Source organism: Pezoporus wallicus, unplaced genomic scaffold, assembly GCF_028554395.1.
Source record: "Pezoporus wallicus isolate ANWC-B61680 ecotype Strahan unplaced genomic scaffold, APGP_CSIRO_Pwel_v1 contig_3267, whole genome shotgun sequence".
Lineage (NCBI taxonomy): Eukaryota > Metazoa > Chordata > Aves > Psittaciformes > Psittacidae > Pezoporus > Pezoporus wallicus.
In genome coordinates this window covers 849,485-921,573 of record NW_026642849.1, presented here as the reverse complement: position 1 = coordinate 921,573, position 72,089 = coordinate 849,485, and the positions used below count along the sequence as shown (strand labels likewise).

Genomic DNA, 72,089 nt, shown 5'->3' with positions numbered 1-72,089 from the left:
TGTAGTAATTCTCCTGCAGGTTGCAGAACCAGGTTCTTGCTAATGGCAGGAGTTAGCCAGCTGTCAAGAAGCAAGCTTTGCTAACATGTTACTTACTGAAGGTAACATTAGTTACAGGTATTTACTAGTGCTGCCAACCCTCATGCTGTTTAGCTCTGAAGAATCTCTGCTTGGACTGAATTAAACATTAGCTGTATAAAGAGTCTAGCACAGTGGATGAGTCTACCAACTCACACCCAACTCTTACAGCTTCAATGATACTGGCCAGTGCAAGGAGACAATTGCCAAAGTCATTTCAAATCATCCAGCCACTACTACATGAACTAGAGCAAGCCTCAAATGAAGCACTACTAACCAAATCGATTTTGATAGGACAGAGAATAACAGTAACAGTTAAGGAGGAGTGCAGGCAGTGGGCAAGCCATAAATTCACTAGCAGCACCATGCAGAGATCAGTAACTGAAACAGTGGTATCCAGAGTGTGGCTAATGGGGACAGCCAACTTGATGCAGAAAGCACCTTTGTGTGGAAGGCACAACTGTGCTCCCCTATCAAGTGAAAGCTGGTCCCATCAACTGGCAAGGTATAAATTTTTCTAAGGTACTTTATCATCCTTCCTTAAAAAACACTGAGACAGCCTGAAAGAGAAAAAACCATAACATAACCCAGACTTGAATGTAGCTGCTGGTGGTGTAGTCAGTTGCTGTCTCCTCATGCTCGAGATTGACATTTGTGCACCTGAGGGATGTGTGAGCTGATATTGTGTACTTTTACAGGTGGTTCCAGTTCCTCCTGGCTTTAATAACAAAAAAATTTCAAGCTGCACTGTTCATAGAATCCATCAATGTAGCTCACATAAGTAACTCTTAAATTTCATGCATTTACTGGGCAGATGACTAATTACATGCTTCTCACTCTGGAGTCTTTGGGCCATACAACTAGGTGCCTGCTACACTCAGTGCTCAATATTTTTTGTTCATTTGAAATATAAACTTTCACAGGGAGATGCCTAATGTAATCTGAAATTTTCTAATCTAGATGAACAGCAGTCAGACTGTAAGCTGCTCTTCATATACTAAATAACAAAATCCGTCCACACTTCCTCGCAATGTTCCCCCAATTCCCACCTAGCATCTTTCCTCACGCCACGATTCTGCACTGAAGTCAGCCAAGCAGAATACAAGTAAGGAAAGCCAGTATTTTGTCTTTGCCTGGGAAAAGATGAACCCATGAGCTATGGATATGAATTAAAAAAAAAAAAGAATGAACAGATGCCTGCTTAAGCTGGAAGAGACACAGAAGATATGATTTCATAGTTCACAGTTGTGCTCAGTGCAGTGGATCCCTGATCTCTCCATTTCTACAATGCAAATCAGTCCCCTCAACACATATCAGTGCAGTGCTAACACTAACAACAAGCTGTACTTCTAGAATGGTAGGCTGTCATCATTCCAGGGAAATTTTTATATCAGGATTGGAAATGTGAAATCTGCAAGAACCACCACCACAAAAACCCCCACCAAACCTACAAAAAAAACAACCCAGGGAACTACAGTTCTCCTTCAAAAGGGAGTAAAACCCCTTCCTATGACAGAATTTTTCATTTTCATATTACTATACAAGAAGTAATTCAGTCATCTTTACAGAATGCTTTTGGAAGAAAAATGGTATAAATAAGTTCCCAATCCTGTTTCTCAGATGAGAAATCACACAGTGCATTCAAAAGGAGGTTTTCAGGCTTCAGTTCAGTGCTTCTTCCTCAGCACAGTGCTGTATTTACAGAGAATTGATCAGCTGAAAACAAATGGGATGCAATACTCTTGATATTTATACAGTACAAAAGGTGAAAAACCCTGCTTCTTAGCCTGGGAAAGTTGTTTTGTGCAGACACTCCACTGCAGAAGATGCTTTTGCCACATTGCTGCACCGTGAGACAACCAGACGTGTGCTTGTGACAAGCAGTTTATATGGATATCAGGCTTACAGGTGCTTCACAGTATTTTTACAGCTTACATCCCAGCCTGTAGCATGGAAAGCTCCTTCCATTGAATTTCAGTGTCTGCACCTGCTCAGCCTCCCATGCTGTTGTATTAGGAGTCAGCTAGATGGTGCTCATGGGGTGGCAGCCGATGTGCAAAGTTAGCACTGGGATTTCTCTCCGGGCTTCTTCCTCCACCTCCAGCATCCCACACAATACAAGCAAGTTGTCAGAAATGAAAAAGCAGGGCCAGGAGGAAGGGGACGAAGGAGGTAGGTGAAAGGAAGCTGCATCTCAGATGCTGTATGAGCACAGATCCTTACACAATCCTGCTGTCTTTTGAAGGCTGGGATGCAAGGATGAAGATGGGGCTGGTTTCATGGTACATGAGCCAGCTCATCCACTCCTACCTGGCAGCCTGAAAAGAGCACAGTACTGACAACTTAGGGAAGAACCATGATGTTGGAGAGACCTGACACTTTGGAAGTTGTTTTAAGTTGTTTTTGCTCTGACAAATAACAACCCTCTCTGTAAGCTTCAGCATGATCTGATGGAACATGCCTTTATGAATGTTTGAAGTTAGAATTAATTAGTAGCTTTTAGTAGTCTGTGGAGTTGCCTGGTTTTGCTGGATTAATTGCACACTGCAGGTATTACCATGGAAAGACATATAGAGCCAACTCCCAGTAAACATGGGAAAACTCAAAGTGCTCAGGGACGGAAGACAAAGATTTTGGCTTGGACATATTGCTCAGGGATTCACTGAGTGGCAAAATAGTTAAAAATTCTTAAATCTGAAGATCCCACTTGGTCCCTTGGGCTGAAAGGTTTTATGAAAATTTCATTTCAAAATTACAAACCCCTATATGCACAGGAATGGCTTCCTAAATAAAACCAGAGATCATTTTTTATTCATCCTATGTCTAAAATGCCCAGAGGCATAGCTCCATAAAAAATTTAAACTTTAACAAAAGCTCCTTTTCATTTAAGGAAAACAAACCCTTCTGAAATCAACAGTTTATATTATTTATTGTGATGTTTACTCAGCAAGGGAGGCTGAGGAGTTAATTCTCAGTGGAAGTGCTGAATTACATTAGGAACAGAAGCCCAATTAATTAAGGATCATTTCCTATTGATTTCACCATACTACAGACCAGACTCAAGAGTACCTGCTCTACTCCTATCCAAGATATAAATAATAATAATATAACTAGACCGGTTACTGCTGTCTTGATGACCTGTAATTCTCACTGAGGAAACACTTCTAAGACTTTGATGTGAACACAATAAAAGCCAGAATGCCTCTTGAAAGGCAGAAAACAGGAAAAGCCCAGAAGAGGCACTATGCACACTCCAGATCAAAGACAATAGCCAAACGAAGAGACCAGTTTAGAAGGAAGACAAAAGTGGAAATGAGTGCATTTGTATTGGAAAAAAACAATTTCATGCCTAAAGCTTGGATTTTTTTACTCTACAGAGCACGGAACAGAAGAACATTCAGGATACACACTATGAGCAGACTTCAAGCCCAGAGCCATCTCACAACTTCATAATGAGCAGAAATTGAGCCCTGGGAATCTCCTTACTTGACCACTTCAATGAGCATGCAGCATGGCCAGGAAGCACCAGGTCATGGGGTTTCTCTCTAGGTGGGCTTATCCACCCTGAGGACCAGCCAGAGTCCCACACTGCAGCGTTCAGCTTTTCACAGCCCCGCTGTCAATAGCTTTTCCATATCAAGCAGCAAAGTAATCATTTCTGTTATCCAGGCTTTTGTAAAGCTGTAATGAGACGTGGGGAAAAGTTTTGGCTGTTTGCAGGGAAGTTGTACTGAAAGATACTTGCAGAAAGACAGATGTATTGGGCTCAGTCTGGGAAATGTAGCAATTATCACATGCATTGCCAGAATACTCTATTAAGAGATTCAGAAAGTTCAGCATTCCGTTGGCACAATCGTGTTTATTTATAAACAGTGTACACAAAATCGTGTTGTCTGAGAGACAAATACAGCAGCAAGTTGTCTGACAACAGTTTTCAGATCTGCTTCTATAGAGTCCAATGCCTGGAGGAATTCTGCTTCTGCTTCCTCTTAAAGCTAAGCTCTCCCAGCCTTGTTGCAGTCTGCTGCCTCTCTTGACTTCCGGACTGCTTTCTGCCCTGAAGCCCACACAGCAATATCAAGCCTGTGACCTAGCTTTTGTGTTTGTACTAAGTCACTAAATAGTCCATTGGGCCATAAAAATTCAATTTTTGCAAAAGGTTGCCAGGCTAACTACTAATTACTGCCTTGTACAGCAGCTTCTCCTTCAGCTCTCACTGTCCACACTGCCTTACATTTTGTTTTCACTTAGGCTAAAGTAATGACAGAAATCACACCCATAAAGTTCAGCCACGTTCACAACTCACAGTGTCCATCAATATCACACAGAACAGCAATAACATGGAAAATAAAATACCCTTCTTTACTCAGGCTCAAAGACTGGGCAAGTGACTTGAGCTGAGTCCCTATATAAGGCTGCCAGTTACGAAAAACAATGCATTAAGGCATCAACTTTTAAAAAGATCTCTAAGTACCTTTATTGTCTAAAGGAGAAGGTCAGATCCTATCCTGTTACGGCAAGGAGAAAAGGAAGCTGGGATCAGTGCTTGGTATGCCTGCAGCCAACATGCAACCAGAGCTGGAGGAGGACAGGATGGCTACAATCAGCCCGCTGACTCACCAGGTGAGCGTCCTTCAAGGCCTGAGGTCAGGCTACTCAAGAAGCAGCAGATGCATTAGCAAAGCTCCTAGCTCTTCATGGTCAGAAAGCAGTCCTCCAGGGCAGGGCTGCAGGGAGCAGGGCAGGCCTGCAGGGAGCAGGGCAGGCAGCAACAGTCTTTGAAAGCCTGTAGAAAGGTGGAAAAGAAGTAGAGAAAAAGGAAGCTCTCAGAGCCCTTGACTTCTGCCCATTAACCTCAGCCTCTTTGTGCTTAGACTCAGCAGGCAGACTCATGATGGGTAATCGCAGAAAATGGCCTTTTCATGTCTTCTGCTGGTTACACTTCAGGTTTGCTTCGATAGACTTGACTGGGTGAGGCCATTCGTTGCCCTCAGGAACAAAAGGACTCAAGGAAGTGATCAAACCCAGTGGAAAAAAAAGAAAAATAAAAAGCATTGTAAGTGCTCATAATTTGTTTAAAATGAGATATTGTGTGAAAATAATTATTCCAGATCTCAGAATATTTAGTCATGACACTAAATGTGAACATGACATAGGAGGAGCTGGGTTTTTCAGTGTGGAGAAGGAAAGGCTGGGGGGAACCAATTCTGTCTTCAGCTACCTTTAGGGGGTTGTAGAGAAGAAAGCCAGGCTGTTCAGTATCTCATGCTGAAAGGATGAGAGGGAATGATGGCAGGGGCAACCATAAGTGGATGCAAAGGAAAATGATCTTCACCATGAAGCTGGTCCACCACTGGAGCAAGTGTCCTGAGAGGCTGGGGGACCTCTGTTCTTGAAGATTTCCCCAAAAGCTTAACTTTTACTCCAGTGTGAGGCTCGTAAGTCTCAAATTGAAGTTGAGACAATTTATGCAGGAAGATACGTGCCCTGTTTCTACTGCCACCAACATATTTGTCCTCTATCTTTCCCTGTTGTTTTTCCGCTGCACCTCAGGGGTCCATGGACGCATCAGCATAACTGCAAACACAGCACTCCTCAACCCAGCTTCCTGAGTTAAATATTTACATGTTTTAGCCTATTTTGTGTTTCAGTGTAGGCTGAAAGGATAACACAAAGCTGGGTAAAGCACTTTTCTAACACCCTGATTAAGAGAGTATCATATGCCTGACTCCAATGACACGAACACAGGTCTGGAAACAACTAGATTCAGGGAGACAGACACGGCTACAATTTATATTTCGTTATTATTCTTTCCAACTAGTAGTAAATAGGAACCCCAAAAGGTATCATTTTGGATAGACACAGCAGGAGCTTACTTCACTGAAAGCAAGACAGTAGCCTTACCTGCTGACATTCAGTTATCTAACTCCCTCCATATCCCCCATGCACTAGTGGCACAAAGAGAACACAGCATCAGTATGAAAATGCCCTGATACGCAGGTGCCCACACTTTGAGCAAGGAACAGGATCCAGAGATACCAATGCACAAACAGGACAGGAGGCCAATGCAATATGCTCTACCACATTGAAGCCTGACCAGTGAGCACTGGCTGCCTGCAGCAGTGGCCCACCTGCAACACGACCCTAGGTTAGGTAAAGGACAGCACCATCCCTGCAATCCAGCTTATTCTTCAGTGTTTGCATGGGGATAAAGTCCCGGCCAGGAAAGCAAGTAAAAGGAAGAAGGAGGAAAATAAAAGTCTTACAATACCTAAAGGGAACCTACAAGAAATCTGGAGAGGAACTTTTCACAAGAGCTTGTAGGGAGAGAACAAGGGGAAATGATTTTAAACTGACAGAGGGGACACTGAGATGAGACATTAGGAAGAAATTCTTCCCTGTGAGGGTGGTGAGGCACTGGGTTGCCCAGAGAAGCTGTGGCTGCCCTGTCCCTGGCAGTGTTCAAGGCCAGGTTGGATGGGGCTTGGAGCAACCTGCTCTAGTTGAAGGTGTTCCTCTCTGTGGCAGGGGATTAGAACTAAGGTCCCTTCCAACCCAAAACATTGTGTGGTTAGTCTACGAGTAATTCTACTTCCTTCTGCCCTCCCCAGATAAAAAATATCAATGGCAAAAAGAAGCATTTTCTCATTGTAACAGGCTCACTGATCCTGAGTCAGCCATGGTCAGTTTTCTTCCCGTTACTAGATCTTTGGTAACATGGAGCCCTGCAACACAGGTGGGGAGCTAGGATCTGTACCTGGAAGAGATATTTATGAACTCAAAGCCTGCCACAGACCAGTCCCCCATTCAGTCTGTTACAGATCAGCAGTTTCCCAATGTTTACCCATCCACTCAGCAGCAACTCCCACAGTATCTGTTTCCAGGAGGAAGATGAAACACTGAGGTAGCTGAAGCACCATGGTGTGCTGGCACCTACTCAGACAGCCAGCAAAGAGCCCTGCCTTGCCTCACCATAGAAAATCCTACAAGCTACCGAGTATAATTTAGGGTATGGTCCATGTTTTGCATTTGTTATTTAAATTGCCCACAAATCCTCATCCTAGAAGAGGACAAATGGTGCCATCCCATTTTATACAAACCACGCCAAGCATGATTTGGAAAGTGTCACAACTTTGAGACTTGGTGTAAATACTGCCACAATTTTGGAAGTTCTGCATCCAAATTCAGTAGTACAGTATGAACTTGCCTCAAATAATAACAACATAGAGCAGCTCCCCCAGGGTGTAGATAATATACGCAATCACCACAGTCTCTGCCTATTCAAGTTAACACTTCTTAACAACAGATGTAATCTTCAAGTGAAACCAAGCTTTTACAAATTGCTGTTAATATGAATCACGATTAACTTGTCTAAGTATCTCTTCTAAAGAGCTTATGTTTTCCCCAGAGGTATTTAAATTAGGAATTCTTAACCACTAATTGAATGAACTTGGATAACTGAGGAGGTCATCTTCGCTTCTGAAACAGAGGCTGAAGTTCTTTACTCTTCGGACTAAGTGAGGGGAACATATCTGACTTACATTGTATAAAAACCTCATGATATGGTGAAGGTTTGAGGGGCACTGTTTCAACAAGTCTTCGGGGTGACGTATCAGCTGATGCTTTGAGACCTCTTCCAACAGCTCAAAGTGGTATGTCGCTGCCACAAAACAAGTCTGGCCATTGCATTCACTTTCATTACTCAGGGATGTGACAAACTAGCAAGGAATTCAGTTCAAGAGCTTGTCAGTTTCAATTTTTTTTTAAGTGCTTTTGGTATATGCTACATTCAAACATCATTAAGACACTAAGACAATCTGACAAAGGGATATATAAATTGCCTGTTGCACAATTTTGGAACAGAGAAAAGCAGGCTCATTGCTTTTAGGCCACCAGATCATCGTTGCATGTCAGTGCAGGTATTGAATTTGGGCTACTATTTTAGAAGTCCTCCAAAGCAACAGACCTTTACGTCTCCTAAGGATTTTGCAGACATTTCAAAGATGTACTTTAGTATTTCAAAGATGTACTTTAGTATTTTTACACAATGATAATAGTCTAAAAAGTCATTTTGTGCTGTTAATTGCAATCTAATTTGGTGCAGTAAATTTAGAAATATACATATTTAACCACACATAATGCTGCCAGAAAACCACTTAGTCAGCAGATGAATGCACATCGAAAAGCTGTGAGTAATGGCTCTAATGAAGGGTGGGGCAAACACAGCAAGGTGGGGAAAATCACACAAAACATCCCATAAATGCAGAAAAGGGAAAGATAACAAGCATAATATTAACTTAAAGCTCATAATGCTCTATTTTAAATATTAATTGATAGCTTTGTTGCAAAAGCAAGTTTCTCTTCTTTGAACTCTGAACTGAGACTGCATACTGCGGTATACTGAGGCTTCCAGCTGCAGGTGGACTTTCAATGCAGCATGGTCCAATTTCCATGCAATTCAAACTAAAACCCACCCTGTTCTTCCCATCTGAGTGGGGGGACACCCACTACCAGTCCACCAGTTTTCTTCAATATGGAAAATTCATTCCTCCCCCAGATATATTGATAGCTTTCAGTTATTATCATATTTTTCTGGATATGTTTCTGGTTTTCCACCTGAAGGGCAAGATACTATAATCAAGAATGGTTGACACTGTATTTCTTTATGTATTTGAGACAAGAGGTGGAAGACTGCACACAAGCATTACGCATGGTTGTTTCACAAACCCTTTTCAAAAAGTGACCTTCTGGCACCTGTGATGAAGAGGCTTGCCAGCAGAAGAATTACTGGGGTTCAAAGATACAGCAGAGAGAGAATAGCAAGCAGAGCTTGCTATTTCAACCCCAGCACCACAGCACAGCAGCAGCCAGAGCACAGGTTCTTGCAAAGATAAGCTCTTGCAGGTGAAAAAGGGGTACATTTTGCTAAGCACTTGAATACCCTGTGCCATGGCACAGTGGCTTTCCAAGCTTTGTTACAAGACAGGTAAAAAGGATTCACCTTGGAAGAGGTGAAGTAAAACATAAAAGGAGATCTGTCCTCAAAAGGACTATCTTTGCTTTTAAAGTTACTTTGTTCTCCTTTGGGCTTATGTAAAACAAAACCGGAGAAATGCAAATACTTCCAGTATGCTTGCTTGAAGGGCTGGTGATTGTGCAATAGAAGTTCTTTCCTGACTGTTCAAGACTGCCCCTGGATTAGGAACCCACTCTGCTGACACCTCAAGCCTCCTGGCTCAGTCAGCAGTAGAAGCTGGGCAACCCAGGGAGAAAACTACTTTGGGAAACTGCAGAAAGTCTGAAGGAGGAGCTGTGAGCTTACTGGCCCCCAGGTTTTGGGCATGGTGATGGACTTCCCCCTAGACTTAGACCCAACCAGGCCATAAGGGACTGACCAAACAGCAGCAGGGAACCAGTCAGGCTTTTGGTCTGGCAGACAAGAGGCAAAATGAAAATACATTTCATAGACTCATACAATACCAGGTTGGAAAGAACCTCAAGGATCATCTGGTCCAACCGGTCTTGGCAAAAGCACGGTCTAGAAAAGACGGCCAGGCATTCTGTCCAGCCCAGTCCTACAAGCGTCCAACATCAGGGAATCCACTGCTTCCCTGAGGAGATTGTTCCAATGGCTGATTGTTCTTACTGTGAAAAATTTTCCTCATCTACAACCAGAGCAGCTGTGGCTGCCCCATCCCTGGCAGTGTTCAAGGCCAGGTTGGACGGGGCTTGGAGCAACCTGGTCTAGTGGAAGGTGTCCCCGCCCGTGGCAGGGGGTTGGAACTAGATGAGCTTTAAGGTCCCTTCTAACTCAAACCATTCTATGAGTAACTCCTGCCCATCACCCCTTGTCTTTTCCATGTGACTCCTTGTAAAGAGGGAGTCTCCATCTTCTTCGTAGCCACACTTTGAATAATGGAATACAGTGATACTGGAACATTTGGCTTTTATAAACTTTTCTACCAAAATACAGTCTCTTGTTAGTAAGACTGACCTCTGTGTTGCAGGACTCAAAGTGAAATACACAAACTCATGAATAGATACATGCACAACATACATACACAACATACATACCCATCCCCAGAGGAAGTCATGAAGGGCAGAACACACGTGCAACAGCTTTGCAGAAGTGTAGGAAAAGGAAGGAGTCGTCACTTGCTGCTCTATCTCCCCAATGGCTAGTCAAAAGCTACACTACATTTTCTTCCCTGATGCACACAACAGAGACTCCCACAATGTAACTTCTCCTTACCTTCATGGAAAAGCTCTTATTCATAAACATATCCACTTAACCAGGAGATGAGACACTGTGGCAACTTTTTTTTAATCCAAATACATCTGTAACCAAAAAAAAAAAACATAACAAATTAAAAATTCTATTACCAATTTCCTCCTCACTGACAGCTAAAAATCATGATGCTTCCAGAAGCTAAGTGGTGAGAGGGTGTGGAATCCACAACATTTTTTGTATGAAGAAAACCCACCTTCAAGGCACCCATATTTAAAACAACAGAGCACAATCCTCACACATGTGGTAACTTTACAGACACAGAACCATACATGGTAGTAATTTTCCGGGAACAAAAAGTTTCCCGCATCACCCACGGTCACACACCTTCTTCAATGCTGTTTCCAGTCATTCTATTTACTATTTACTACTGACATAAGTGCTAATTCTGCATAGTACCCAAGTTGCCCAACACTTTCCATTCTGAAAATGTTTTCAGCTGCTAATGGTTTTGCTAAACTTCCATGCTCTACCCCACTATCTGCCTCCCTCGACTTAATTAGCTCTGTAGAGTATAGAATATAAATGTAATGCACCATGTACCCACAAAGCTTTGCCCAGATTAGAAGTAACTCTAAGTGAGGAAATGAAAAAATACCAGTTTTCCGTATCACACTTTGATGAGGGGATCTGAGGGCAGGAGGCACTTTTTATGTTAAAAATGTACTTGTTGCCTTCGCTGTGAAAATCTGTACCACATCAACCATCCTAAAAGCTTTTGTACATCTTTCCCTTACCCTCAAGTATCAACATGCTTATTTTTAGGAAAAGCTACTTCTTGTTTAGCACCTCAGCTCCCAGAGATGGGCTACTGCAACTTCGCACAGATTTGACGGGAGATTTCACCTTGTGCTCTTCTGCATAGATTTCTGCTGGACTAGGGCAGTAGAGAGAAAGATAACGTAGAGGTACCACAGCGTCAACAGTAACAAAACAGACGTGCAGGGACTCATGATAGGGACACAAAGAACAGTTTGGAAAATGGAGCTTTATAACTGACAACTGAGAGAGAAACCACGAGAGTGGAGAAGGGGTGCAACAAGGTGCAGTGGTTATCACCAAGAGACAGAGTGGGAAAGAGACAGAAAACAGGAATGAGTGGGACAGCTGGAAGTGAGTGGTGGATAAATGGAAATGAGGAAAGAAAGCCCCAGGAAGGAGTGCTTAGCTCAGGTACACTTGCAGGAAGTTCCACATGGGTGTCCCACAGCACAGAGATCCTCTATTTAGTGCTGTGCAAGCTATGAACTGACAAAGTCAAAACTAGAAAAAAAAATAGGACTGAATTGTGCATTGCAATTATACTACAGCTATTAGTTACTCAGGTAAGGCAGCACAGCCAGGAGCCTGGAGTCTGTGTGCAATACACACAGCTTCTTGTTGGTAGCTTCCTGGCCTTGGTGCCTCAGCGAGTGGAGCAGAAGCAAGCTTCTGCCATCCACCTTTCCCCACATCTTGTCTCTCTGGCCAAACACTTATGTTAGATGGATTCACGTTGAAAGCAGTTGCATTTGGAAGTTTCTCTGTTGCTCAAATGCTGGAGGTGGATTATAAAGAGGGAAGGACTGGTTAGAGTGTTTTGAGGTGTGGGAAGAAGGAAGTTGCTAAGAGAAGAGACTAATTCAAGCTCCTAAACGTCTCATTACTTGCTCATGCATATTCCTAGTCCAAGGCTGAGAAAGAAATCACTGCATATCCAGCCCTGACAGCAACTTAAAACCTGGATTCTACATTATCTCTCTCCTTCTCTGTGACAAGGCAGGAGATCATACAGGATTTTTTAGGTCAGGCCTCTGTTACTTCAGCTGTGACTTAACCTATGTATGCACATGTTGGGAAAGATACTCCTGCACATGCTCAAATCTTCTGTTACGGATGCATAGAAATAAGCAGGTTCTTCTTACGTCCTTTTTCCTCTCAGGACAAATGAGCACAGTTAAAAACTGTCAGAGCCTTGGGTGCAATCAGTTAGTACTCAGCATATCTGAAAGAGTACGGTAAATAGGGAAAAAGAAAAGACATAACATGCTCCAAAGAAATAACATTCTTCATTTCCCTCCTGCCTCCCCCTCAGCCATCCACTTCATTGAGCAAGTGAGTGAGAAATCATAATCCAGAGGGTAATGACTGGCTAAGAGAGGCTCCTAGGTCCAGTGCGGGTGTGCTATGGTTCAGACCATAGCTTTTGCTCAGTGCTGACAGCTGAAACCTCATCTTTGTAATCAGTGTTCCAGTGGTGGTGTTCTCTGCTCTAATTATTCTGCATATGTCTCTCCTCACAGCCTGGAACAGGCTAAGGGCTGAAACCACTGGAATGAGGAAGATTTATGGAGCTAGTCAACTCTGGTTGCATTCTGCAGAACCTTGAATAAGAACCAAAAGACTCTTCCAAATCTTAGGAGGGAAGATTCCCCCTGCTTTGAGGATCACTCACTTCCTGGTGCACTCAAATTGAAGGATTAAGTAACTTTTCCCAAATATAGAAAGTATCACAGCCAATCACACACATACACACACACTGCTGCCTTCTTAAGTGAAGGATCTGAGGAGGAAAATAAGATTACAAATTTAGGAGTATAATGAGATCGAGTTAAATTCACACCATTTCCCCGCCTAGGCACAATCTATGTCATTAGAAAGGCTTAATTTTTCTTTTTTTTGTTGCAATTTCTAATCTCATTATACATTTTGTCCCAAGAATGATTTATCAGAATTTCAATACTTAATGCTACACATTTTGTGAAATATTAGATTATGTTCTAATATAGTACCTTCACTTGACTTGTCCAATATTCTCTATCTTCATTAGCCGGTATCCATTCACTCTTGCCATGCTACTCGGCACAGCTATAAATAGTCACACAATCCTGAAAAGGTCAACGTAGTGTACTAGATCACTGTGATTTAGAGAATACTACTCACAGAGTATTACAAGTTTGACACCTTATTTTCTTTACTATCATTGTCACATAAGTAAAAGGCATTGAAAAAAAGATCTTCTATTGCTTTATGCCAGAAATCACTGGGAGACTAGGGGATTGCAAACCCCTCAACATTATTATCTTTATAGCCTAATGTAACTTCATGTTATTCTTTATGTACTGTACCTCTTATGCTAATTTTCTGTGTTTCTCAAAGAGACAGCGGTCTGTTCACTACTCCTTTTGATGTTTTCTTAAATATAAATATTTAAGAAGCTCTTAAGGAATACTCCAGCATTTTTTGAATCATGGCCCTCTCTTAGCTGGCTTCCAAAGAAATTTAGACATAAGAAAAAAAAAGTGAAAATCACTAAGCTAAGGATTATTATTACTGACTCCTTCCCCCCACCAAGAGAATAAGAGAATTATGGCCTTGCACTCAGTCTACAGAAAGGATCTGTCTGAGCTCAGTGGCTGTGCCACCATAGCTGGTCATGCAAAAGTACTTTTAGAGTGGCTGTGAGCACAGGCTGTTCTGCAGCGCATACACCATCCTGCTGCCTCTACAGACATCCATGTCCACATGGCAAAATCCATGTGCCCTGACAACTGCAATGTCCCCACCTCTTTCCCCACAGCTCAGAATTCCTAAGAAATCAAGTATATACTGCAGAAACACCTGTAAATCAGCAGTTGCCTTCCCAGGCCGAGGTTCAGTCATGTGCTTGATGTGCTCCCTGCATCACAGATCCTGGTACCCAATGCTGTCAGATGCTGCAAAAGTCCCGGGTTAACATGAAAGCCAGACTCTGTGCCAAGTCATCTCCAGGCATGCAGTTTTACCCAAAGAACACCATGTACAGTTGTGCTGTTCAGAGCTGCCCCAGAGAAAGCAGTCATGGCCCACATCAGACAGCCCTCACAACTCTACAGGTTCGCAAAGTAAAAGTGTCTGCAGAAAAAAACAGGAAGGAGCAATGTAAAAGGGGCAAAGAGAGAGGGTATAAGCTAACCTTTCTGAGATAGCTGCAGAAGAACTGGGCTTAGCACATAGCCCATAGCGCACTCTGCAGTATGCTTGAGACCATCCTGAACCCCTGGGCAAGTTCAGGCATCCACAATTCCACAGACTAGGGAAGATGTACTGTAGTTCTATAGGTTTGGGGAATCAATAATAATGACATTTCAGGGGACTTCACTCATGGAATTGTAATTAACCTAATGGATAACTGAGAAGTAAGCTCAGCTAATATTAAAACAACAATAATCAGTGACCTAATTTCTATCTTATGAATCTCACTGTCTTCCATGACAGAACACCCATTTCCCATTGAGAAAGGAGAATCAGAGAGGCTGGACTACAGCAAAGCTGCAACATCTGCAGGCAGTCCAGCTGAATAGCCACATTCCACCTGCTGATGCTAGTCAGGTGCTTATATGGCAAAAAGAGCCTGTAGTTTCTATATTTCACACAAGATTTGAAGTTTGTTATTGGGTTTGGAGATGGGGGGGGGATGGTATAGGGGTTTGTGGCTGGGTTGTTTTTTAGTTTGGTACCATTTGTAGGCTTTAGGGTTTGTTAGGGTTTTTTTAGAAAAGAACCCAATAAGACCTTGTTTAAGGCCTTGTCTACATAAAAATAACGTCCCGGTAGAAGTGATGACTCTAACAGTCACACCTCCAATACAGAAGCCATTATTTCAAGAGCAAGGTTGTGCACACTGCTAACCAGTTTACCAAGGAAGTAATGATACACTACCTGTGTTGCACATTTTTCACTGTAGCTAGAAAACTAAGGCTATTCTCTTACAACTGACTAAATAGGACCATAGAGCCATAGAATGGCTTGGGCTGGAAGAGACCTTAGGTCATCTAGTTCCAACCCCCTTGGTGAGCAATAACTTGCCAAGAGGGAGACTAAAAAAAACACAAACCAAAAAAAAACCCCCACCATGCCTTTTCTTTGTCAGCAAAGGTTACCCAGGAAGGAGCAAGCGAGGGAGAAGTGAAGTAGCACATCTCCCCACTGATCTGTGCCTCCTGCAGACTCCCACCCAGAGCTGGTGCCTTGGCACTCTGCTGGCGAGCTCCGGGCCCTCTGGCAGAGCAGGTGGCTGTGGGTGGCGTGCTCCCTCCATCCTCCTACTCCCGACAGATTTGCTGGTGCTGGGGGGGGGGGGGGGGGGCGTAGAAAGCAAGCTCCACCTGAACAAGCTGAACCCCTTCACTTTTGGGATGATGGCTGAAGGGATGGAAAGAATGCCTTTGTGGAATTTTGATTCAGATTTTGTAACATATGGAAATTGGTCTGCGAGCAAAGCAAGAAATATTTAGAAACAGTTGGAGAGGCTGTCATTGAAATTTATCCTGGCTATGTCTAAACATGGAAAAGGACAACAGAAACCAACATTAACTTAGGAAAAATGTAAAGAGAACTGACTATGCAACAAGCAGAAGGCTTATTTCTTTTTAAGTATAAACAATCTGGTGAGGAAGAAGAAAAGCAAAACTATAAAAATAAGCCAAGGCAAGTAAAAACTAAGGGGGGGGGGGAATAATAATACTCTGCATCAATCTGCAGAGATTCTTTTCTCACACAGCAATCCCCAAATGTAACTTTCTTAAGGGAGAAACCAGACAAAATATTTCTGTTCCAAGTTATCGCAGTGGAGGACAGTATAAAAGGAAGGTGTACTATGGGGAGAGGATAACCTTTAACTATGGACAAGCTTTCTAGATACCTTCTTTGGAAAAATAATCTTTCCAGACTCCTTTCACAGCCAATGGAAAGAAACACTAACCTCCACAGGTGAATTCAGTATTCCTAAATGCAGGTGGCATGAATGCCTTACAGTAAAGATAAAAACTGTAACAACTCACAAAACATGGGTCATTTTCCTCAAGCTTTGACTGTTTTGGAAACCTGGGCTGAATTACACATGGAACAAACATCACTGCCTTTAGGGAAAGTTAAGGAAATGAGTGTGAGGACACAGCACCCTTGTTCAATCCTTCTCCCCTTTTTCTGTTCATGAAATGCAGCACTGTGCATTCCCACTTGTTCCCTCTGTGTTTTTTTCCCTTTCCTCAGCTTTGTAATGTTTCTTTTCACTCCAGTGATACTGGCAGTCGCAGGCAAAGGGAACTCCCAAGCTTGCATAAGTGCAGATCACCTCCTGTTAAGTCCACACATTTTCCTCCTCACTGTTGTTTTCTGCTAGTGGAGAGGTCCCAGCCACAGGGAGCAACCCTTTATGCAGAACAATAGCTCATTTACATTTGCAACTGAAGTGTCCTTTGTGCAGCAAATCTCTAGACTAGGTAGAAATTGTTTCCAGGGAACTTGTAAAAAGGCCATATTACAAAGACAGTGGAAAAATTAGAGTGGAGGCAGCTAAATAAAATATTTGAAATATCAAGATTAGCAATTACTATAACCAAAGGTAAAGATGGAAATAGAGAGTGTAACTCCTTCAATTTGAACACAGCATTTACCCAATTTTACCCAACAGATGCCAAATAGGCAAGATTATGTAGATTTTCAAAATGAGTTTATCTATGAACAACTGGTTGAGTGGATCAACAGAAAAAGTAATACAACATGTTGAATGTACAGTATACTTACTGTAGAAACACAGTAACAGAGAGTGATATTATCGCTGTACAAAGTTGCTGAACCAAACAGTAATTCAACACAAAGCCCGAGTTACTTTTCCACAACTGTACATTGGAGAGGCAGAGCAACCTAAATTGCCCTATGTTTGCCTTAAAAAGAAGTTCCATTTTAAATGTGTGCATGTAAAGTCAGAAAAAAAAAAATCATAGGATCCTTCTATTTTCCTTTCTTCCTACACTGTACCTGGGAACACCAATTTCTCCACCCTTTGTTTCACTTTTCCTGTGACAGAGCTGCACTCTGGCTTAGGAGGCCAACTCATTGCAATTACTCACTCCAAGTCTGTTACCAATAACTTTTCATTATGCAACTACTTAGAAACAACTAAACAGAGAAACTGGTATGTTTCTGCCCATATTCCCAGAAGTATATAAACAGTCCTTAACTTACTATGATAACTTATTTTCGGATCTAAACTTTCAAATCCACCAGTTACTCAGAATCCTTTCTGACAGAAGACAGCACATGTTGCATTTTGCCAGCTGCTGCAATACAGAATTTCTGTAAATTATTGCAAGCTATATGCAAACCACAGTTTATTTTTGATTTAAAAAAAATAAAGACCTCAATAAAATTTCAGCATCGCTTACAAATTTCTGCAAAAATAAACTGAATACTTTGAATTAATAACATTGACTTGCTGATAATATTTGGCAAGTTTTAGGGATTACAGAAGAAATAGGAAAAGCAGAAACATTCACTGAATAATGCATGCTTTGTAGTGTATTAGGTCAGTATCTCACACCTCCCTGACTCATAATACAGCAAGCATGCCCAGTGTGGAAGAAATGTGATGTTGCCTGGGCTTCACTGCACATGCGCTGAAGCACCATCCTGAGTTAAGCTATTCTATGACATACAAGCAACATGTACCTGACATAGCAGGAAGACACCAAATTTGGAATGATGCAGTACATTTGTGTATCAGGACATGAGCAAGACTGTACCAGGCTAGAGCTGACAAAAGAGAAGAAAGAAAAGATATGGAACCAAGTTAAAATATAAGTGAAACTCTTCATGGCTGAAGCAAATGCACCCAATGATCACTACTATCACTTTTCAGTCTGTTGATACAGGGAATATTTAAATAACCTCCCGATGGTTCCCTCCCATCCCTCCTTCTTCTCCTCTTGCTAGTTTTCTTGCATCATACCTTTTGTTTCTAAAGGTCAGTTGTGAAGCACCTTCCTACATGCATGAATACTGTGCACTAAAAAATGAAACAATAATGTTTCCTATGAACATCTCAATTAGCTGACATCAAAGGAAAGGGAGAGAGCTCTCCTACTTTGAAATGAAGGTTCCTGGCAAGGTGACATATTTTTCTGCTTCTTTAGGTTAAATATACTTGTTATTTACATGAAATCCATCTGCTACAACATCCTACACGCCCAATAGGACCATACACTTAAAACACATTAAAAACACATTAATGTGTCTTTCCATACTGTGAAGTGTTAATAGTGCAAAAAGCTATTAGGACTGGGCTGTCAGGCATACACAATAGATGAATTGCTGGGTCAGCATGAACATACACTGCACCATAATTCATAAAAGGATCCATTAACATATAGCAATACAAGTAGACATAAAAAAGAAAATAAGCATTTAACCCTAGTTTTTAGCCCTTCTCATTCTTTTTTGCCCTTCGAGCAACTGAATTCTTTGGAGCTAGCAACTGCAAGCTAGGCTAAAACCAAACCAAACCCTAAAGCCAGCTGTGAATTAGTGGCCCATTTTTCAAGTCCTGGAAGGGAGACAGAACCATCTATGGGAGCAGAAATGCACAAGCAAAACCTGGTTTTGCCTGTAAAAATAGTTACCAAAGTTAGCTGTGTTCTCATTAGCATCATCACCTATTTGAGCACATCTGTAGAAGGTTATAGTGCATGACTGGTATGCACTTTGACGCAAGTATATAATTTCCTTTTTTAATATATTCAGAGGCAAAAAGAATAAATATATTTTTAAAAAATCTGGACTTACCTGCCCTGCTGAAACAAACGGCTTTAAACTGACGGGGGGAGATTTACATGAGACATTGGGAGGAAATTCTTCACTATGAGAGTGATGAGACACTAGCCCAGGCTGCCCAGAGAAGCTGTGGCTGCCCCATCCCTGGCAGTGCTCAAGGCCAGGTTGGATGGGGCTTGGAGCAACCTGGTCTAGTAGAAGGTGTCCCTGCCCATGGCAGGGGGGTGAAGCTAGATGAGCTTTCCAACCTTGAAGCTAGAAGCTAGATGAGCTTGGTCCTTTCCAACCCAAACGAGCCGATTTTATAATCTACTAGCACAGGCTTATTTTATGGGTTGGCCCAGCAGTCATAATTCAGGGTATAACCAACAACATCTTTATGAAATACCATACTAGGTACCTTCCTTCTAGGCATTGCGAAAATGAGCCCAAGACTTTCCATTCATGATTTGAGAGGCTTTTCTAGGCACTGCCTTACTGTTCAATCTGTAGGATTTATGCACTACTCCTAACAGTATTGTGTCTTACGTATGTCCCCTCTGAAGACCGTTTCTGGAAGTTCCCTACTTCTCAAATCATCACCAAGCTTCACATAAGGTTCCCAAAGAGATCAGTAATGAAGCTAGGAACAAGAGTGTGCATTTAGTATTTCTCACTATATGACAATGTTTCACCAGTTTTCTCAAAATTTACACCAAAAGAGTCTGAATCCTAAAGTCAGAAAGATGCTAATGTACATATGAAACAAAAATACTGATTTGCTATCTTTAGAGGGGGGAAAACAAGCCTTGCACATTACATATGGTGTCACTGTATGCAATCACAGGGAATTAACAGTGGGAGAAGATGAAGAGGCAATTATTTTTTAAATTATCTTTCCATCTAGGCTAGAGGAAAAAGCACGTTTAAAGGAGCCACTGCAGTCATAAGAACAGGAAGGCTGTATCTCTATGAACTCCATAACCTGTGCTTTCCTGGACAAGCTGTGGTCAAAGCGAGAAACTGAAAAAGTAAAGATGAATCATTCTTGTTGCACACAGCTGTAATAATGCAAAGGTGTTAAATCTGTGCACGAAACTTTGCCATCCATTGTTGGGAATACGTTATTATGTATAGATCTCCTCTAATCTTTAAATATAGGACTTTAAATCTTTAAAATAAATCCTTAAATAAATAACATTTACATGTATATCTATATATAGAAATGTGAGTCTTCAGCAAAATAACAAAACAAGCCATTCACTTTTCTGAGCGCAGGACAGCTAATAAAATCAAGGAGCTGGACAGTGGTGAGAAGGTATGAAAAAAATCCAAGATGCTCCTATTTCCAGTGTTACTACTACTATTAATTCTGTGTTTTAAAGCTTGCTTTATTTGTACCCTTTCTGTGCTTTTAACTGGCTCCTTCAAATGAACTACAACACTGCTGAAAAGTCCCTCTGACACCCCAGCCCCAACCATGGCAGCTCTGAGTCCTCCTTTAATGCTGACTCCAGAATTATTCCTTGCAGTACTGCCATTCCCCATAGATGTCTTTGTTTAACTTGACTATTCCGTTTCATCTGCCAGCATTTTCCTCCAGCTAAATTCCTACTAAATGCACTTTACTTCTCTAAGCCTCATCAGGTATTGCTCTAAATGCATCCCTTCAAAAGCAAAAAAAAAATCTCCACCTGCCTTTAATATGGTTATCAATAAAAGGAGGATTAGAAATCAGCACTCTTAGACTCAGTTGAGCAAACTTCTTTCTGCCTCAGTTTATTCAACCGTAAAATGGCTATAATGTTTAATGCAATATCACAAATAACAGTTAAGAAGCTTAATGTTATTAATTCAATACTACTGTTTCTGACTAGCTACAAGGAATATATAATTATTTCCATGCAAAGTCGATATATATTTCTAAGATTTACAGTTTATGGTTTGTAGTCATTAGAATAACAAGGTTAATACCCCAGTCCTATGGAGCAGAAAGTAGGATCTGCATTATAGTCGGGATCATATTTTTATTTGTTAGTCATTTCTTTTAAGTAAGTCTGTAGCATTTATTTTCTCCTATAGGGCAGTATTGTTAATAAATACTTACTGCCAGTAAGCTTACATGAATTTATTTAGAAACCCATTGTTTTTAAAAAAAAAATACCCTGGAACAAAATTAATCCTTTTTTTTTTTTTTTTAAACACACAGGGAAGAATCTTTTTCTTCTATCTGCTTTAGCAAGGGTTTTCCCTTAGGTCTATCTATTATGGAAATACTTTCAGTGCAAAGTAAGAATAAATATACAAAGCGAAGAACCAGGAGCAGCTGTAAGTACATAGAATGTCACTGTAACACAAAGCCTAGAAATATTATTTCTAAAATAACATACCTGAAGTTGCTCTTTCAAGAAAATTATAAGTAACTGCCAACTTTGATTCTGCAGGCTGTATTTACTGTAACATTAACAAATGAGGATATTTGTGTCTCTCTAAAGGGGAGAGGGTTGCATTTAGCTGTACTTTAAAGCTTCTGTAAGAATGACTCTGATCTGTACATGGGATGCCTGTCAGCCATTTCCAGGACTAACTGGATTAAAGTATGGTACAACCAAATTTTTCAGCATATGCCACAGAGTTTTGAGCATTCCTAAATGCTTCAGTCTTGAATTTGTTTTCTACTGGCTACAACTTTGTTGTATCCAACTGCCAGCAGAGGGAGAAAACGCGATATGAAGTACAGAGTATAACACAACGCACCATCTCTCATCTGCACTACTGAAATAAATATGATGTGGCTTCAACCATTTCTTTTCTAGGACAGGGTACACTCATTGTCAGTTCCCCAGTCTGCAAGTAATCTGATTCATTGCTGGGGTTCCTTCCCCCCCCCTACCTCTTTTTCCCCTCTTTCCTCTTTTGACTTTCATGCCATGCAGGCTGAATCTTTATGAGATATATAAATAGTGGAAGAATTATGCAGAGGGCTTTATTATGAAACTAGAAATCATTTCACTGACATTAATGGGAAAGTCTGTCTTTTGGAGAGCTCCACATTTCTAGATGCCATTTCCTGTTCTCAAGGTCCCCTAATGCAATGAACCAGGGCAAGATGGGAATTGCTTTACCTCTCTTGTGCTTCAGAGACACGTGTATGTGAGATAGGCTGCTGAAGGGCTACGTTTTTAAATATTAGCAGTTAGTCTTCTATACAGACTGGCTTCTCTTTCATTTAACAATTTGCTAAGCTTATTGGCTCACGTGCAGTTATGTTAATCAGAGATGACTATATTTCCCTCTAAAGCTGCCCTCCCCACATCAGTGCAAGTACACACATGCACACAAAGCCATAATAATATACTATTTAAATAAAGTGCTTTCTCATCCCTTCCTTAGGCATAAACCCTGTCAGTTGTAACAGAGAGAAAGGGCAGACAGGTAGCTCTTGCTGCTGCCTCATTGCCTCCTAGCTTCTGACACTGGGAGGCTTGGCTTCCTAAGTCAGGTGTTCAGTCCTCTCCATGTGAATCCTCACATGCCAGGTAAAGACACAATTGTGACTGACAAGTTAAATGCTTTCTGCTCAGGCTCCTCATCCCCATCTACTGCCTGGAGCACGGTATCATGCACCAGCTGTTTTAAATAAACAAAAGCAGGGGATGCACCAGTACAGCCAAAGGGTAGAGCTCCCAGGCATAAATTACTTCCTTATTGCTCTCAAATTCCTAAAGCAGACTGCCCTTTAGGTCACTCTGCTCTTTCCAGCTATAGCGTGTTACACACACAGATGATCATCCACCTAATAGCAAGTGATGGCAGTGCTAAATCATCTGACACTTCTAGCTGCCTACAGGTGCCCATGAATCATCTGGTGTTTGGAGAAATGCTGTTCCAAGGCTGAATTAAAGCAAGCTATGGAGGGGTGAATGACAACCAAAAAACATTAGACACTCAACTGTATCAGTCACCCTCCTCAATGAGGTACTCACCAGAAATGGGATAAACCCTGACTGAGGTTTTGGCTCTGCCAGCAACCAGAAGTTTGTTCCAAGTCTCCTGTACAAGAGACTTCAGTTGCTGCTGCTGCAGGATTGGCTTCTCTAAAACAACACTGGGACAAACCCCTCTCTTCCCACTTACGTCTCCCTAGGTCAGAAGAGACATCCCAAACTTTACGAGAACAGTCTCAGAAAGCAGAGAAGGTCTTGAACCGGGCTGCAAAGAGAAACAGTATAGTGCAGGGGAGGAAAGCTCTACAGTAGTATGCAGAGAAGCAGAGGAGTCCAAGATTTGGTGCTTGCATCACGTGAGGGGTATTACAATAAATAGTTTGCTGTTGTTAAAGCCCATTGGAACCATGCCAGCACCACCTTCACAGGAGGACTGGCAGAAGGAAATGTTATCCATAACATCAGAGGAGGGCTGTTACTGAAGGCATAGCAACAGCAGCAACAACCTGAACAACTGGTCAAGTGAAAAATGGGCCACAATAGATCCAGGGTGGAAGAAGAGGCTTACTGACAAGGCAACAGAGGAGAGATGCTAGCTGGCCCCCATCCTGTTAAATGACAAGTAGATATGAAAGATGTCTGACGTGTCTGTCCTGTGTAGCCTGGCAGAGCTGAGCATCACATGGCATGGGGCTGTTCTGCACCTCCGTTCATAAAATGCTATGGCTATGCTGACTGATGAACAGACTAAAGCACAGTCTGCGCAAGGTCTGGTTTGGCTCAGGTTTGCTTGCTGTAGAATGCTTGCAGAGCCAGGTGCCTTCCCTGCACAGAGCTAAGGATACAAGCTACATAAGCCACCACACTACTGCATAAAGCCTTGCAAGCAGGACTTAACAGTCAAAATACCTTCATCCATGCAGCATATGATAACCCACTTGGGACTGACCTCAGTAGTATGCTTAAGGAAACATTTAGACTAGTGCAAGTCTAAGCTTTGGAGCAAGGATGCAGGAGCTTCACTGTTTTAAAACTACATTAATCTGACAATTGCAACTCAATGCACAGCAGTGGGCAATAAACTTCAAGGCCCAGTCTGGTGCTGTTAGAAGAATGGTGCAGCTGGCTAAGCAATTTTTACCTGCATGTAAATTCTGCTGATTTAACCACAGCTTTCTCCAGGGATTTCTCTAGTATCTAGACTCCTTTCATGTCAGAAGGACTTGCCTACATGTCATATATAATCAGATTACTCCAAAAACTCTTTTCAGGGACAGTCAGGAAGAGAAGCAATGTGTACACAGCTTCTGCACTTCAAACACTTGCCATGCAGGCAAGTCTGTTGAATATTAATTGTCCCCTAAAAATGTTATTCATTCAGGAAGCTCAATACCACTCCATATGCTAGCATCTAACCAATAGGTTTGTACTGTACCATAGCTGGTAGTAGCTCTTAACGTCTTTGGTATCCATAAGGGCTTTAATACCCATAAAGGCAGCCTATAAAGAAGCAGCTTAGATTTATCACAGTGTGCCTCCATAATTATGCTTGTACAACAACTTGGTCATGGCAACAGCGAAGCTAACACCCTTACGTATCATCTAGCAATGGTACCTAAGGAAGTTTTATACTGCCACAATGGTAACAGAGAAGATTGAGGCACAACTCTTACCGACAGGTACTGGGCATGCTTTGGTGTCTGTGTGGTTCTGAAAGCAAAGCTAGCAGGCAGCTCCTGGGCTCAGTGCAGGCAAGAGCTAGCAGGTAAACTTGTCCGTATGGAGATTCATCTGCAAAATCAGGCCCATGGACTTCAGCGAAGTCACTGCAGCACAGCAAAGGAAAAAGCAGGCGCATGCTGTGTTACAAATGCCTTGTGCAGGATTGTTGGTATATTTAATTCAGCATGGCAAGGACTATTTACCCAGATTATTTATTGTTCCTTTTTTCATAAGGCCATGGCTTGTTTCTTTTCTCAAAAAGTCATGTTTCTTACTCTCACTTGTAACTTGCTAGGGGCAAGTAAAGCATAGCAAATACACAGAAAGCAGAGGCCTAGCAGTATACTTCATTTTAGACTTACTAATGCTTGCAGCATTTGCTGCTTGTATCAACTTCTACAAATGGTGTGGGCACAAGGAAATGGCTTCCCAAGTAGCAAGCCACAGGTAGATTTAGAAAGTACTGATTCAGTAAGAGAAGCATGCAGTCAGTGAATAACAGCGTTAGATATAGGAATGAGCATATTTCATAGCATCAACATGCTGCAGAGAAGGTTATAGCCAGCGGTAACGTGCTTATTGTTACCCATTCCCATCACTGGCAAGAAAACACAGTGTAATTAAAAGATTGATCTCCTGGAAACAATGCTTAATAAAAAGAAAAGACCCTGAAAGTAATACCAGGCTTTCAAATATCATTCTCCATTTTAATTTTGCCCAAGTCATTTGTAAGGAGCTACAAATAGCTAAAAATCAAGCTCAAATCTCTGGACTTGATTCTGTTTCCTCTCAGACCAATATATGTCTTGAGTAAGTTAACTGAAGGTAATGTAGAAGCAAAGGAATAAAACTAATGCAAGTGAAACATGAATTAGACCTAATCTGCAATTTTCTGGTTCAATCAAGCCAAAGTAAGAAGAGTATTGGCAGAAACAGAGATAGAAGATATTTTATACTCTGTGTATAAAAGCATTTTTTAAATTATTTTTAGGAGACATGACATAGTACCTGAACTTGTCATTTTAGAGGGAACACGGCTGTGATCTGATAGTTTGGGGATTTTATTTTTTTCAATACTATGTAGACACCATATGTTGCAGACCAAATTCTCGACTAATCTAAGCAGATGTAACACCTTTAATTTTAGTGCAACTCCACTAGTTCATAGTACTGTGCAGCACTGACATTTTCATGGCTTGTATTAGTACAAGCCAATGCAATTTAACACCACAAGCACAGCATTATTTGGTAAGGACCAACCTAGCTCTATCTACTAATGCTAAATCCAGAAAAGGCCATTACGTTACACAGTCTGATCTGCTGGACAGCCTAGCCCATTCACCAAGACAAAACCTCTAATTAAAATAGATTAGAATTTGATCCTGAGCATGCACATTCTTAGCCAGGTAGCTAAGAACAATGAAACAGAGAATGGACTGAGCAGCATCCACCCATAGACTTCCAGGCTTTGAATTCTGGCCTCTTTCCAGCTCTGACTGCATCTCTCTAGTTGTACATTTAAGGGTGGGGAATAAAAGATAATAATAAACTCACACACACCCTTTAAGGCCTGCAGACAATTGACTGAAGCACAAAATTCAGGAACTAACTGCAAGTACTAACTAGGGAATTCAAACCCAAAATTTTATGAATACACTAAGACTGAAGAAGAAAATTTTGTTTTCTTCTCCATTAATCCACACAGACAACACAGCTTAAAGTTCTCTGTGACATGAATTTGAAAGACTCCTGGTGTCCACTCATCAGGTAAACTCTCTCAGAATTTAATGATCCTGTTTCTATGGAGTGCCTTCTTTGCTCCTTCTCCTTCCTTGTGCCTGGAAAGCTCCTCTTATTCTGAAATTGAATTAGTTCAACTTTACCTTCCACCTACTGTACTGTGACATACCTTGTAACAGTTGTTGTCGCATCACTTCCCATGTTTCAGGACTGATTTCCAGTTTCAGAATTTCTCTGCATCACATTACACAAGCCTCTTGAAAGGCTAACAAACAGTTAAGTCTCCACACATGCTACATGAGCACATATGGAACATTTCCTTTTATCATTGTTGAATCTTTCCAGTGATTTCACTCCAGAAGTTTCACATCCTCTTTCAATCTCTCTTGGACATTATTCACACAATTACCAGTCCTCTTCTCTGAGAAAGTCTACAAATCACGAGATTATATCACTGCCTAGGCAGTCAGTAGAAATACCAAAAAGTACCAACCTCCAGTTTTCAAGGCATGCTACTACAGACCATGTCTCCTGTACTGCTAGATCTCCATTTGCTGTATTATCTGTAGACCAGCCAGATTTTAATTCAACTAACATGTCTGATACATCTCACATAAGGCAAGTTTGCTTGTTTTTTAAGCATAATACAGTTTTAGCACTAAATCAGCATAAATTCAAGGATGGTATCTCGAACAGACTTCTAAAACCTACAAAACCCTTGCCAAACCACCCCCACAGAAAAAAAGAGAACATCCTCCCACAACCATTAATGTTTCCCTTAAATAATGCCTATCTAACATTCAATTCCTGCACATTTTTAAATCTGTGGTGCAGGCTGAGGTTTGTGAAGGAATAAAGGGATCAAACTGCCAATTGACTGCACAGATAGCCATGACCACCCTCACCACTGCCAGCAAAGATCAGCTTACCTTCACTACCTTCTAGAACCAAACAACGCCTGGCTACTGCTGCCCTAGCTGCATCTCTATTTGATTTCAGCATTTATACCTAACAGTCACACAACTGCCCTTCAATATTTCACTGATTTCACTGGCTTCCCATAAGGGATAAGCATGCAAGTCACATGCTGGTGAGCAGGGAGTTGCTCACTGAGACTTCACACCAAATGGGAAGAGACATTTGCACATCATCCAAGGCAGGTTCTTCAAAATGGTAACAACCATTTGCTCCACTCTTTACCAGAAATGTATCATTTATAACCAGAAAAATAGAATTACATGGTCTAAAAGTTTCTCCCTTTTGCTTCAAGACTGACAGTTCTCTCTGGTGGTAGCTCTGAATGTAGAAAGCACTCAGGAAAGCAGATGCATTAAAAATAAATGCAAGAGCCTTCATACATGTTATAAGATACTGAACTTTCAGAATAAATAATTTATACCAAAGGTTGGATATGCCATAATAACATCCACCCAGCAGCTAAGAAATGTATAGGAAATGCAAGAGCAGACCACAGAGGCTAACAGAAAGAAGCCTGTCAGCTATGGCTGCAAGCCTAGTAGGAAAAATAACATCATGTGAACTAAAATTATTGGAAGAAGCAAAGGGATGATCAATTCACCTGGGTTTTGTTTCTTTCTCCCTAATAGCTAACAAGAACACAAGGAACAGAGTACTTTGCAGAATTACAAACCTGGTGTATTTGTTCATGTTATGCAGCTATAGTTCTACGCAAATAACAAAAGTCATAGCTGCCAAGCCTTCACTTTAAAAAAAAAAAAAACAAAAATGGACAACTTGGGATTTCCCATGCAATAACAACACACAAACTCTTTTAGCTGAGTATCTCACTTCTCACACTGCTTTTAGCATTATACTAACTAGCACCTTCCAGTAGTATGGTATTAACAAATACAAGATTAGCCTTGGCCAGTATACTTTCTTGAGGTAGCTGCAATCACACTGCCATCACTCACTTCTCCTGCGATGGGCTTACATGATAAAGAAAAATCCATTGTATAAGGCAGCAGACAGAACACAAAATACACACTACTCAGGTGGTGTGCACAGCACCGTATTTTACTTCCATTCCCTTGCTATTAACAGATGAGGTTGAAGTGTTGGAACAAAACCCCATATGCTGACCTGGGGATGCACACCATGGCGCAGAAGCAGGAGATGGGAGCTACTGAGGTAAAACAGTGGGGGAAACATAATCTCAAACCCTGTAGTAAACACTTACTTCCATGTTCCTCAACCTCTCTTTTGTATCACTGGCAATCAGGTCTGTCCATACTAAACATTTTGTATCAGGAGTTCAAAAAGACAGTGCAAAGTAACCAGTGTATTGTATAATTTATAAAGTCGCCTAGATATGCTCCACCACCAGGGAGCTGCTAGGTCAGAATACAAATACACATACCCTAACAAGGAAAACCTTTCAGTCTGAAGTCTCCTCTGTAAGAAGGCAGTCAGAATATTACACTCTCAGCATATTGCATTTCTGTGAAGTATTTTCAGCTGATGCCATGCTGACATTGGGGTTTCGTGTTAATATAGTTCTCTCTTCCTTCATGGAGGCTTGCTAAGTAAGGGAAATCTGCTAACTATATACCATAGTATATAACAATATTCAAGTCTGTAAAGCTCTTCCAGAAGACAAGACAACAGAAATAAATATTTTTTATGTATTATAAGCAAAGTTATCATAGGAATATAGAATGACTTGGGTTGGAAGGGACCTTAAAGCTCATCCAGTTCCAAACCCCTGCCATAGGTAGGGATGCCTTCCACTAGACCAGGTTGCTCCAAGCCCCATCCATCCTGGCCTTGAACCCTGTCAGGGATGGGGCAGCCACAGCTTCTCTGGGCAACCTGTGGCAGGGCCTCACCACCCTCACAGGGAAGCATTTCTTCCTAATGCCTAATAAAAATCTCTCCTCTTTCAGTTTAAAACCATGCTCCCTTGTCTTGTCATCACATGCCCTTGTAAAAAGTCCCTCACCAGATTTCTTGTAGTCTCCTTTGTGTATTGTAAGACTGTTACAAGGTCTCCCCAGTGCCTTTTCTTCTCCACGCTGAGATGCCTACTGGATTCTGAAATTTTGCAATCCCTTTGCAACCTCTTTGCTTCACAGAGCACCATAATGAGGCCACAGAGGGCACACCCTACACCACGCAAACAGTGGTCTGTGCTGCATCTGTGAATTTCATGTTTTCCATGATGACTAACAGCACTGCTCCACAGCTGTATGCTACATGGGTATGATGAGCACAGCCATGTACACCCCTACGTTTGTGTCTCAGTCTTAAGTCATTTTACAGAAGGGAATTGTCCATGCACCATCTTCAGGTCTATCTACAGACTATACATCACGCTTGGTGAAGGCCCCTGAACTCAGTAACACTCAGTTTATTATCCAAGACTATCACCTAAATATAACAGAGCACAAGCAAATCATTTTTACTGCTGTCACGAGGCTGAGCACAGGAGGGTAGGATGAAGTTGAGGGGCATGCTAACTTTCAATAAAGAACCTGGAACACTATTTCAGAGGGGTTTTCAAAGCAGGCAACAAAGAGGCTGCTCTTGCACTGTAGGCTGCTTTGTAGGCTTCAAAGGCACTAGTGTCTACTTTGGATTTTTCACAGACCACCTTGGAAATGCACATACAACCCACACAGTGAGGTGGTACTCCTCATTTCAGTATTTTGCCAAGACACAAAATTAAAGTTTCACACCGTAAATTGGTAGAGAATTCCATGGTATGACAGAAGCTATGCATATAAGAGCCACTAACAGTTTCAGCCGAAATCAGAAGCACATTTAACACCACACAAAGTATGGAAACAGATTTATAAAAATAATTCTATAATTCCACAGCCAAACAAACTATTCAAACCTACACTATGTTTCTTACCAACTATATTTGCGTAAAAAAGCTGGGGGGGGGGGGGGGGGGGGGGGGGAATCTTAAATTTGTCATTGGAAAGAAAATCCCATCATGGTATGCTTACATGCTATTCTCTTGTTAACCCTGCTCTGAATTCTGAGCAATTCCACTGACATCAAAACTGTAACAATGTAAAAAGCATGAAAAAATGTGAGGACAACTGCATCCGACATCAGAATAAAGGGATGAATAATGGACAAACTGAGGCAGAACATCAGCTGGTATAAAGCAAGATTTCTGTGTGGCAAAGTTAATTTACACTGGCAGTGGATGCTGGTCCATTGTCAGTAAATCCTGTTTTCCTAACAAACCTGTTAGGAAGAAATGCAAAAGCAGGTGTAATTATTAATGTGATGAAACTCTCTGAATTAATTTACTCCTTAAAAGTAATACATTACACCCTATAAATGGATGTTAGTTTTTTAAAAAGCCATTAAAATCACAGTAACTATCAAGCAAATTAAAGGCTCTGGCAATGATACATTATTTCATTACAATTAAAAACTAATTGTATGCCTAAATAAATAATGTTGGAGTTTTACTCATGACAATGGGGAAAATAGGGTTGAACAGCTTACGTTAGAGAGAAGCTCTTGTCCTTTCACTAATGGAGAGGATTATAGTGCATGATAATTTCTTATAAACACCAGCATTTATGCTGCAGTATCAAACACAAACATCAAAATGATCAGTTGCTGCAAAGAAATGGGAGCAGCGGCGTTACTAAAACCACAGAGGCCAGCCATCTTGATCACCACAGGGAAATCCAGTTCTGCACAGTTGGTGTTTGGGGGCATATATGTGACACAATTAGTATAACAAAATAAGTTTCTCCTTGCTGAAGCATTTGCTGCAAATTGAGTCATTAATCTCATTTATAAAACAGGCACATGGCTAGCAAACTGTGATTGGCCGAGGCAATTTCTTCTCATTAGGGTGTGAATAGCTCAATCTTGTTCACTTTAAATGTGGGTCATTTTAACTAAACATAAACACTTCAGTCCCAAGACCTTGCAAGAACTGTTACTATATTTATATGTTCAATTTAAAGTTCCAGATGTTGTGGGCTAACACCTGCCCAGACTACACTACGGCCATGGCTGCAGGCATATTGCAGTCATCATCTTACAGATGAAGACTCAAAGACCAGAAGGATTCAGGACTAAGACTTCTGTGAGGGTGGTGAGGCACTGGAACAGGTTGCCCAAAGAAGTAGTAAATGTTTCATCCCTGGCAGTGCCCAAAGCCAGGCTGGACAGAGCCTTGGGTGACAGTCTAGAGTGAGGTGTCCTTGAAGGGGGGTTGGAACTAGATGATCTTAAGGTCCTTTCCAACCCAAACCATTCTATGATTCTAAAAGAGGATGCAGTACACTGAGGTTCCTAAATTCAAACAGCGATTCAGAAAATCCCTGTTGAGTAGCTGCCAAAATCTGAAGCAGCCTATGCTCACAAGATGTCTACCTACTCAACTGTTTACAGTGTTCGTACCTACCCAAAACTGCCTTGACTGAGCTACTTGCCATATGCCTCCTGCCTTGTCCTGGTCGTGTTTCAGAGAATAGATTTCTTTTTCCAGCAGAAGCTCTCTGTGGCTTTGGATAGAGACTCCTGTCACATATGCAACCTGGTAGGAGTTGTGCAGGGCCAGGGCCAGGGCCAGTCCACCCCTAGTAAAAGACTGCTGCTAGTCCTAATGGAATAGCCTGTGCTTTCTCACAGCAAACAAAACTCAGTCACTACCCGTGTGGACAACTTTCTGCCTCCAGCTTGGATAGGTAATCTAACCCAACTCTAAATTCACTGCTTTCCCCTCCTTCATTAGGAACTTTCTTATTTTGGTAGATCAAATATTGGGTGAATAGAGAGTGACCAAAGCTGTAACTTCAGGTCACAAAGGAGAGAGCAAAACCCCGATCGACTTTTAGCAAAACTCCCTCTTCCCTGGTATGGGCTTCTCAGGTGCTGATTTGGTACAATGCAGGCTTCTCACCTTGAGAATTCAACAAGCTCCAACATTTGACAGCTTCTTTAAGGCTCAATCCCCTTTTCTTCCAAATGGAATCTGCACCATTTAAATGAAACAATCAAGTACTAAGCAGTGGAGAGATCAAAGTCTGGCCTTCTTCAAGTTACCAAAGGCAACTCTTTTTTTGTTGTTTTTGTTTGGGTCGTCTTGTTTGTTTCTTAAGCCAACCACAAAATCCTATTAGCTGATACATGATCACCAGGCTCCAAAACCTCACATGACAACCAAAGTGCCAGGTTTGCAGCATGGCTTAAAAACCTCTAGCAAAGAAAGGCATGAGAATGTCCTTCAAAACACCAGAAGGAGCCATACAACTCAGCAGAAGTAAATCACCTACTTACCTGGCTAGAAAGGTAGAGGTTAGCCCAGACTGCTGTAAGCCTCTTGCCTACTTCCTAGGGACTCAGGGGTGAGGTCCCCCTCTATTCAAAGGCTACTTAAGAAGTGTGTTTAAGGCAAGAGGCATCATTAAGGCTAGGGGAGATGTTTCTAGTGGGTTAGTCATTGAGGAATTGCTGTTTAGATAGTGTAAGAGGATGGATTATAACTCCCCACCACCTGAAAGCTTTGCTGAAAGAGTATCTTCTGCACAACTGTGCTGAACTGTATTTATATGCATACAGATGCATAAAAAGCGATACCTAGAACTTATGGTGTCTTGTCCTAGATTGATTTGTTGATATTTATAAATGAAATTAAAGGTTTGGGGCTTTTTTTATCACATCAAATACTTGTGCACTGCTCAAATAGGGCTCTTCTCTGAAACATGGGCTCACAGCAGCTTTAAGTGAGGAAACCTGCTTCTCATATGAAACCACTGTGGGTAAGTTGCAAGACTGTTGGGGCAGAGATGGTCAGATGCAAAGTGCCTGCTGCATTGCACTATAATGGGGTTGTCTGTTTGCAAAGTGCCTGCTGCGTTGCACTATAATGGGGTCATCTGTTTCTGGGGAGCCCCTAGACCTTTCTTCATTTAGCTAGACATTGCAAACAATTAATCAAATAATTCGTGTTCTTTCCCAGAGTTTAAAAACATTAACATTTCAAACACTATGATTACAAATTTCATCAGTCACTGCACTTCCTTGATCCCACTGAAACTGAAAATGCTGCTACTTTTCTTGCTACTTCCACCCTAGGACAAAGGCAAAAAGGTGATGAATCTCAGGTAAAAGAATCAGAGGAAAGCAGAGTAAATAGAATATACAACAGCAGGCCACAACCTACTCTAGTGGAGGATGCCCCTGCCTGTGGCAGTTGGAACTAGATGAGTTCCATTCCAACCCAACCCATTCTGTGATTCTGTATCTCACTTTTGCAGACCAGTAAGCTTCAGAAGACTTGGCTAAAGTCTGAATCCAGGCCTTCTGAAAACAGTCCTATGATATTATAAGCAATTGTAGCATTTGAGAGTGGGATTATATTTCTTTACAATGGTCTTATTTCATGCAACTGAAAGCAGGGCTTTCTCATCTGTTCTTTCACCTTGCATTATTTAACCCTCTTATGGCAATCCTCTTGCAATCTTGAAAAAGAATAGGAGTAACAGCATTAATTCACTGTTGAATGTACTGACAGGAGTTAAGGTACAGCACTCACTGAAGGCCATGAATATTTATCATTGTAATCCACTGTGGCAAGTGTTTTCCACTTGCACTTTCCTTGTGTTTCTAGGCAAAATACAAATTTTTTTGTTGCTCAGAGTAAATACAAGAACTCTGAACTATTAACAATTCAAGCACTTGCTGTTGTTTGTGAAGTATTAGCTGACCTACTTCACTGCAGTTTTAATTAGGTATTATTCCCATGCTGTTCTCATCCCTGTGGGGATTATACAGTTGGCACTGATAGAAGTGTTTCTAGGGTAGGGTGATTCAGGAAAAGAGAGGCAGTTTAGAAACACACCATTCAAGGCAGAACAGCACGATACATTGTACCTGATCCATGCCAGCCTCCCTGCTCCTGTATCAGGAATTAACAGAGCAGGGCTGCAGGTGTCCAGAAAGGAGACAGAGCTTATGTACCCATCTGGGATCAATCCTGAATTCCCCCTGAGTACACCCTAACCCCAGACAAACCCTGCTGTACCAAAAGTACTGAAAGCCTCGGACTGTATCCAAGGATTTGTTACCTGCAGCTTAGGTGTACCACACTGACAACCTACAAGTCATTTTAACAGCTGTCAAAACTGTTTAATTTCCCAAAATAGATCTTTCTGCTTCATGCCTCAAGAACTGAAACCATTCCAAATAAACTATTTTTAAAGAAATCTGTTGAGGAATGGCAAGGCACAGATCTTAGATGACTTTCTTCTTTTACCCACCGAAAGAACCATGATAGCACAGTCACTGTGTTGCTTCACTATGGTGTATCAGTTGCATGCTGCTAACTGAAAAAAATGTATTTCCTAGGAATTCTTATAGATTTTTTTTTCTGTTTTGGCAAGATGACTCTGCATGCAAAAATTCACTGCTCTGTGTCCAAAAATAAGCAGCAATACATTGAGCAAGAATTTGATTCCATGACACATGAAACAGATACGGTTTTACGCACATCAAAGTGATTTCAGAAGCAATTAAGGATGAAATACAAATCAGGGGAGCCTGTACTCCCATTGATGCGTCCCAGGGGAGAACAAACCCCTTAACTGCCACTCTCCTCTTATTATGTGTGATGCCACTGTACAGGATGCAAAAAAATTGATAGCTATGGCTGCCTCAGCTGGCATTTGGAAACAAAAAGTTAAAAGCTTTCACAAGAGTGAGGTTTTGAACCTCAAACACATCAGGCATATTGTTGTCAGCTTGTTTTCATTTTCCTCTTGAAGAGGCAGTTTTGGGGATAGTTTTCCCTAAATTGTGTCTTTGGCCATGGTCCTCAATGATGCTCCCTAACCTACAGAACCATAGAATCAACAAGACTGGAAAAGCCCTTCAAGATCATCAAGTGCAACTGTTCCCCCAGCACTGCCAAGGCCACCACTAAACCATGTCACTGACGGCCTTGTCTACACGGTTTGTGAACGCTTCCAGGGACGGCGATTCCACCACTGCCCTGGCCAGCCTGCTCCAATGCCTGACTGCCCTCTGGGGGAAGAAATTGTTCCTAATATCCAGCATCTTGAGGCTGTTTCCTCATGTCCTATCCCTTGTTACTTGGGAGGAAAGACCAGCCCCCTCCCGACTCCATCCTCCTGTCAGGTAGCGATAAGGTCCCTCCTGGGCCTTCTCTTTGCCAGACTAAACCCCCCCAGGTCCCTCAGCCATTCCTCATCACACTTGTGCTCCAGGCCCTGCACCAGCTCCGGTGCCTTTCTGTGGCCCTGCTCCAGCACCTCAATGTCTCTTTTGTAGTGAAGGGCCCAGAACTGAACACAGGATTCAAGGTGTGGCCTCACCAGTGCCCAGCACAGGGGGATGATCACTGCCCAGGCCCTGCTGGTCACCTAGATCCATCACCTGGATGATCCTTTATCTACTTCACCATCATCTTCCTCGTTTTCTTGATCCTCAAGTACCAGGACCCCAAATCTGTTGTAGAGGGGTACTTGGGAAAGTGACATAAACTGGGAGTAATACCTGTTTCCAACCCACCCTGCCTCTTAGGTCCCCCCCATCTGACTGGTGGCAACTGGGTAGGGAACCTTAATTTCGCTGAGTGTGGCTCCACCAGTCAATCTCCTCCTCACGTTCCCTCACACTCCTCACCCGCTCCACCTCCTCCCTCAGCACCGCCACCGCGCAGAGCGAGCCATCAGCCTGGCCACCCCTACACAGCCACCCCCGCCATCCCGGGCAGGCTCTGGCACTCACCACAGCCAGACGCCCGCTCACGAGGGAGCTCCGTCCTGGCCGGCGCAGAGGGCTTTGTTTCCTGAGCTCCCTGCCAGAGGACGCCAGCCCCGAGCCCTTTCCCGTGGGCACGGGCCCAGCTCTCCTCTTGTTCCCGCCGCGCTTCCTGTGGGAACGGTCGCCCGAGCTGAGGCGCCACACGCCGCTCCCGCCCCGAGCTCAGGGTCGGTACGGCCCCGGGAAAGGCCCGGCCGGGACCTGGTGCTGGTCCTGGGGCACTCACCGCGCCAGAAACCCTTTTCTCCTCTGTTTGCGAGTTTTAAGACTGACTAAAATCACCCTAAATCTGCCTTTCCTGTGACAAATGAACGTTAAAGTGGCCACAGTCAAATCCAATTAAACCGATGGCACAGTCTGACCTCTCAGCTTTAAAATTAAGGTATTGTTTTAATTAAAAAAAATTGAGAAACCTTGCGTTTCTGGGTAAGAGATGAGTGGTTGAACCTCCACTGAAACATCCCATCCAAGCGGAAAGCTTCGTGTTTAGTGTTCTCCACTTGTTGCAAAAGGGGATACATCAAGAGCTGGTAGAGCCTCCTTTCTACTTCATCCACAAGACACTAAGCGACAGAGGATTATGGTCTGGTGAAACAACATATATTCTTAACTGAATCATAAATGAATTAGGTGTTATAAATGAGCAGATAAAAAATGCTGACTAAGTAGCTGGACAATTACACACAGTTCTGAGCGATACAAAGGAATTTATCCAACAACCCCCTTAGCGTGGCTTTGCAAACACATCACATGTATAAAAGGGAAAACTCTTCCTTGTGTCATCAACCAAGACTGCATACATGGCACCTTGAACACATACAGCCCCTTAGCAACACCACCTCATGCCCCTCTCACCGCCGAGTGCATCTTTCCCTCTCACTTCCCTATGGCATGCTTACTTAAAGCAAAGTTAGAGTACCTCTATTTCTGATTACTCGTGCAAAACAGGATCTGAACTCCTGACAAGAGAATTGTAGCATGAAGGTATGGTCTATCAGAAGATCAGTCCTTTTTAACAGAATCATAATGCGTCTTCAAACCAGCTGCACTTAAAAGGAATGCAAGAAGTGAAGTGAAACTGTAATGGCACAGAAAGCCAGGCAGCTTCCATGAGGTTCACTCATCACTCACCATTCAGCTGTGGGGCACCTCAGCCTGACCTTCCAGCAATCTGGGGAGGGGAAACCAGCAAAGAGGAGTTCCAGCTTGTCTTCTGTGCCACCTGGGTAGAGCAGGTACAGGGTCAAGTGTAAGGCAGCCACTCTGCTGGCAGATCAGATATTGATGTTACCGTTTGAGGGCAGTGTCATCTATAAGGAAACACAAAGAAATGTCATTTTAACCACAGGCATGGGAAACAGGGACAGAGGATTCCTAAGCTGCTGTATAAGCCAGGCAGCTACAGTAATGAGTTACCGTGCTCTGGGACACATCCTTAATACTCTTGCTCACTCATTAGGCTTTGATTTGTCACAGCAGGGTTATGACTGCTCTGCTTGTGCTGTAACACTTCACAGAAGGTTAGGTGACTTAATGAAGCAGTCTTTCTCCCATCATCTATAAACATCCAGTTAAACCACAACAGGCTTCATTAGGGTGACATAAAACAAGCAGGTTTTGAAGCCCTTGCAGGAGGATGTGGTCACACAACTTTGCAATGACTTTTATAGGATTTGCGACAGGAATCTCACCAAGGTACCCAAAAGACAGCACTGTAACATCCTGCTTCCCCTACGGCACTGCTCTGCTTCCCTACTGCCCCCCCAAACCCACCCCCCCCCCCCCCAAAAGAGGTTTTGGGGCAGCGTTATTTTCCTATGACCCAGGACACCTACAGGGCAATACCCGAAAGATGGGCTTCTTTGAAATCTGTGGAAAATCATTGCTCTTCTCGCAGCTTTTGCTGATGGTTTCTGGGCTAAGCCCAAATACACAGATCATAGAATCACAGAATCAGAGATTGGTTAGGGAAAGGACCTTAACATCATCCAGTTCTAATTCCCTGCCATAGGCAGGGACACCTCCCCCTAGATTAGGCTGCTCAAGGCCTGTCCAACCTGGCCTTGAACACTGCCAGGGATGGGGCAGCCACAACTTCCTTGGGCAAAGGAAGTGGAACAGAAGTGCTTCTAAAAGTTTTGGTAGGGCAGGAAGCTCTGCCTAGGCTATGGATTCACTTTAATGGCCTCAGATGTTGCCAACTCTGTCATTACTTCTTCCCATTCCTCTTAGCTTTTGCAGGACCATGGGACTGGCCACTGGAACTGCACAGGCAAGGCTAGGGGCAAAGGAAATATAGGAACTGGGGAACAATTTTAAATGGGCAAAATAAGGTGGTTATTTTGTATTTGTACAGGCTGTAGCTTGTACAAAGAGCTCCAAATTCTGTTCTCTGTATCTATATGCAGAAAGCTTTACAGTGAACCTCAGTTCTGCCTGAAGGCTGTGCATTTTTTTCATCATAAGCATACATATTCCAGTGAAAAATACTCATATTCACTAAAGCTGTTTGTGCAGTGTTCTTTTCCATTTTTTTAAGTACTAATTGGAGACACCAAGAAGTGGAATACTGACTTGAGAAAAGTGATTTCAGTATTGCCTTGTCAAATCACAAGAGACAGTTTAAGCCTAATTAATACAGGGTTTGAATGGGTGAGGTAGATCTCACAGAATTACAATTGGCACAGTTGTATTTTTTGTTGCAAAAGGTTCGTATGAATCTACTGCATACACAAATAGTCTAAGCTTCAAGTTGGGTAGCAGTCAAGCCACTGCTTTCTGAAGAAAGGATAAAATTTAACCTCTGTGACTCCTGATCACCCTGACTTCTTAAAGCTAATGACAACAGTGCATATCTTATTATCTACCCTGTAACATACCATGCCATAGCAGTCAGTCTTACATTGATGAAATGGAAATGATTAAGTATAACAAATCTGAGTCACTACGTAGGAGCAGAAAAAAGACTGTATATTTTCTGTTCTTCTTTCTTTTTCATACCTAAGACTTAAAAAAACCACCATATACAAATTTAATCACAGCCTGCTACTCCTGAGCTATAAAATATGAGCCATGCCTTGAACGAAATAGAGGAGAAAGAAAGTAGAGATTCTTAAAGAAATGCCACCCATTAAAGACACCAGAAAATCTATTGTAAATGTTTTTCCAGGTCCTCATCTACATTCAGGGCAATAACAGAACCCTTTGTGCTTACTCTTGTTTTTATGACTCATGAAAGCCATGTCATATTCTGTGCATGTAGTGGGTTATTCTTTTTGACTGAATGTGCAACACACCCTAATGCTAGGGCTGACTGCTCCTCCTACAAACATATTTATCTTTCCATTTCATTTTATTTGTATTTCTGGTAGTGGTGTTGCACATGCTGGAATTCTGACTCAGCTGAACATGGAACAGAAGCTAGTCGTGAAACATTTTGGACAGGCTTTGGAAAACACCATCCATGAAAACGTACCTTCAGGGAGTCAGCAGCAAGCTACTGAGGGTATAATATCCTTGTAAAGCTGGGCTAAGCACTGGGCAAAGTCCAAGCAGGGACACTATTACATGGTCAGAAAAAATATGCCTTTAATGAGCAAAAGACAAATATGTTTTGCTTTTGTGGAAATATGTTTAGTGAATCGTGCAAGTGGGCAGTTAATTTCATTTCTACAATTGTACTTCATTGCCTTGAATTGTAAATTTCTAGGTAACATTCAGAGAAAGAAGTCATTTATAAATTGCCTCATTTCTTTTTGTATTCTATATTAATACTTACATTAATTTTCAAGCTACAAATAACCAAAGGTGGCAGTGAAGAAACAGAACTTGGGTTGCTGCTCTAAGGGAGGGTAGCATATGCAGCTGCATATCTTCATATAGCCGAACTGTCATGTGAGAAGAGTTACTCATATGCTTTAATGTTTCACGAGAAAGGTCTTGGGGCATATTACATATTTTGCTCTATGGAACACAAAATTATTTTGTCTTTCATCCTATCCAAAGCACACTGAAATCACTGTATGCCTTGTTTTGACTTCACTGAGATTCGAGTCAAACTCACAACTGTAATTATGAAGAGTAAACAGTGATCATAATGATTTGTGATCATTTTGGTGACTTATAAACTGAAATGTTGGTCTACTTTGCTCACAGCCCATTTCCTTTTGCTCTATGTGGACTGGAATTGATTTATGCACACATCAAGTAGAAAATGAATTTGATCCTCCTTTTTTTCCAGTAAATTCATCCAGAGCAGACAGCTATTTCCTTACTAGAGGGCACCAGCATCTGCCATTAGCATTTGTGCCAGGTCAGGATACTAAACTGATCGCAGTGCCTTTTTTATGGCTGCCACTCACAGTTGCCTAGAACTTGAGGGCACATCTTCAGGAGAAAACCCATGATGCTACAGCATATGCTGCCTGGCTGTGCATAGAGCACTGGGTGAGAAGAGGGGTGGTCAAATTCACAGTCTTTCCAGCTGGTCAAGCTTAGGCATAGCAGTATCTTGAAGTGATGCTAACCACCACAGGTTTGAGTGTGCTGAGTGCCCTGCCAAGTTCGTTGTGGTTCTGGTTAACAATTTTGATTATATTTTCAAATACAGGCAGTTCTTAAAGTTCCCTTTTATCTTTTTTCTACTACCGTCTTTTTAGTGCTGCTCCTAACATGTGCCTCTAACTAACAGGGACAATTACAAATACACCAAAAGTTAATTAGCCCAACACAAGAACAGGTGTTTTTGCAAGTTTCCCAGGTCTTTGACTGACGCCTTGGCATGGACTCATCACAAATGCCTCACTGGTCTGTGAACACACATGTATATTGGAACCTGGGCAGGGGAGGAAGAAAATGGAGATGTCCCTCCAGTTGCTATGAGGAACAGTGACAAATAACCAAAACCCAAGTTTCACCCCTGTGTCGTTCTACAGATGAGATTTAGTTACGAATTAGGATTTTACAAGCACTCGCATCAGCACAAGACACAAACCACACAGCTACCAGTTTGGCTGTGGGAAACAAGGTGAACACCCCAGAGATGCATGTTTCCTTGCAACATTTCTTAAATAATTGTAAATGACTGCCATGTCTATAGAAATACAATTCTGTTCAGAACCACTTGAAACCAAAACTGAGGAGTGGAGGTACAGGAATGGAATCCTGCAGTGAAGAAGTGTTCTAAGTGTCTCTGTGTGCTGATATGGATCCACCTCTATTCTGCTTGTGCCTATTTTCTAATATGATATATCCACAGCCATTTAAATTCAGTGAATAGGTTTAAAAGCTGTAGCGTGTTTCTGGCTTTTCTGATACTGTTTTAATATGTTTGCATATATGTCCTTTCACTGTATCTATCTGTTGTGGTTTAAACAAAGTCAGCCATAAATCACGCAGTCGCTCCCTCACTCCCCCCCTTTTTGCCCTCCCCCTGCTCCCGGAGGGATGGGAAGGAGAATCAAAAGAATGCAACTCCCACGGGTTGAGATAAGAACAGTTTAGTAACTAAGGTATAACACAAATCACTACTGCTACCACCAATAATAATAATGATAAAGGAAATAACAAGGGAAGAGAATACAACACCTCACCACCTGCCGACTGATAACTTGCCCCCCCAGCCCAACCAAGCACCAACCGATATCGAGTCCAACCCTGCAGTCAACTAGCCCTTGCAGGTAACTCTCAGTTACATCCTGGGCATGACGTGCTATGGTATGGAATACCTCTTTGGCTAGCTTGCGTCAGATGTCCTGTCTCTGCTTCCTCACGGCTTTCCCTCCTCCCTGGCAGAGCATGAGGCTCACAAAGTCCTTGGCCAGACCAAACATCTGAGCAGTAACTAAAAACATTGGTGCTATCAGCACCCAGTTCCCAGGCCAAGAGTCAAAAACACAGCGTTGCATCAGCTACCAAGGAGGAGAAAAAATGACTGCTACTGCTGAACCCAGGACACTATCCAAAAAGACCAGACTTCTTGTTTATTTCTTTGTAAATTATATAGAGTTTGTTTCCAGAAAACTCCGTGATGGTATCTGGCTATTCCAGTGGATGAAACGCCAGATTCTGTTCTCGTTGTAGGCAAAAGAATGACTTCTGGTGCCAGAGAACTTCATCACAACATCATAGTTTTAAAAAACCTCAACAAAGAAACAAACTAGTAGAGAAAAAGATTATAGACTCATGGAACTTTTGGGGTTGGAAGGGACCTTGAAGCTCATCTAGTTCCAACCCCCTGCCACAGGCAGGGACATCTTCCACTATTCCAGGCTGCTCAAAGCCTTGTCCATCCTGGCCTTGAACACTCCCAGTGAATCCATGGTAAATTATTTTATTCTAGGATGCCCCTTCCAGCCTTATGAGAAGGTTTTATGGTTCCTGTCTCCTTAGGAGGAACGGGTTTACTTTCTTAGATGCAAGTAATAACACTCAAGATTACATTAGGAGTCCTACTGTAATCCCTTATGCTGGGATTTGCACTATTACACTGGTATAAACCCGAATCCTTATTTTGATCAGTGATGATGACAAGACTCCCTCCAAGCCCAGAAGTCTCGGGATTGGTTCTCCAATAAGGCTAATTATAAAAATAAAAGTAAACATACTCACTGGGAAGTACTTTTCTTTAAAGCTCATACATATCTCCCTGTTGTCCAGCTTGAAGATTTGAAGGACGTGAGTAAGCATTTCAAAGCAGTTTCTCCATCATTTTCCTACATGTTCAAAACCCTTCTAATCCCGCATCTTCATTTCCCGCAGTGCCAGCCTGCAGATGGTGTCATTCTCCAAGGCCACTACGTCATTCTGTTAGCTGAGCCAGAAGCATTTCCATGTTCAGTTTATTCAAAATTCTGTTGCAACTTTATCTCCCGAAGATGTATGTTCCTGGCTTTGGAAGACTGAATACCTAGGGGAGAACAAAAGAAAGCTGCACAATGTGATGGCAACGGATGGGGAATCGCTGAACTCCACGGATGTGACTTGTTCTACAGTGCTCACTCTGTTTGTTGGTGCTATGAAGGGCAGTAATCAACACTATTACCAATCCTTTCCCAGCCTCAATATCCCACATCTTAATTTTCCAGACAAATTATACAGACCAGAGAAGAGTTCCCTGTGCTGGTCTGTGAATCACAGTTGGAGAATCCCTACACAGAAAAGCCAAGCATGTTGTAGGAACAAGTGACAAAATAATCATTTCCCAGAATCAGTTTTAACACCTCCCCCCCATCCCCCCAACTACACTTTGTAACTTAACATAATCTACAAACCTTTTGATCACACTTTGAAAGTAAACTCTGGTCCTCCACTGTCCAAGGATTTATGTGAGTTTCAGGAAGACAATTAAGCATGTTGAAGTTCTTAGTTTGAATGTATTTACTGTTGTGGTTGAGACATATGAGTGGCCATTAGCTCACGCCAGTTGAGGAGATGGTAAGAAGGGTTGTGTTGATGAAGGTCATTTTAGTGGGAATTAATTAACCCTTTTATTCACAATTTGTACACCTTAAAGACCGGTCCTAAGCAAGTCTGAATTTGCAATAAGCATTCCCAGTGCCTTTGTTCCTAAAACATCATGGCAGTACCCCACTTACTGTTGTATGAAATCTGTGAAGGGTGCCAACCTCATTATTAGCCAAAATACCAAGCAAAGCTGAATTTCTCTCAAGCTCTTTTCAGAGATGAAAATTTAGGGATTGCTGATCCGCAGGTTAAATCCCATGGGTATAAATGTTGCAGTTCTAGGCAAGAAAATCGCAGAAGTCTCTTAGGACAAGGGATTTTTTTCTAGTCTCCAGTAAAAATTACCTGCATACTCAAAGCTGAACATCTGCCTGAGTGTTCTGTTGGATTGAAACCAAAATGCTTAGCACTTCACCAGGGAGGGCTTTGACAGTCTCAAGGCCAATGTTTTTTACAGCAGAGAGCCAAGGGATCAAAGGATTAAATAATACAGAAAGAAGGCTGAAAATACAAACTTACTGCTTTGTGTCCTCAAGGAGGTGACAATGTGCACCCTTATTACAAATTAGGAAAAACCCCACAAATCCTTGTAACTGTAGTAGCTGTGAAAGTCAGGCACTCTGGGCACAGGATTTATTATGCCTCTACATCATCACAGGCTGCATTCATTTACAAAAGCCCTTAACATCGAGAACAAAAGAAACCAAATTTCATTGAATGCTCCAAGCGTGCTGCCTGCCTCATGCTTTGAGTGCTACTTCACAAACTGAGCTGCCAGGAAATAATAATATAATTAGGCAGCAATGACCTTCAGGTCAGACACTTCCTGGCAGTTAACCCAGTCTTTAACCTGATGGTTCCACTGCTCCTGGGAAGTACCCGATCCTGAGGCTTTCATAGCCACGATAACTGCAGGAGTGCTTAAAACAAATAAATTACCATTTTTATGTGTTGAAAAGTTAAAAACTGAACTGCACATTGCCATGGAGACGGTGAGCTATTTAGAGCACAGAGATTTCCTAAGTAGTGAGAGTCCAGTTTAATATCCAACAGGCAAGAAGGTTTCAGTCTTTATCTTCTGTTAGGTTTATAATCATTATCCTTTGCATGTAGGATGCACAGAGAAAATGTTAATTGATTCCCTGAAGTTATCTGTGCATTCTGAAGAATGACTATTGTATTGGAACTGTGTATTCTGTTCTGGCCTGCTCCAGCTCCTACACCACACCCTTTCTCTGATATGTTAGCACATTACTAGGCCATCAGAAGGGGCAATATTAAGCATTGTTTAAGCATCAGTCAAAATAAATACTGCGATAAACTGCCTTGAGTTTGCAGGCTCTGTATAATACACAGAGTGCCCCAAATGACAGGTGACCAAACTTGGTTAATATTCTCTTTTTTTTTAATGTAATTTTAGGGAATAGAAATGTTCCCCAAGTTTGCTGATAAACACAAGTAGAGTTCTGCTATCTGGATGTCAGATAAATGCCTGGTGTTTGTAAACACAGTGTGTCCCAAAGCATTAATGCATTTTTAGCAAGAAAGTTCATTGATCCAGAAAGTCATTCTGACACTTTGCATTCCTTTTTGTTTTGTTTTAAATCTTTTTGTCATCTTGTCAAGGACTAGAAAACAACACATGAATGAGCTTTTATTGTAAATATTGATTCTAAAGCAACTGATTAGACAGAGACTCTGGGTATAACAAAGGGAGGAGAAGAAGATCGTGTGGATTTAGCTCCCAGTTATCACATACAAACAGTTTGGCCAGTGCTCCAGTCTTGTATTATTGGATATAACCCTCTGAGTGGCAGAACTGTTTTGTGGGGGGTTTTAAACTAACTTTTTAAAATAAACAATGACTTGTGAAGTGGTTTACAAATGATTCAGTGCAATGTGAAACAGAGAATGACTCAGGCATTGTCAGGATGCCTCAGAGTGACACAGGCTTTCCTGCGGGACACTAGCAAAACAAGGCTAAATAGAAAGCTATCAAGCAGTCCTGCTGAATATCTGAAAATGGGTCTGAAAGGTGAAAGCGATCTGGGATCTGAACATTCTGATTTATATACAGGTTGCAGAGGAAAGCATACATAAGGTCTTGTGCAGAAACATACTGTAAACAGTAATACAAGCTATAGCGATGGAAAAATAATCAGTATTTATAAAAAATGTACTAGATTAGACATGGGATGCTTGGATTTTACTTCTTGCTCTGACAGAATTCTTACAAGGCCTTCCAGAATCTTTTTCTGGAATGCCTAACCTTTCTCAGCCCCACAAGTGCCTGGTTTATTTAGAACTAGAGTCATCAATCAGTTATTGGCCTCTCATTATTTCTTCTTTTTTCTCCCCTCTAAGCGTAGACCACTAAGGTGCTGTATAACATACTAAAAGTCTTTTCCAACCTAGCTGAATCTCTGATTCTCTACAACAACTTTCAGGTCTCAGGTGAATTTTATTATATTAGTGGATGAGAAGTCACTACCTATTAGCTATTTATTGTTACTCCCTTGAAAATTTCTAATGCTGTAAGTAGTGCAATGCCCTGTATATTAATTTGCTCAGCTGTGCAATAAACTGTTCAAAATAGTTAACCAAAACTAATACGAAATCGTTATAAACAATGAGTCAGAAATTGCTCTCAAAATGCCTCTAATATCATCTGTATTTGAGAGTGTTGCGCTGAATTTAAGAGAACCTCAAGCCACGGCTGTCCTCCAATTGAGGGGAAAGATCTCTCTTCCGGAGGCACCAGCATTTGGTGTACACTGGTAGTGCACAGGTATCCCAGGTTGGAAATGCAACAAGACAAAGGTGGAGTCACTGCCTTCCCATAGGGGTAACTCATGTCATACTGAAGGATGTGACTCTGGACACTCGAAGTTATGCCTGTGCAGCAGGTGAATTATTTGCTGTGTACTTCACACCAAGACCCTGTAGCCACAGTTACTAAGGCACCAGCCTGAACTAATAAACTCTTCTCCTACAGACCAATATGTTGGCTTGGAGCACAAGCAGAATGAGCTTATGTCTGCCTAGAAAAGCTCTCTTAAATATATATAATACTAGTATGCAAATACAGGCTTAACCATAATTAGAAATCCCAATTCTCTTCATTTGCTAATAAAGGTGACCAGTCCAGCCTATGAAAATCGTCACATACCTGCAAAACAAGTGAGAAGCTCACCAGAGTGCAGTCTCAGAAGAAGATAGCTTGCCTGGGACTCTGCCAAGCTTTGCTTTATCAGCATTCAGGGCTCTTGTCATGTTTGTGGAGAGGAGACAAAACACCACTGAAACAGAAGAGAGAGAAAACGAGAACAGCGATAAGGACTTCCTTAATTACTCATATTCTGAACTTTCACTCTGGTAGTGCATTTTCAAACTCACCTTAGGGCAACTAATTGCCAACATTTGCAAATACCTCAGAAGAAGCAGGAGAGGTTCTGCATATCTTTCAGAAGGATGCTGTCATTTACCTGCCCTTTACATTATGATCATTTGCTTCCATTACATCAATAAGCAATTGCTCTCTCTCTTTCTCACACACAAGTGATCTCTGCCCTTGAAGAGCAGGAGATCATACATGACTATAAAGGAAAAAATACAGTTATCTTCTGGTATTTTAGTAGAGAAAAAGGAAATGACAAACACAGTAACTCTCCAGCAGAAATACTTGGTATTTTTTATTCTTGAACTCGAGAGAACTGCAAGTGTATGCTCTGGGAATGGCATCAGATTATCTAGGGTGGAATCCAGCAATAAGTAGGGATGGGGCAAACTAACATATCTTGTTTCATCAACCAAATATGAACAACATCCTCCCCCAGGCATCATGGTGGCATCATAGCGGCAGCAACACATTCACTGAGAAATAGGACAGAGTTGGCACCAGCAGAGACAACAGGACTGCTGTGTGCCAGCTGTAAACCATTCTCTGGTCCTACCTGCCCTCATATGTTTGACCCGTGCAGTGATGTTGATACTGCTTTGGGTTGAAGCTTTCTCTCCATCTGTCTGAGCAGAAGATGAGAGATCTGAAACAGTGTCTAAGGAAAGCCATTCTATTTATAACAAATGGCATGCTTTTCAATCTTGCATTTTTCTGGACTCCTATGTACCTTTCTAGACAGATTATAGATTCCATTAAAAATCCCACTTCAATTTACTTGAAGTTTGCTCTTGCAATTTGCCCGAAGATAAAGAGTTTCACTATCTCACTATCAAACGTTTACAGTACAAAGAGTATCAGTGACTAAAACCTGGACCTTATTTTGGGATCATAACTGTACATGAACCAGTAAGATTGTTGCTAAAGCCTATTGTTCACTGCAGAACAAAAACAAGACAAACATTAATGATCTATTTTTCCCTGACTGAGGCTTTGAAAAATCAGCAACTGTAAAGCCAAATGTTGTTTTCATTCACTGAAGGCATGGTTCAGCAAAGTACCAATTCTGAGCCTAATTTTAAATGTCTAAGTAGACTGATCTTAATAGGAGTACTCAGGTATATAAACTAGACAAAGAAAAGAGTATCTTGCAGAACCAGGGTATAAATAGCTCTCAAGAATGTAAATTTTACTATCTTTTTTAATGCAACACTCCCAGGTTCTACCAGTGTGAAAGATCTGTCCCACCAGAGCCAACATCTGGCTCCTGGGTAAGTGTCCAGGGTAAGATATAGGAGAGAAACTGCACAAAATCTTCATTAGGAGGCTGAGAATGTTGATTTTCTTTCCCCTTTTAGTTTGCCTTTTGCAAGCATCTTCCTTTTCTTCTCCCCCAAAGGAAGGTATAGTCAGTGATTACAGGTTTGTGCAGGACCTTCCTCACCATCATTCCACCATTTCCTTCTTTATTTTGTGTTGTGACCATTACTGCAAGACCTTTGCCACTGTTACTAGACAGCAGGATGTCACCTTGCAAGTAGTTGCCTAGGGACACTTGAAGTGGCACTAGCTGCATCTCTCAGTGTACTGGGGGACACAGTAACCCCAGAAACAGCATGAAATTTAGCCTCCACATACACTAAGAATTTCTGGAGTCATAAATCTCCATATCTTAGCCACAAAAATAAGAACAAATCGGATTCTTGGTGTGCACAAGGTCTGTCAATGGAGAAAATTGATTTTCAATGTGTTCCAGCAAAAGAAAGTCTGGGTTGAAAAATGCTTTTCAAGCTTTAGCTCTTAACAGATTAAAAGAGGGAGAGAAGATCTTACGAAGTTGTACCTAGGTTTGTATTCATTTATGCCTCATCCCTTCTGTCACCTCATATGGTGCTATGAAGCACAAACTGATTTCTAAAAGAGAGAGGATCTGGCTGCTAGTAACATATGAACCATTTTGGACTTATCACAGAACACCCCCCACACCCCCCCGAAATGCCAGAATTCAAATGGACCACAGCTTCTGTCCTTTTTTCTTTTTCTTGTTTTCTTTCTTTAAAAGCCACACTAAATTGCACGAAAAAAAACATGTTTGCATTCTCACGTTTTCTGCATTTGAAAACTAGGTGTGATAAAAAAACCTCACTTTCCAAAGGTTTTGGTTGGTAACTTCTCAATTCTCAGTAAAATCAGTGGGTAGGAGATGTTACCACTCTTTCAGGATTTATATCTCAATTCAACTCTGACATGTTGCTGCAGCAGCACGTGACTAGTTGAGACAGAAAATACATGACACAGAAACATCAAGTTCATATTCTACAAACTGTAGTTTCCCTTACTGAGGTCTTAAAGCTCTTTAGTTCTTTTCCTTTCCAATGCTGTGCCCACTGTTTCTAATAGCTTGGTAGACCACAGAAGGAAAATTCTCACTCCAGAGAACACATTAAATGAAAGTTGAAGCCTCTTAGTGCCTGTCCTTAGGCCAAGTAAGTGATATTTAGTGTCACTTAATCTTCAGCAGTGATGTACCCTATGACTAAAATGAATCATTCAGATATGTAAAATACTGTTGACAGTGATAAACTCAACCTCCAAAGGATCAAGAAGCACACTCTTGTTCTTTTTAGATTTTCAGGTTATGCCCTACAAAGTGCAAATAAAATGTAAGTCTAGAGAGTATGCTGGGTCTGTAAAACCCAGCCCCAGCAATCCTACTCACTGAGGCTGGATCCACTGACTGCACTCTGTGGCTTTCCTCATCCTGCTCCTAGACCTAATTCACTCACTAATTCACATCCCCTCAAGAAGAAAAAACTTGGCAGCCTCAAAGGTTACAGAGCATTTTAGAAAGTCTTTGCTTACTAACACATGACTTCTATTAGTCTGGGGGCAAAATTAGATGATTTGATCGCTAATGTTCAGGCATTAGATGTCAATACTTCCAGAAGCCCAATAGAAATACCTCACCACTTTGCTTGACCTCTTCAGCTTTCTCCAATGTTTTCCGGTGTGATATCACAGCCAATAAATTTTTCTCTCGGTGCTTGGTAAGGCTCCAGATGGTTTTTAAGTCACTTGTTCAGGCAAAAGAAGAATGGTACATTTGGGATGAAATTATCCTGGAGGGCATTGTTGCAATTAGAGAGATGAATGGCCTTCAGCTTTAATTAGAACACTAGGTACACGTTTCATATCCTTAATTCAGAGGAATCCAGCTCAGTCTGCTAGGGAATGTAGGACTACTAAGTGAATATCTGTAGAACTACAAACATCACTTTATTAAGAAGGGGCCATTTCAACTCCATCCTATATTTACTTATAAACAAAATACAACTTAGGAAAAAGCATCCTGACTACTCCTGGCTCATTCCTTTTAGCATGTTAAAGCTGCTTGTAAATTCGCAATGGAATAGTGTGCTAGAGAAGGTTGGATGGGCATGAAAAGTGAGATTAGTGCATTCATAGTACAGTTATAATTATGCCCATGCCAGATAACATGCAATTACATATCTCAGATCTCATTCTAACAGTGAAATTGGTTTTGTGCTACTTGAACAGAACAGAAATCTGTTCTTTAAACCATACTGCTTTCTTGTGCTTTTCAAGCTTCATGAGACAACCTTTTATGCTACATACATATGCAACTTCACAAACACAAAAATACTAAGAGAACATTATTAAGGTCATAAAGACAAACGTTCTTAGGGTTAGGAAAGAATTAAGATTGCTAGTGCTGTCTCAGCTCAGATTCTCTTTTCTGTGTGACTTATGAAATAGCCTTTGATGATACAAGCATATTTCTTTTTCCACAGCATTTTTCCTACCTCCTTTTGTGCATTGAATGGACTATGCTCACTTAATGAGCAGCAATCCAGTATTTTGCTTTCTGCTTGTTGTTCAACATATTGCCCCAGGCCTTATTTACTGCACATTTACAAATGGGATTCTGAAGACAGATTTATTAATTTCCTCTTGGGTGTTTCTGTGGTGCTCATCATTAGTGTGAGTGCTTCACAAACATGATACCATTTATCTTCCCAACACTTTTCTGAGGTTAGGGGACAGAAACATTCCCAGGCTACAAAAGGGAAACAGATACAAGGAAATTAGATTAAGGGGAAAACACACTAATTCTGGATGCCTTGTTTATGACAAACAAAAATTAGCAACTAATAAGTGACAGGATTTTCTATTAGAGCCCACATATTTTCTCTTGTTCATCACATCATTTCTCAAATTGGTTTGGTTTCTACTCTGCCAGCTCTTCACCTTGTCTGTGTTTCCTTTCCCTCAGCTTCATCCTCCCTTCTCGTGCTGGTTCCCGGTCTGAAATGCTCTTACTAGTTCCCCAGCATCACCTCTGTATTCCTCTTTCAGATGTTTCTACCAATGGAACTAGATGATCTTAAGGTCCTTTCCAACCCTAATGATTCTATGATTCTAATACCACCCTTTGTATTTTAGGCGTTTTTCATAATTCTCTCTGTCTCTTGCTCCATTAATTTAATTTCCATTTTTCTAGTCCAACCAGTCTTGCAATCTCTTCTATTTCTTCACACAAACTTTCTCTCTCTCCCCAACTATGTTATTCTTGTTCATCTTGCCCAGCAGTCTCCATCTCCTTTCCTCACTGCTTTCAAACTTTTTTTCCTCCTTTCCCTCTGCCACCTCTACACTTTAAGCTTTTGCCCTTTCACTTCATTTCACATTGTCACTAGTGTACGCCTGCTTCCTCAGCAAATTCCAGCTCTCATTCCTGTGAAGGGGTCATATTTCTGGTATTGGTGCCCAGCAGGGGCTTTCCTTCTTGGACAGGGGAAATAAAATCCTTTCTTTTGTTGGTAGCACACAGGCCTGACATTATATGTAATTACCAGGCAGGCTGTTTCAGTCCTGCATTAAACCATGACCCATCCAAGCAGAAGCTTTGAAAGACTTAGCTGTCAAACTTACAAACTTTGTTGAACTCCAGCAAACCAGCTACTTTCAAAGACTTCTAGTCTGACTGACAGTGGAAATGTGGAGTTTTTTGTGGGGTTTTGTTCTTTTTTTTTTTTTTTCCTTTAATAGATATAACAACAGGAGCATCCCTAACAGAAACTCCCTTCTCTGTTCATATTTGGAAGCCTCACTCTGAAAGTGGAAATACTAGAGCCTTCTAATGACACAAATCTTTTTTGAGACAAGGAAACCTCGTTTTGTCATGTTTCAGTTGTAAACCAACTGAACATTCTTGCTGAAATTACTATATATAGATACATAATTTGTATGGGCCTGTTACAGAAAACCCTGCCCTCAAAGTTCATGTTTTGGAGAGCTACAACACCCTGTTTCAGTTTCTTGTAACAGGAAGCGTTTGGCAACTTTAATTATAGAAACTGTCATCAGCCCTACCTGAATGCACACATGTAAACTACTTGTGTGTGTGTGTCTGTCTCCATGAAGGAGTGAGGAGAGAATCTAATAATCCAGATAAGTGCACTCACTGAAACATGAACATATACAAGTGCCTTTAAGTTTTCATTTGCTTAAATAAAAACACCCAGGGGAATTCTGTAAGGGAAAATACATAAAGCAGAAAAAAATAGTTTTCCGGGCAATTTATCACATCCTGTCTCAAACCATACAGTCCTCTCGGCTCTTGGAGAAAAAAGAGCTAGCTCTTGTTAGTGGTGGACAAAGAGCACCACAGTAGAGCTGAGTTTCTGCACTATCTGCATTGGCAGGTGCTGGTACTCCTGTGGCAATTATAATATGCATCTTAAAATCTGTCTGCACCCTCTGTGGCCACTGCAACCATGCCCCCTAACCCCCTGCCCCACCTATTAACAGCAATAGGATCACAATGTTTAACAGTAAGTAGCTTTGTATTAGTATTGTGAAAAACCCAGATGGTTGTGTTCACACACACACAGCAAGCTGCAGGACACTGTCACTAACACCCAGGACAATGCAGCACAGAGCCTGTAGCCAAGTGGTTGGTTTATTTTTTAATTTGTTTGGGGTTTTTTTTTGGTTTGGGTTTTTTACACGTCTGAGATCAAACCCACTATCTGTCAGTGTCAGACTCCCTCAGGACCTTCGGGCTTCTGATGTTTTTTTCTGTTATTTCTCTATACAGCAGGATACTTACTTGGATAACAGCTGTATTCACCAGGCATTTCTTCCATCCACCCCCTGCATCCCAAGCGGTTCTAGAGCCTGGAGCTGTTACTGCTTGGTGACCCTGGAGAAATTTAAGGAAGTATAAGGGAAAAAAGCCACAAACAAACAAAATACCAGTACCCCAATGACTGCAAAGGTCTCTCTCTAACAGAAATGGGATACCTCGATGCTAATAATCTTGAAACCCCTCAGAACTTCAACCAGGTTAAAAAGACTTCAAATGCAAGTATCAATTTATTAAAGTCCAAAGCATATAAACACAATTGCAAAGCATGTGTCTTACCTTGTCTGCAGAAAAGTCTCTCACACTTTCAGCTTTTCAAGTTATTACTTGCAGACTCCTAGCCAAGGCTCCTGTTTTCTACCAGTGCTTTACCTCTGACTTACATTCATACATTCACTTGCATTTGAAGTGTGGGGAAATAGGCTGAGGTTTGCACTTCTACAGGGGAGGTTCCCTGAGGATTCATTGAGTTTCTGAGTTTCATTCTCATTCCCCTATCCTTCTTCATAGAATTATTTGACATTTCTTATTAGACTATTAATTACTCTCACCTCTTTGGAAACATCCATATCTCTGACAGGTAGGGTACAGCCCTCTTGTGCTTGACTAAGCCAACTGTTAACTCCCTGAGTAGTAAAACATTCTTTCTGTATAGAGAGGCACTATGTATCTCTTAACAGAGAGTACTTCAATGCATTAAAAATGCATACAACATACCAAGAGGTCATCATGGTTTATACAAAAATTTATTCAGATATAGATGGATAAAATACATGTGGCATCATACTGACAATGTGACTGAAATTGGATTAAAAAACATCAGCCACAGTGGAGTTGACGGGATCCTAATGAGCTCGGAGACAAGTTTCCCCACGGCTGCCTGATGCCATGCAGAAGGTCAAGGAGGAGGTGGAAATGCTATGTAGAGAAGCAGCAAGCCAGGACCTGAATAAATCTGCCAGAGCAAGCTTTTCTCTCCCCTAGGTGCTGGTCCAAACTGGGCCAGGAGGGTTGAGGCCCTGACTGGTGTCAGTATGGCACATGTAAGTGTCTTTGAGCAGAAATCATAGAATCCCAGACTGGTTTGGGTTGGAAAGGACCTTAAAGCTCATCCAGTTCCAACCCCCTGCCACAGGCAGGGACACCTTCCACTAGAGCAGGTTGCTCCAAGCCCCGTCCAACCTGGCCTTGAACACTGCCAGGGATGGGGCAGCCACAGCTTCTCTGGGCACCCTGTGCCAGCGCCTCAGCACCCTCACAGGGAAGAATTTTTTCCTAGCATCTAATGTAAATCTCCCTTCTGTCAGTTTAAAACCATTCCTCCTTTTCCTGTCGCTAGCTTTTCTGTAGCAAACAAACTTCTAAAGTTTGAAGTGAGGATGTCCCACATCCTACAACTCTGATAACTGAAAGGTTAGCAAAAAGTGATTATATAACCTGGGGCAGTGCCTCACCACCCTCAAAAGGAAGAATTCCTTCCTAATGTCTAATCTAAATCTCACCTCTGTCAGTTTAAAGACTTTTCTTCCCCAAGCTGAACCAGCCCAGCTCTCTCAGCCTGTCTCCAGGGCAGAGCTGCTCCAGCCCTCAGAGCATCTCCATGGCCTCCTCTGGACTCGCTCCAACAACTCCATGTCCCTCTTGTGTTGTTACCCCCAGAGCTGGGCATAGGACTGCAGAGGAGGGTGTCTCATCAAAGCGGAACAGAGGGGGAGAATCCTCTCCCTCAACCTGCTAGTCACACTGGTCATGATACAAACCAGAGTATGGTATATTGCACACTGCAATTTTTATCTTAGCATAAAAATTGTTATTCACTCTCCAGGCCCATCCCACTTGGTAAATACATTTTGGATTATATGTCACTAAGTGATATGGTTATGTCCTTATCCTGAATTCCATCATGACAATATGCCAATCCTCATGAGCCCTTCTGAATAGAACATGGCTTCTTTCTAGGTAACTCTTTTCCAAGAAAGTGTTTTCCAAAAACCAAGCATAACCACTGATTAACAATATACTTAGGCTAAATTACATTCCTTCAACCTCAGACTCGAACAAGGTACATCAGAGTGCCCACTAATGGACTTCTGAGTGCGCTACCCTGAAGGCTGAAAATGACATAGCATAACACACTTGGCTTACAAAGCACTGCTGTAGGAGTCAGATGTCAAGGATTTATTGCTTTTGACTTTATACCCCTCAGACAGTTTAGCACAAGGTCTACAAATCCCAAATACGGTTGTGTGAAAGGGAGAGTGTTGCAAGTGCTGGTGGTACAAGTACTCAGGCAGCTGGAGGAGATTACCCAAATGTGTTCCAAGGACCATGAAGCTGTACTTCACTTTGTCCTGACCTTTTCCTGCGGATAGAGGACAAGACACAGGTGTTCCACCCACGGAATAGATATTGGATATTGATCTGACTCCTCTCTGCATGGAAAAAAGTTAGAAGTGGTCCTTTCCATTGTCCCCCACCAGAACTGTTGTCAATCAATGGGAAGAAAGGTACAACCGCTGTATCTTACCCATATGCACAGTGGAGGGAACTTCACTAAGTGATGTACTTATTAGCAGGGATGAGGCCCTTGATCAAGTCCAGCAATGCCTTTGAGGGCCATACAGTACACTTGTTCCTGTGTCCACAAGCTGGTCAGAAGCAAATAACTGAAAATACTTTTTCTCCCGCCTACTTCCTCAGCACAAGCAGCTAGCTGTAGTATTTTATTGATCATATTGTTGTTTCTATGGAAGCAGATGTGGAACTAATTAAGATCAAGGGTTTAGAGCTGATAAAAATTGGTATTTTCAATGCAGTTCATCTATCATACGCATTCAAATTAGTTTTCCCAACAAAATACCTACTGTAGAGAAATGGTGACGGCTGAATCATTTTAACAGAAGTAAATTAAACTCATTAAGAAGAGCTTAAAGCTGATGCATTTGTATTCTGTTTATCCTGCTGAAAAGGCTTTCCCTTTGATGAATAAATAAAAACAATTCTTAAATTTTGCAGATTTTTGACTTAATCACCAAAAGATCTTTGTGATCCAGAGCAATTCTTACAATCTGCTCGGCACTGTTCATTTTTATTAATTCATTCACCCAAGGAACGTGTTTTGCACAGCTGCTAGACCATTTGTCTAGGTGAAAGGAACCACGTCTTTGCCTCAGACCTCATTATTCCTGTTAATTCATTCTGCTGCATGTAACAGTGAGCTGACTGCCCTCAGATGCTCCCTGTGAAGTGGTATGCATGTGCCCGATCTCCAGGTAACTGCAGCTCTTAGCTGAAGCTGAATGTGTCCTCCTCACTTTCTACAAAGCAGTACCATGAAGAGACTGCTCCCAAGTGCTGCTTATGGTAACAGGATGTGTGTGTTTTGGTGAAGCTGTCCAAAACCCACAATTAAAATGCTGTTGTTTCTGAATTTCCCTGGTGACACCACATCCCAAAGCTAGTGTGTTTGCTCACTTGTACCTTGTACGTAACCTATATGAATGGATTCTTAGTGCCTCATGTTTGGAAAGATGAGCCTTCTTTTTAGCTACATCAAAAAGCAGAGGGGAAAAAGGACTCCCTGACCTGTTCACTGTATGCTAGCTACATCTTAATCATCTTGCAGCTCACAAAATATGCCATGTTTTCTGAGATGAAACAGGAAAAGGAAAGAGAAATTCATGGAGAATGCAGTACATTACCCTTGACTTGTGTTTGCACATTTCAGCTTCGCAGGGAAGATCCTTTCCAAATGAGCTTGCAATCAATAAAATGAATTAAATTACTGTGATATTCCTGGCCCTTCAAAATGGTATCAAGGCCACAGACAGAGACTGCTGTGTATCAGCTACAGTAGGAGATGTAAGCTAGACCTCAATTCAGTGTTTCATTGCATTTCCCCAGAAGAGCTTTAGGAATGTGTCAGCCTCAGCTGAATATCCCAAAAACGGATGGAGCAGCACATGTGTTACTGGGAGGGGATGCTTTGTCTCAGAGCTGGTTTACCCAGTCCCTCTTTCCTCACCTCAGTGCCACCTCTTGGTTCCACCTGTGCATCTTGTTTATCTGGCTACCCTGTGAACCAGGAGGATGAACTGACATGATCAAAAATACAGGCAGCCACTTCAAGCTGGCTTGGACATAAACAAAAAGGTTCAGCTTAAGAAGGAAGCACAGGAAAGTGTAACACAGGAAGGGTGGGGAGGAAAGAAAGTGCTAATCCAGCTTGGCTGTCAGTCTGTATTTCTAACCACCGCCTATCTGTTTATATTGCAGCCATCGCTGTAACATGCCAGTCCTGCAATTTGTTGCATCCTACTAACAGGTTAAGTACGACAAAACAGTCACTCCTTACTTCCACAGAAATGCATTCACCTCTGGGTTTTTTACCAGAAAGGTTCTACCAGATGCTGACATGCTACACAACTGCTCATAACAATTCCAACACACACACGTGCAGTGTAAGCTGTAACTTACCCAGAAGAAAACACCAGAGGGAATGCAGGCAGCCAGAATGTAATTACCTAAGCTGGAATTTAGCCAGGACAATGTGGTTAAAATCCCTATTTGTTTGGATTAATTTAATTGCTAAATACATTGTTCCACTAGTTGCTGTAGAAATAACCTTTTTGTATTAGCCAGCAGGTTAAATAGCACTTTTACTGCAGTACTTACCGGCTTCTGTTCCTGCCAGTTAGTCACTTCTGCTTTTTATTTGACTTCCAGGTCTCTGCATTATCCCTGTCAGTCTTGGAGCTACATCTCCTAAGGATAGATACAAAAAGTCATGATATTAGGTGACAAAAACTGGGACAGACAGCCAGTGATAATTCATCTGGCACGTACTACTTCGGTCAAAAAAAGTTAGTAATAAATGTGAAAATACCTTTGTAGTGGCTATATTCTTTTCTTTAATAACATCATAGGGAAAAATGCTCTCAGATCCTTCAGCTGTAGAGACAAAATCAGCTTTTATTACAGTCCCAAAAAGTAAATATCATAGAGTACAAACACAGAATTTCTGTGGTGTACCTAGAGCCATATACTGGCTACCCTCTATATTGTAATTTAACATTGCTGCTCTTCCTGAGAGGACTAATCCTGCCAAACTGCAGGTATTAAGGAGTCCCTCACCCCTTCTTGCCCATCCATGGTAGGGTACATAATGCCACAATGCATAGTATAGGCTCTGCTGAAAGTAGCCTCATATAATCCCCAATGAGGTTTTCTGTCCTGCTCCCTCACACACACGCTCCCCAAAATTACTTTGGAAACTAGAGCAAAACAGAGAGAAGTGCCCACGGATTAAAAGGGGAAAAAAAGGTAAGAGTTTGTTCTCTGTCCTTGATGCACAGACCTCTACCACGCTGGGGCAAGCTATACTGACAAGAACAGACCACATAGGCATGGCAGGGAGAAATTTTAAGAGGAGGCTCAGAGCTGAAGATTCGCCATTTAGAGATGTCTGCAATACTGCTGCAGGATAGGGAGGGCAAATAAGGAAAAGACTCCCCTTTGTCTAATATTAAGTATGCATACTGCTGTATAACTAAGACGTTCTTGAAAGCCAGCTTCTTCTTGCCTTCTCATTTCCAACCCCACACTCATGTGTTATCTGAGAAAGGATTTGCCCATTTCCCTGGGAGAGAAGGACCACAACACCCTCATTAATGCATGTGACCCCATGAGCAAAGCCAAGACTATCATATAGCCTCTGCTACATAAAGATGTCAGAAATGGGAAGCTTTAAGTCCTCTCAGGGCTTGAAGAACATGCTGCCTCACTGAGATGGTAACTAACAGCCTGGAAAGCATGCGCTTTCAGTTGTGAGGAATTCCATTTCTCCCCACTTGAGAGTTTATTTTGAGCTACAGAAGCAGTAAAAGCCCCTGGCATGGGACTGACTCCTGTACAACTTTGGCACAGCTGGATGTTCCGCAGTGAGTGGCTCCCTTCCCTTCTACTGGAGGAAAGCAACTGGAGGACAGAAAAGCTGTCAGAAGAGGAGGGTCCTGGAAGCCTTCCAAAAATGGGCTTAATGTGATGGAAGAAGGCTCAAAACTCAGAATTACCCAGTAAAGATAAGCACCCTCCAGACAAGTGTTTCTCTAGGATCTCTAACACAAAGATCCTGAGATTTACAGAAACAGAACTGGAAGAAACTTCTTGAGAATCAACCCTTCGCACATCATCATATTGTATATTCTTTTTCACGAATTTACATGAATTGTCCCTTAAAACTGAGTAAGACTTGGGAAAGAAGAGACTCATAAAAAAAAATTATTCCTCTAAAAATCTCAAATTTCTAATGCCTATTCTGAACTTACCTGTGGCTGTAACATCCAGGTGTGTCTCTTTACACATCTGGCGTGCAAAAGAACGAAAAGGAGAGAGAAACACAGATTTTGAAGACTTTCAACTGCCTATGGCTCTTCTGAAGTAGAAACCAAAAGCATCTGCTCAATTAATTCATGCTATAAATGCAGCTTTACAAGATGCCATGAAAACAGACTGAGTGAGAAGCAGAAGCAGGCTGCTTCACAAGAGGGGATGAGTGGGGAACCCAGGAGACCCCAACACACAACAGTACCCTCATCACTCTGGGCCTCATCCCACACTAGGCAGGCTGGTGACTGGCCCTCCAATTGTCCTAGCAACGTGTTGTAGAGTCAGGGCTGGGCTCCGCTGCAGACTGGCCTTAGATGGGGCTCCTGGCCCAAGGGCGGCGGATGGGTGTACCTGAGAGGCAGAAAAATTAAGACATATGATTGTCCTAAGGGTGCTGACACAAAAGCACATGCCCATCGACTAATGTCCAGCAGACACCAGGCCCACCCCTGCAATATGTGCTGCTAGAAGTGCCACCTCTGGGTGTAGTGCAGTGAGCAGTGTCCTCCATCAAAGCTCTGGACCCCAGCAGCTCCAGGAGAACATGTGCTTTCCAGAAGTCAGGCTCATACGCCCCATCTGCATGCCACTCCAAAGAAGGGAGGCTTTCACAACAGAACATACAGTTAAAATATTTTTTACCCAGCTCCATGCCTGAGCAACAATGAAGTCCTCTTTTTTGGAAAACTCTCCTGAGGCATCATGTATGGCCATTCTATATGACCCTGCCTTTCTGTAATACGCAGTACTATTCCTGACTGTCTTTCCTAAGCAACACTTCTCCTTCTGTACCTTCCCTTTCATGCTTCTGGTATAACTCCATAAAGTAGGTTAGGTCATTCTCCTTCTCACACCTTCAGTGCTGGACTTAAGGTCCCACAGCAGTAGCATTAAAAATAATTTCTTTTTATTTCTTTTTCTGTTGTGGTTTGTTATTTTTTTCTTTCCTCCAAGACTGACCCAGCTACAATTGTGGTGTCACAGTTTAGCTGCTGGCCATAGGGACCTGCTATCTGAGATGCTTCCCTTTTATCATAGTATCAAGGCATGAGAAAGATGAGAGTGCATAAGGCCACAGATGTTTGTATTCTTCTGACAAGAGCCTCCTTTGTTCCTTGTTTCAACACCGTTCCTTTTTCAATGTATGCAGTGACACACTGAAAAGGGTCTAAGGATATTCTTAAATATAATTTTTATCCCAAGAACATTTAACCACTTTTTGCTAACCTTTCAGTTGTCAGAGCTGTAGGATGTGGGACATCCTCACTTCAAACTTTAGAAGTTTGTTTGCTACAGAAAAGCTAGCGATAGGAAAAGGAGGAATGGTTTTAAACTGACAGAAGGGAGATTTACATTAGATACTAGGAAAAAACTCTTCCCTATTGAGGGTGGTGAGGCGCTGGCACAGGGTGCCCAGAGAAGCTGTGGCTGCCCCATCCCTGGCAGCGTTCAAGGCCAGGTTGGACAGGGCTTGGAGCAACCTGCTCTAGTGGAAGGTGTCCCTCCCCTTGGCAAGGGATTGGAACTGGATGAGCTTTAAGGTCCAAACCAAACCATTCTATGATTCTGTGACTCTATAGAAGGATTATTTTATAGCAAATACTTTCACTACTTTAATAGACATTTTCTTTCAGAACTAAAAGCTCCATATTACATGTAGCGAATTTAAAATGTTCAATGAAATTAGATTTCAGGTCAATATATATTTGAAAAATTGAAGTACAATATGATCTGCAGGGAATACTTTGAGGGAGGATTGTGTGACATTTCAGAGAGCATAACTTTTTTCCAAAGCTTAACCTGAGAACAAGCAAACAAGAAACACTGACACCGTAGCCAATTTCCACAGGAGAAAAAAAGCTAAGATATAACATCCCATTTTATGAGATAAAGCTTTCTTTCAACCAGTCCTCTCTAACAAAACATTATCTACCATACAGTAGTGTTCACATCATATTCCCACTACATTAAGGATAAAACCCTACAGCCATGCAAACAACCTCCCTTGTTTAGAGTTCTAAAGCAACATTTCCACAGAAGCTGGACCTCTCATCTGGGGGACATTCCTTGCGCCGCTGAATCTCTCAAGGCTCTGCCTTTGATGGATACCAGCATCAGCTTTGTTCCCCGTCTCTATCAGCTGCTTCTAATGAAGGTTTGCCACTATCTGACAAAGAATTTTTCTAAGATGCCTTTCATGACACCATAGACAATTATTCTATGCTGCCAGTTTACAAACACATTGAATTGTTGGGAAAACGAGTGCCACCAACACATATAATGAAGCATGGTCTCTGTCTCTGATTAATACGTTCCCTGAGTCTGTGCTTGGTGCTTGAATACATTGAGTTTGGCCAGAGGAAGCCTAACAAGAGGAAGGAGACACCAAAACACAGTTTATTATCCTGAGTTTCTGTGTATTTGCAGGCCAGCTCTGTAGCTAAACTGCACGTGGTTTGCATTTAATTTCCTCAGGGATTCAAGCAGTAATTAGAATAAATTATAATTAACAACTGACCAAGAACTCTTCATGCACCTTAAAAACCACAGAAATAGCTGATAATGTTGAAAATAAACCAAATTATATGCTTATTCATCAAGACCAGTAGCCAGCAACATAAAAGAATAAACTAAAATAAAATAACTTCTTAGAAGCTATTGATATGAGGTACCTTGAGCTCTGCTACCAAAAATTCATCCCAGGTTTCTAGTGTCTCCAAGTTAGCGCTCCTCCATGTCCTCTGGCTGTCCACAGTCCCTCCTGAAGAGGTGCATTATCTCTCCTCCTCCAGCAGCAAAGCAGGATTTGTTGGGTCTTTGCAGGCAGGGGGATATCTACTGCTCTGGAAGTAGGGTGAGGTTATCCCTCTGGATTTAACAGGGAATTTAACAAAGCTGGGAAGCTGTACCTGTAGGCTTGGCAAAGCCACCTAAACTAAGCCAGTGTAGCCACGGGTTTCATTAGCTCCCCATCACCCAAAGGAGGCCTTTTCCCTAGGGCTCTCAAGAGCACCAAGCTTGCCTCTCCCAGCAAGCTTTCCACCTTCAGTTTACTGGGTGTGCTGGCAGCACAGAGCTACACATGTGCAGGCCACTTGCTCTTCATATGACAGAAAACTACAGGGTGGGAGATCTGTGTGTTTGGTCCTTTAAATACCGCCTGTTTCAAGAGACCACAGCTGTATTTCCTTGAGGACTTTTCTCTATTTGTTCATGCTAAGGCCCTTAAGCTTTAGATTAAGCACTTAAGCCTATAATAGAAGAGACACAAAGAAAACAGTAAACTGTTAATTTAGATAATGGTGAGGAAGAAAAACCCCACAGATTGCATGCCATTTTAATCCCTCCCCCTCATGTCCAAAGCTAAGCCTCTGTAGGCTTCTACATTCAAGATTCCTCAATGAAGCACAAACTCTACACAACACAGGCCTCCAGCTATAGCATCTAAATCCTGAAAAGCAACGGAGAATAGAATGTGAGAATGAGCTTGTTTTTTTTCTCTTCACCATGCAAAAACCTAAAAGGATGGCCCAGAGCTCTCAACACTAACAACTTATGTGATATAGTTACAAACCACACTGCAGCACAGCATAAAACAGACTGGAGTAAGTCCATTTGCCACCAGATCTCCAAACTGAAATTCAACTCACCCATCCAGAACTAGGGAGGTGACTTGGCAACCTGGATAACTCTAGGATCAAGTGATTTTCAGCAACAGGAACAAGGAAGCCCCCGGGGAATTTGGAGCTTGTCTCCTCCCTGACAGAGGACATGCATCAAGGCAATTCCAGTGGAGCCAGGCTGTCACTCCACTATAAGCCTGATACTGAAGGGGCATCGGTGGTGCCTTCATGACTAACATTTCCTGTAGAATTATCAAACTGAGGTATCCACCATGCCACTGCTGATCACGTTCACCTATACTGAAGTCCCTGCCTCTGGAAACAAGCCAGTCAGCAGTGCTTCAAAACCTGCCTCACCTTTAGGTCACTGCTGTGGTAGCTAGTACAGACATGCTCTCTGGGCACAGCTGGGGACTTCTGAGGAAAGAACTAGGGCACAGGTGTCTTGCTGGTGTGACTGGGAAACAACCTCTTGATGTTACTGCAAACGCAGTGGAACATAGGCACTGCCAGGGCTGTGATGCCAACACGCTGTTAGGTGTTAAGGACGGATCAGTTTAATTTCATAGGATCACAGACTAGTTTGGGTTTGAAGGGACCCTAAAGCTCATCCAGTTACAGCCCCCTGCCATGGGTAGGGACATCTTCCACTAGACCAGGTTGCTCGAAGCCCCCTCTAACCTGGCCTTGAACACTGCCAGGGATGGGGCAGCCACAGCTTCTCTGGGCAACCTGTGCCAGGGTCTCACCAGCCTCATAGTGAAGACTTTTTTTCCTAGCATCTACCCTTTTTCAGGTTAAAGCCATTTTCCCCTTGTCCTGTCCCTACAGGCCCTTGTCAAAAGCCCCTCTCCGGATTTCTTATAGGTCCCCTAGAGGCACTGGAAGCTGCTCTAAGGTCTCCCTGGAGCCTTCTCTTCTCCAGTCTGAACAAGCCCAGCTCTCTCAGCCTGTCTCCAGAGCAGAGCTGCTCCAGTCCTTGCAGCATCTCCATGGCCTCCTCTGGACTCACTCCAACACCTCCACATCCCTCTTGTGTTATTGTCCCCAGAGCTGGGCACAGGACTGCAGAGGGGCTCTCACCAAAGCACAGTAGATGGAGAAAATCCCCTCCCTTGACCTGGTGGTCACGCTCTGGGGATGCAGCCCTGGACATGGTTGGTTTCTGGGCTCAAGCGCACACTGCCAGGTCATGGGGAGCTTCTTGTCACTCAACACCCCAAGTCCTTCTCCTCAGGGCTGCTCTCAATCCAGTCTCTTCCCAGCCTGTATTTGCACAAGGAATTGCCCTGACCCCAGTATGAATGGGGCTGCATGCCTTGGCCATGGAGCTCTTCCAAGCAATGGCAACTCACAAATATAAGGAGTTCATGACTTGTACATGTGGGCAGCCTTTGGGCACGCACCTGCAGGTGATACTACATGCCAGCCATCCAGACATTTACTACATGCATCTTCCAAAAGGAGCAATTCCCTCTCATGGCTCACCCAGCAGCACCCTTGCTGCAGCACTTTCTCCAATTCAAACATGTTGCAAGCACACGCCAAAATCAGCTTTTAATGAGTCAGGCCCCCAGCATGTGTAAAAAAGTGCAGGATGAAGAGTCATTGCTGCCTCACAGAGATGAGCTTCCCTGAATCGCACCCTTTGTAAAGGCGTGGCCTTGCATTTTTACATATATTACATTGCAATTTGACAGTTGCATTAAATCCTTTTGCTCTTATTTTACTTGGAGAGAAGCAAAATGCACACAATTTGCCTTTGCTGTAAGACTAATTATTTAGTGTAGGTATAGCATGGTCTTGTGTCTCTGCATTAAGCAATATTAATCTTCTCTGCCTATCTTCATATGGAAGTCTTTTCCATACCTTTAATAGTTTTTAGCTCTCTAGACACCTCCATTTCTGCTTTATATGCTTCAGATAAGGAAAAAAAGGTTTATAATCTGTATTTATATAGTATACAGAAAGGCAGGAGAGTTAGAAAAAAGAAGCTGATAGGGAGGGACTACTGAAACATCACCTACTTAAAGCAATGCTATACACAGCCCGTGAAGGCTTATAAAATAATGAGACTTACAGCAATGACACAAAGCGGGTATTACACACTAAATAGAGAGGTATTGCAGCAGCCTGTCCAAGAAGAAAATTTAGTAGTTATTTCAGAAACACTCTTGAAGCATTCAACCCGAGATACTGCTACATTAACAAAGGAAGCAAATAGGATGCTAGAGGCATACAATGTACATCAAAAGGCTGATGGTTAAATTACTAAACAAAGCGTTCCATGTAGACCAAAAATAGACTTTTCTATCCTTGCAATAAGTTGCAGATAGCAAGTAATTACCTGCAGGTTACTACCTTTATTCCTTCCTATTATGCTATTCCTTTTCTTCCCCATAACAATATCTGTCCAGCAAACACATTAGTCACAGCAATCCCTGTCTGCATTCCTAGTAATCTCAAGCCATTCGGACAACACTGAGTTTATTTCTAAGCTGTTCATTGCATGGAACTACAGAGTGAATGAAGCAGGGGCCCATTTTTTCTCCCTTTTGAATGTCTCGATTAAGCAGGTCACTGATGTACCTTAAGTCAATAACCACAAACCTATCCTGATAAGGGTGTAGCTGAGAGTCTCTTCTGCACTGCTGCAAGCAGCCACGGCTTACTTTGCTCCAAAAATGCCTTGGAAACAAGCCCAGGTTGTTCCTCTGCTGAGAAAGAAATATGTCTTGCTTTGTTCAAGGGAACAATAAACAATACAAAGGGGTGGATGACAATAAACACCTCAAATTGAACTGAATATAAAGCAAAGTGAGATAGTGGAGATCACTTTTAAACGCTGCCAGGGTTCAAGAAAATGAAGTCCATTTAAAGGGAGATTTTTCCTCTCAGTTAAATTGCTCTAGATCAAAAGCCAGTGTAAGAGATTGCTATGTATATGACAGATGTAATTGGAAACAATATGCAGGCTAAGTATTTCCAACCCTGAATGTTAAAAGGGCAAAAATCTGATCTAAAAACAAGATCATCAGGTCTGTCTAAAAGCAGCCCTTCTGTTTAAAAAATTCCATACATCTGAATTCTTGTTCACCTCACTTCTGACAATTTAGGAAGTAATCATGTTTTCATTGCTTTCTCCACCAGTACAGAAAAGCAAGCATATAAATATGCATGTTTGTGTGCATATATGTTGAGAAAAATAGCTTTAAAATCACCTGACTCCAGAAGCTGAAGCGCAGGGAAAATACTGATGTTGCAGGGCTTACAATGAGAAGCGCAAGTTTTCAGCACAGCAGTTCATTTGTTCTGAGTAGGCTTTCAGTTACATAGCAGGAGTCCTGCACGAGTAGGTAAGTTTTGCAGTACTTCTTCAATGCTCATGCAGCTGGTTCTTAGTATAGGATAAAGCAAAAACTGACAGCGGTGCCTTAACGCAGATCCAGTTTTAACTTATTACACTTACTCTCCACCTCAGTAGCAATACTTGTTATTACACCACAAGAACAGAAGCAGACCTAACATCCAGAAAAGGTGGAAAAAAGATAAAAAACCTGAGTAAAATTCCTTTGTGGAATGTGGCACATGAGATTCACATGATGTGGCAAGACATTTACTTCCCTGTTTTTCATGAGAAGATTTTACTCAACTACCTGGAATACTGAAGACTATGATAAAAGCTGATGCTGACTGGGAAAGAAAAGCACCTAGAACCAACAGCTGCCATTTGAGGGTTTATAAACTCCTTTTTGCACCTCTTCCTGACATCCCCCAAGGAAGCATTTTGCCCTTTATGCTCCTTGTGTGCTTCCAAACCTGCTTAAGTAAGGAGTCTTTCTCTTTTGTATCTCTCAAACAAGCTGATGAGCCATCAGATGGAAGAGCAACAGCTATTTGGTGGATTTATGAGGCACACTCAGGAATTACATGGTGCCTAAGAAAAAAAATTGAAAGGAAAAATTATATAGATATTTGCACTGGAGCTTAACAGCCTCCTCAGGGTCCCTTGAGAATAAATCCAGATATTGGTCTACCACCAAGGTAGTAAAAGGAAAGAAGCTGAGAGCAGGGAGAATGCTCACTTTTGTAAAACATAAAAGATTAGGATGAATTTTCATTCCAAATAGAGAATGCCCGTACTATTACAGAAAAAAAGATGAGAGTATTTATAAATGCAGCAATATACTTCCTAAGTGCAAATTGAATAGGTATATTTAGCCTTCTGCAGGGATTCATGAAATTAGGCTCAAAAAAGAAGAAAACTGTCATGCGAGCGCTGTTATTTTGTCTAATAAATGAACAGTGAAACAAGCGCATTTCTACAACAAAAAGTACATCTCCTACAGCATACTGATGAACAGACACTCAGCTATCCTGGGGGAAAAAGAAAACCAAAAACTTTTCCTCCTTTGTTCTATGATTTCTCTTCTTGGCTAGAAGAGACAGCAACTGCGTCACCCCAAGGTGAGGAGGCAAGAAGAGCACTTCTGCTCCCTCTGAATGCTGTCACTATTGTGATTGCTTCTGCAAGGGCTATGGAGCCCACTAACACTGCTTTGGTCACTGGGAGACAATGCATGCATTAAGGTTTGCCAGCCAGAACGGATTTTGAACACTGCTTTCCCCCCAAGTCAACAGCCCTGCTTTTTCTGCACCAGAGGTGGCTGACCAGCTCTGGAGGCATGTTTCTATCTGAACTGCAGAGCAAGCTCACTACCAGATTTGTGGGGTTGCACCAACACAGCTGACATTTGAATCTGCCTGTTGAACACTGGCTAGGTTGGCCAGGAAAAGACATGAAAAGCAGAGTGGTGCCTTTCCTCATCTCCGTGTTAAATCGTGTTGGTGCTGCAGAAGTGAGGCTGGTCAACAAGGTCTACAGAAAAGTCCAATGCAAAACCAGTTTCATTAGGGTTAAGCTTCTAACCAGCTGCTGACTGCTGAAGGGAAAAACCTGAAGACAATACTGGAGTTTTCTCAAAAACCACTAAGAAGTCTTGGGAATTGAAAGTTCAGATTACAGTAAAAAACCCCAAAACAACAACAAAACAAGGGACAAAAAAAACCAAACCAGAATACAACACCACAGCTACTTGCATAGAAATATCTATTTAAAGTCACTCAAGCAACCTCAGTCTTGTCCTCTCCTCTGTGTGATACTTACGTCTTTGCAGCATCTGTGTCTTCTGCAGACGAGACGCATTTTGACAGAAGAGTTTTCACCGAAACCTAAAGCCGTTCACAAGCTGTAATGAGAGGAAACTTAAGTTCCCCCCTTGGATTAGTTTACTCAAGGAGGTAAGAAATTCTAGTGCACACAGCAATGCAAGTAACACAGAAACAGATTAACAAATGTTAAGACCAGAAGACTATAATAAGCATGAAGTCTGACCTCCTGCATAACATAGCATGGAGAATTTAATGTGTAATCTTGGTTTCAAGCTCTGCTTGAGCAGAAACTGAACTTTCTGAAAGATGCTCGCTTTTGATACAAATGTTTCAAATGACAGAAGCTCTACCATACCCCCAGCTCTGCCCTGTGACAGTTTTGTGACGTATGTGCTTATAAATGGGAATCTAATTTGCAATGAAACACCTCATCTCCTTCGGTGCTGTGCTCCCTTCTTTGCAAACTGTAGTAGTAGTACTTCATGCTTTGTTTTGTCCTCAAGAAGTATTTTGCCCAGACTCATCAGCTGAATACTTCTATCTTCATCTAAATGCTTAAAATGGAAGGTTTTCTTCACAGGTTTTCTTTTCAGACTATCTCCAAATCATTTTGACTTCCCTGATTCCCTTAGGTTTCCTAGATGAGATTCTAGTTGAAGGAAAAAAAAAACATCAGCACCAACAAAAAACTCCCCAGGCCTGCTCAAATTGAACAAGTGACCTTTGTAGCCTTTAAGCAATCTGAAAAAAACATACCCCTCCCTTAAGTCCAAGGTTGCAACCTTACGCTTTTACTGGGAGTCTCTTACTGCTTGATGCTTTTAATTAAAGCCTCAACTCCCAGAATCAAAGGACAACAAAAATCTCAGCCTCTGGGAGAGTTCTAGCCCTCGTGGTAAGCCATAAAACTTGAACATATGACCCAAACACCACAAAAATACAGCCTCAGACCTAAAATTGTTTCATGATTTCAGACAGCTAAATCACATATTTGAATGCACAGGACTAGAAGCAATCCATTACTAACTGGAAGAGAGTAAATCTCCAGCTGGAGACTTAACCATCATTTCCTGGAACACAGTGGCAGGAGTGTCCCAGCAAACCCCGCAACTTGGCCCTCAGCAGCCAAGTTCTGAAGCAGAAATTCTTCTTGTCTTCACCTGCTAAAAGAGAAGAAACACTAAAGGAGAAGCTAGAGATAATCCCTGGGTTTATGTGGAATGCATTTCAAGAGACCAGCCTAAGTCCTCTCCGGTTCCAACAATCTCACTGTCTAAAAGCAAGAATTTCCTCAAGGAGAAGAAAACCCAACGAAGAAAACTCTGTAGACAACATGAACTTAAAATGAAATACCTAGCTTTATCCTTGTGAGAGTCACCACCTATAGAAGATGGAAGCTATTCTCAAACAACAAAGCAACTGAACAGCTCCTCTCAAAGGGCCTCCTAGCCCGGAAACAAGGTAGGCACATTTGAAACTAAGCAGGTATTCCTGGGTATGTTTTTCCCAGTTCAGGACTATCAGCTGCAGCTCAGAGCTGAGCCTGTTGAAGCAGCCAAGGCACTATGGTCACTAAGAAAAGGATTTTGACTGAAAGCGTTATCAGGTAAACAGATAGCTCTCACATTGGGTCCATGGCAGAGCTTGGAACAAGCTTCAGCTAAGTTGCCAACTAATGCCTTGTTATCCCCAGCAAAGGGAGATACAAGCCAATTCACTGGGGATTTTCCATTCAAATGCTGCCTGAAACCATTTACACAGCAACAAATAATTGAAAGCACCCAAACAAACCTTTCCTCCATCCCTCTACTTCACGTACACAAAGCAAATTCTTATTCCTAGTAGAAACACAAAGCCCTGCGAGGCATGAGGGGACTGAGAGACAACTGCTGAGCAGCTGGGCAAGTAAGAGTTTTCACTACTTACCAATTTCATGTAAGCTCCCCATAACAACACTATTAGGTTTATATTATGTATCAGTAAAAACACTAATTACAGAAGCCCAGACTTGAAACGGTTTCTCAGAACAACATGCCTATAGCTAGCACGTGGAACGAGCGTGCTTTACAGGGATACACATTCCCTACTAAACAGAAACGAACATGCACAGTTATTATCATTTAGAAAAGACAAAAGCTGCCAAAGCCAAGGCAATGCCATCCGTGCTCAGAAGAGAGGCCTTTATTGTTTGCTACTAATTGCAAGGAAAAAGAATTCACAGACATTTCAAAGCAGCTGCTGTCTTGTCCTTAAAAACAACTTCCACTTTGAAAGGAGGATTTTCATGTTAACAGCCTTCCAAAGCTTTTATGGCTTGCTACTACCCAAGGCCATTCAGATGTGTTATTTCTGTATTGATTATGTTATAAGGTTCAGCAAAAAGGTCTAAAAGCCAAGAGAAAAGTCTGTTGAGCCCGTAACTAGAGAAATTACTATTTAAGTCTCAGCAATTTCTGGCAAATCAAGGATTACTCCCCCCCCACGCTCCACCACACACTGGCTTTGTGTTAAAATGTATATGGACTCAATAGCTCAGAAGACTGCAACTTGGTCCTTTGAAGCAAGAGGTTCCAGCTGCTGTAGATCATCGGCGGGGTGAAGCTGATTTACATTATCTGAGAATCTGGCCTGCTGTGGTTAAATACTCCCCATCTGGTTTAATCAATTCTCCTTCTGGAAAGCCTGAGGGATCATCATTTCAAGCTGTATTTGTCTCCAAGTCCTTTTCAGTGTTGATATTGCACATACAGCCAAGAATACCTTACCCACTGCTAGGGTGGGCGCTGTCTCAGTGATGGGTGAACTTGCTAAACAAGGCTCAGGGTGCCCACTTGTTTTGCAACATCCTGCAGTATTTCGTATTTCAGACGCTTCTCCAGCTAACGTCTTTCTTTTGAGGTGTTGATCCTGCTTTTATCAGCCAGGAAAACTGGCAGCCATTACTGTGTGCCTGGCTGTTAGGAGCTGGCATTGCTGTATTTGTACCATTAGATGAGAAAAACAACAGAAGCATCTAAGTGCTTTTGTGGAAAGATTTCACTTGAATACGTTTTTCATTTTCTCTTGAGGGGCACAGAGTCTGTTTTATTGCCCCTAGCTCTCAAATTAATATTTGGCCATAAGTTTAAACATCAAGAGAAGCTTTGCTTGGGCAAGGAGTGAGTAAAGCTAAGGCCTCATCTAAATCAGCTGAAGGGAAAGACAGATCCGAAGATAGATCAAGACTTGGGAGACCGCGTTCAGCTCTTTGCTCTGTCACACACTCTGCTTGGGTACCTAAATGAGCTACTGAAGGTCAAATTCAAAGTGGAATGTAGGCAACTACAGAGGGAAGGAGGCAGAACTGTAATCTGGAAAAAGCTTACACACAGGCACTTCAAGCTCCTTGTTCTCAAACTTGGACAGGCATCAAAATAACAGTCATTAAAGGACGCAACTTGGGACAGCCAGGTCCTGCACTTGCCTAAGGGGATTCACATGTCTGCCATCTCACAGGAGAGCTGGAAATGTCTCTGTCAAGAGGGACTGAAAAGGGGAATCCTCACAGCTATGTTATAGCTGCATCATTGTGCAAAAAATATTTTGGAAATCCTGTGTAAGGAGACTATATCCATACTACTGTAGTTAGCATATCCATCAGGATGCATCAAAGTGGGTCCTGCTTTACACCCAGAAAGCATTTATATTCCCCAGATACCATCCCCAGGCAGCACACTGCAGAGCTAAACTCCCTCCTACTGCTTGCCTTGCTCTCACATTATTTCTG

At 42.0% G+C, this 72,089-nt stretch overlaps 1 long non-coding RNA gene across 3 annotated transcripts; it reads right to left on the bottom strand.

The window, feature by feature from the left end:
• Positions 1-30,466: 30,466 nt before the first annotated feature.
• LOC130611581 (uncharacterized) lies at positions 30,467-57,888 on the bottom strand. Of its 3 annotated transcripts, XR_008975262.1 has the most exons (7): positions 57,816-57,888; positions 56,843-56,897; positions 47,006-47,171; positions 46,745-46,874; positions 42,721-43,018; positions 37,243-37,421; positions 30,467-30,546 (listed from the first exon to the last, which is right to left on the bottom strand). It is a non-coding gene; the product is annotated as an uncharacterized LOC130611581 (long non-coding RNA). The 3 variants fall into 3 exon arrangements; XR_008975263.1 differs by lacking the exon at positions 47,006-47,171 and having other exon boundaries at positions 57,816-57,885; XR_008975264.1 differs by lacking the exons at positions 47,006-47,171; positions 56,843-56,897.
• Between the last annotated feature and the right edge of the window lie 14,201 nt (positions 57,889-72,089).